This window comes from Anoplophora glabripennis, unplaced genomic scaffold (assembly GCF_000390285.2).
Source record: "Anoplophora glabripennis isolate ALB-LARVAE unplaced genomic scaffold, Agla_2.0 scaffold28, whole genome shotgun sequence".
In the NCBI taxonomy this organism is placed as follows: Eukaryota; Metazoa; Arthropoda; class Insecta; order Coleoptera; family Cerambycidae; genus Anoplophora; species Anoplophora glabripennis.
In genome coordinates this window covers 1233990-1306078 of record NW_019416423.1, presented here as the reverse complement: position 1 = coordinate 1306078, position 72089 = coordinate 1233990, and the positions used below count along the sequence as shown (strand labels likewise).

Genomic DNA, 72089 nt, shown 5'->3' with positions numbered 1-72089 from the left:
CGTTCCTGCTGTGTATTCCTGCAGGTCCCCACACGACCTTTCAGAAATGTCGCCCGAATTACTTCACCGTAAACCCTATTGTTTGTTTAGTGCAGTTGATTAAGCACTTTTCAAGCTAGAATTTAATTTATTTTAATAATTTCTATACTTGAAGGACGATTGTATATTTTATTTATGCCTTATTTTGTAAATTCTATGATTCGCAGTTGTATTTCAAAGAAAAAGATCCATTTCATTACATGAAACATTCATTTTCGAATTACCTATTTCGGTAATTCAAAATGGTCACTGTAAGATTGTTATTTCGTGAACTTACTGTGCTATTTAGAAAGAGCAAAGCAAGAATGTCTGCTTTATTTGTCTTTTCAATGTCTGCAATAAAGGAGAAAACAAAAACAAACGAACGTAGCGAGTTTTACCGCAAATAACTCAGCCATAAATTTTCTTAATAATGAAAGTGTGACAAACGAGGTTAAAGAATACTGTTTCCCCCACAAATACATCTCCATGGCTCGCAAACAAACGCAATTCTCAAAATTAGTAGGTACATCTGACAGAAATAAATTTCAATATATGTCCATTCTTATTTATATAAATTTCCATCAGTAGAATAAAATTTCACTTATAAATACTTCCCTGACCTTTTAAAGATTTCTTCTCTAATTTATTTCAGTGCGAAACAGAAGCAAGTAAGTAACGAAATACTTCAAACAAATTAATCACCGACTAGTTTTCCTACATGCATTAAGTTTGTGTATTTCTATTATTTCCCGTCAGTGAAACAATAAATACAGTTTCAGTGTCCATTAAAATATATCGTGAACTTCATTCCAGGAAGCGCATAGTAGAACTAAGCTGCATTTAAGATGTTATCGGGTTGTTCAAAATTTTACCACCAAGCAACTGGTTATAAATCAAATCAAATTACAGCCCACTACATTGTTACTATTCAAAAATTATATAAACATATACCCCTTGACATCGATGTATGTATTTAATGTAAATGAACAGCTTGTTTCGTGTATATCAGTTCTCATATATCACACTAATCTACCTTATAAAATTTTCAAACTCTTAGTAATAGATCCATGCACAATTTCGCATACATGATAAGTTAACAGAGAAATTTGTTATTATGTAATTCTTAATTTTACCGTCTAGGTGAAACTATTAAGCAAATTAAGGGTGGTTGGAAATAACTTAATTTCGTTGATTAGCACATATCTGTGTCGCCGTAAATAATTTGTGTAGAAATGAGTGACATTCTTCATTTAAATATAAAATTTCATGTGGTGTGCCACGGGGGTCTAAATTGGGACAACTTTTGTATTTCATCTTCACCATTGACATTTCTAGTGCTATTAAATGTCACAAGTTGAAGTTTACAGATGATTTTAACATTTACAGTGAAATAAATACTGAATTTGTTGAGACATTTGAAGTGACGTTTACAAATTAGCAATCGATAAGTGATTACTTAACGATCTGGAGGCGATAAGTGATATTGTAAATTGCTGAAAATCAATGTTTGTTAAAGACAAAATCAAAGCAAGTAAGTATTATTTACCAGTCGAGGATGTCGTTCATGAAATAAAGATTACGTTTTATTTTTTGACATTTCTTAATCAATTCAATTTGACAAGCATTTTCTATGTCTGAACCATCACTTTGTTGAATCGTAACTTACAACCAGCTGAAGTTTTGGCAAAAATATTGTCTTGGAGAAATTTCTAATGTCAGCAGACGTCACTATTCGGGCTCAAAGTAACCAAAGCGAAAACTTTTTCGTGTAGTGTCTTATTACTTACACTTACTAACCTTATCACTTAATATACTATTTCATACTGGCTTTCATACACATGTCACCCCTCAGTGCCCGCCTTTGCCTCTCGTCGTTCCCACTAACCGCATAAAATCGCCAGATAGGAAACCGAGTATTTTCTATGGTTTAACTTAACCAAGCACATAAATTATGAGTCTACTTCCTGGCAAAATAACGGAACTTAAATGTTGCATAAATAATTTTAAAGGAAGCAGAACAAATTAATGGAATATAAACATTTCTTCTTATATGGAACCAGTGGTACCGAATGAAACAATGAGGATGCTGATGTGAGTTATCTTATTTGTTCAAGGAAGTTAGAGTCAACGTGTAATACACCTCGTTATAACGCCTGAGTAATGCCATGTTTTCAGTTAATGGTCTGTTTGTGGAACAAGGGTTTGTCAGCTGATAGGAATAATTTGATTATGTCAGTTCTAGGGTTATTTATTCCTAATATACGAACCTGTATCTACTAATTTGTAGATTTAAAAATGTTCTTGTTAATATTGCCGTACTTAAATGGAAGTCCATATAAAATGTAAAATAAATATAAAATATTACAAGCAGAGAGAATATTTGTTTAGTCATATTTTATCTCTCATCTTTTTTATAGTCCGGTCAAATTAGTCATAAAAATAGTGGTCAAATAACAAAAATTCCGACAAAGCTAAATTTTGGTGGAGACCTTGGATACACCATTAGAAATAAAGTGTCAAAAGTCCCCACCGATCCCATGTGTGCTAAAAAAGTTATTCGGGGTCAAATGTTAAAATTTGAGGTTTTTTTGGATTTTTTTCGAAAATGGTAAGTTTTATCAAAAAAGTAGCCCTGACAAAAATTATAGATATATGATATATGTGCATATCACGTAAAACGTGACTCCTTCAACTATTAGAATCGCTATATCTCAGGAATGGTGATTCTTAAAAAAAAAATTATAAGGACCATTTTTGTAGCATTAAAAAAATACCACACCGCCAGTGGCTCCTCAAAATATTCATCTATCTTAATAACAGCACAGAAATGCAGTGTCGGCGCCATGCGGATCACTCGGTACGTAAATAATTGATTATAATTGATGACTTTTGGCATGTTTTCACTATCAGACCAATCTTTGCAGTCTCCCTCGCGTGCATAAATATCGGGGGATCATCTCCCCGCTATGTGATATATTTAGAGGGCACCATCCCTGCAAATGGCAGGGTCCTCCCTTCTCTCCTCCGAAGCAACAGTGAGTCTAACGGTAACTGTCTAAATGGGGTTGTCTGCTACGCACATATCTCATAAACGAATTATACTAGAATGCATAGCAGGACACCCTAGCCTGCTCCACTCGGGGGTAGTCATTTGCACAACGGTTTTGTTTTACGATTTCGGAAGTTTAAATTCAACACGCGCTTTTCTGATTGCAGTCAAAATGGATACATTAATCAAAGCAGCGGGCTAATGGCTCAATCGTGATTAAGGATATATTACTACCGCGGATTTTGAATTTTCTCTTTTGTGTATGCATTTTATGACACTCTTGGTTTTAGACCTAAGTAAGTCTCTCTACTTCTCAGTATTTCGTATGTGAATCTTTCTAGATTCCAGTAATTCTTTTAGCAATTGCCCATAAACTTTTATACAATATTATTTCTCTGTATAAAGCTCTTAAAATTTAATAGAAATTCCATTGGACAATGTTCGTCCAAATTTCAAACCTAAACCGCCCCGTGTCAGTCGCCTACCCCACTTACCACGTCTGCAATAATTCATACTGCCTTCACTTCATGAAACATTTGTGTTCCTAATAGCAACTGAGCCTTCTCCACGAGACTTGTTTCTGTGCCGTTTGGTCCTTTCGATCCCCCTCCGGTTTCAATTCTGACACGTCTACAATCTAACATCCAAATAAATGCAACTGTAATGGATTATTAATAGGGTTCCACTTTCCTGCGCGAGGGGCAGGCAGTGTTTCGTAATAAAAGAGTTTTATAGAATCTGAAACTCCTAATGAGAAAACACTACTTGTTGAATATACCAGTCTAGGTATTTCCACAAACGTATAAATTGAAAAAAAAACTGTTGAACTGTTTGTTTCGATTTTGTTTTTGTATTACTGGTATTTTATTGTATTTTATTTTCGTTTTAATTTTTAACTTAAAGTTGAAATTTTAGGCCATTAATTATATCCAAAAGAAATTATGATGTTCAAGCAATTTTATTGCATAAATCGTTCAAAGTGTCATTTTAGATGGAAAAAAACGCGGAGTGCTATTAAATTAAAGGGTGGAAATTGGTGATAGGGGTGAAAATGCGCCCTTTTCAGTTTTTTAATTGTAGCTCGAAAAAGAAGCAAAATTTCACTATAGTTCAAAGGAAAAATTATTTAGAGAATTGAATTTCCCATCGAAATGGGGCTCATTTAAAAACTTAAAAGGAAGATTTTATGCAAAAAATTGTTAATAAACAATTTGAAAAAAAGCAAAAAATTTGATTTTTTTTTTACTTTTTTGCCTCTAGTTTTTTTTTAGTAAAGATAGGTATAGACATTGCTTCATAAAAAAGTAGACAAAATTTCCTTCAAAATAAGATGTTGTAAAGTATTTTTGGATGAAAATTGACTGATATATAGCCGCTCAAACTTACAATTAGCCAATTTTTTGATTTTCGTCGCGTTTACCGTCATACATTTTAATTTTAATTTTTTGCGAAAAAGGAAGGAAATAAGACGTTCAAGGATTTTCATCACATGACTTGCTCGAAGGGTCATTAAAAATGAAAAAACCGTGGGGTGCTATTATATTGAAAATATGGGTGAAAATGCTCTTTTGCAGTTTTTTAAATATAGCACGAAAACGAAGCAAATTTTCGGTATAGTTCATAGGAAAAATTTTGTAGAGAATTGAATTTTCCATCGAAATGGCCTTTTTAAAAAATTTAAAAGAAATATTTTATGCAAAAAATCGTTAATAAACTATTTTAACAAATGTAAAAAATAAGATTTTTTGATTTTTTTACTTTTTTGACTCAATTTTTTTTTTTGTAGAAGTAGGCAAAGAAAATTGCTGTACAAAAAAACTAGATGAGATTCCCTTCAAAATGCTGCGTTTTCAAAAGTCTTTGGACTAATATTGACTGGGTTATAACCGGTCAAACTTAAATATTTTTTAGATTTTCGTCGTTTTGAACATAAATTAGTCAAAAAAGTAAAAAAATCAAAAAATCTTATTTTTTACTTTTTTAAAACTGTTTAGTAACGATTTTTTGCATAAAATGTTCCTTTTAAATAAGCCATTTCGATGGGAAATTCAATTCTCTACACAATTTTTCCTATGAACTATACGGAAATTTTGCTTCGTTTTCATGCTATATTTAAAAAACTGCAAAAGTGCATTATAACCCCTAACTTCAATTTCAGCCCTCTAATTTAACAACAGCCCGCGGTTTTTTCATTTTTAATGATCCTTTGATGAAAATCCCTGAACGAATCCTTCCTTTTTTTGCAAAAAATGAGAATTAAAACGTATAAGAGTAAATGCGACGAAAATCGAAAAATTGATTAAGTTTGAGCGGTCATATATCAGTCAATTCTCATCCAAAAATACTGTACAACCTCTTTTTTATAGGAAATTTTATCTACTTTTTTTTATGAAGCAATACCTATACCTATCTTTACTAAAAAAAAAAACTAGACACAAAAAAGTTAAAAAAATTAAAAAGTCGAATTTTTTGTATAAAATTTTCCTTTTAAATTTTTTAAATAAGCCATTTCGATGGGAAATTCAATTCTCTAAATAATTTTTCCTGTGAACTATAGCGAGATTTTGCTTCGTTTTCGAGCCACAATTAAATAACTGAAAGGAGTGCATTTTCACCCACTAATTTAATAGCATTCCACGGTTTTTTCATCTAAAATGACCATTTGAACGATTCATGTAATAAAATATTTTGAACGCCATAGTTCCTTTGAAAATCCTATAATCAATAGCCTGTTTCCCCACCACGTAATAGCATAACTAAATAAATACAAAAAAATCAGCAAATATAATCGTAACAAAACCAATCTAAAATGATTATCCAGAAACTTCAAACTAAATAATAAATGTTTTAATGCATTACTATAAACAATGTTTAATGCATAAATAAATTATCACGTTTAATAATTGCAGCCGCTATTTCAAGTCGGTAATGAAATAATTAACTTTAGCATTCAACTCCAGACAATTATTGTATTTCTATTTCTAATCCCGCTAAAATACTTTAACTAAACCGCAAACTTCAAGAGACAATTTGTGGTTAAACAATGTTAAACTTCGCTACCTAAATCCGAGCTTTGAATTAGAAATTATGAAGCTGTCACATTCACATCTATTGTTACAGCGGCGGGTATGCCGCAAAAACAAAATTGGCGAGGCCAAACAATTACAGTTTACCCTTAAAAACGTGTCAGTACTTACCTATGGTATTAATGGTTTTCATTATTCACAGCAAATATACTTAAAATCATAAACAGGTATATTAGGTTCTTTGGCATATGCTTTACGAATAATACTAAATAAAAATGTATACAATACATATATTTCCGCAGGTGTCCCACAAGGCTCTAATTTAGGACTGCACTTGTTTTTGCTTTTTATTAACGATCTTCCGGATGTTGATTCATGTGAAAAATTGCAGTTTGCTCATTCCTCTTTATTAACTACGTTCCACAGTATTTAATGTCCATCATTTATGCCTGAGGAACTGTGGCATTCCTTCCTATACTAAGAGGGGTTTCAACAGTCTCATGTATCTCTCTTCGAGCTGTCTGTCTGTCTGTTCGAGCTGAAGATTGGCTTTAATTTTTCTCCCAGTCTTCTATTTGGAATTATTACTGAATGGGCATCGTCAGTCATCTTTTGACCACCTCATAAGTTAATGTCAAACATTTTTCCAAGATGTTTAAGCGTTTTGGTAATTTCTAATTGTTTCTAAAACCCTTGAAAGAAATTATGAAATAATCACAATCAAGTAAATACAATTTAAAACATAGAATAGACCACACATGCGCAAAGCAATACAGCTTGTTTTATTTTCTTCTTTTATTATTCACTGCACCGCTGAGACGCCTATGGCGGCGTTAAATCACTAATACACGAAGATAGGAGAATACGTGAAGTGTAACTATTTGGAGAGAATGTTAAACAATTCCGTGTGTGGAGCCAACAAAGCTGTATAACATCTAGTGCGGTAAAATAACGAACAACTCAACGGGAAATGGTACGTTTCAGCTTTAGCTCGGATGCTCGAGCATCGGTATTTCTCTGCCTAATCTATACTTTAATGATCTGCTCGCGAGCACGCCCAGATGGATATTTAAGCGAAACGTTTTCATTACTTTTTTATGCTTCTATTTCTTAGTGGTTTTTGTTTTTGTAATATACACTTCATATACGGGATGATTCACAACTTATCCAAAAAAAATTGTGAATAGATGCGGCATGAGAAATTGAGCCAATATCATAAAAAATTTTTCTAAAATCCTTATAGTTTCCGAGAAAAAATTATTGAAGTCGTAGTACTATCAACCATTACATAGCTGGACAAATGTAGTTTCTAGCATCATTCGTAATACGCGTGGAGAGCCACGTGGCCTCAGTGACTCCGAATACTGAAATCCGATTTTACAATCGTCGTTGCAAGTGTTTACATTAGTTTTTTAGTACTGCCCGTTTTGATTTTTTCTTTAAAATATTGTATTTGTAAGAATCACCCTGTATATTAGAAGTGATGAAGAACAGCAATGAAAATCATTAATCGAATGATATTTGACAGAATTTATTAAGAAAACAAGAAATTAACATAAGCAGCAACATTATAGAACAAACGATTCTACTGAAAGCTATATTTGAAAGAGATTTTAACTTTTGAAATAGTTGTGGAAAAAGGACAATATTCAATTCTCATTATGTTTTATTCAAAGTTGTTGGTTGTGATTTTGAGAAAATACAACTATTTTTTGAAATGTCTATTGCTGGTCGCTAAAATGACTTCTTAAGAAAAATTTGTATAAAGTTATCTAAATTGTAACAAATGTCTGTTACGAATTTAACAAAAAAAGTAAAGTTTAAGTGAACTATGCATTTTCACTAAAAACAGGTATACCTTTTTACTTTGAATAAAGTAAGTATTCAAAACATCTGTAAAAAATAAGTACCTATGCTTAGTTTCATTAAAATATCTTATAATATTATTATTAAAAGATACGAATTCTTTAAGGGCTCAAAACATTTTAAAGAAACATTTTCGTACGGAAGTATATTCGATAAATTTATTTGTATTGGTCAGGGAAAGCGTTAGTTAAGTTTAAATATAACTAAAATAGTAACGTCCTTAGAAAAAATAATTAGAATTTTTCCGAGTTGCCTACATTTTGCCATTTTATTCACTAATTTTTCGCAGGATTTATTGTTTTTGATTTTATTTATGAGAGTCATTTTTGTAAAATATTTAATAGTAACATAATGTCCATTACACTCTCTAAATGGTTACTAAAATCTGTAAATAGGTACTGTACAAAATAAAATATGCTTTACCTATATGTTAAAAAAGGCACATCACAAACCTCCTGATAAAACCTGATAAAATATCGACTGTAATTATAGGAAGCAATAAATCATGCACATAAATAATGGACAAAATCCGATATACGAGTATAACAAATTACCAAATTTTACTGCAACAATTTGCTGCGTCATTTATATTTAATGATAATCACCTTCATAAACGTTTCTCCATAAAAGAATGACTAGAACAATTTGTATCAATTAAAAGCATGTAACTTTTTCCTGTACCATCTGAAATTATTTTTTGTGGAGTAATTGCACTGTAATCTTAAAAATTATTATTTTGTTTTTAATTAACAGTAATTTCCATGTCTTTTATATTTTGCCTAAAGAATGATGTAAGATATTTAACACATATTCTGACATTCTTTGTAATTTTTATAAAAAAATACAATAAGACAACAGAATTGCTAATGGTATAATGACTTCATAATTGTGACACTTTTAGTGTTATAATATTTTTGAGAAGTAAGTCATGATAAACATGGAAAGCAATTATTTTATTTACTGACCTTAACTTTATAAGTATCTATTTTATGTTTGTTATGTTTGTATAACAACTCCCAAAACGCTCAGTCTGATACCTAATATCTTCCCTAACATCGACTGACTGATTGTCGCTATATTATTCGGCATGTTCCAAATGTATTCATTCCTTTCCGTTCTCGTATTTCAAGATGAATTGCCGTGTTGCGTGTGCTAGGATCACATATTTACGGTAAGAGCCCAAATAGCTGTTTCTCTCTACCTTTGGACTTAATAACTGCGCTAAGATCTAGCCTTGACATCAGAAAATTAACTACTCCAGTAACTGTTGTTGTCCCATCGTTTTATTACAATTATTACAAGCTTCGAAAACATAGTAGATTAGCGATTAGAGGAAAAATGTTATCAAACAAATTATTTTTTGGAGACCAGAGTGTCATAAACTAGTGAATACTGAGAGTTAACTTCACATATTTATGTACAGATTTCGATTAAGTCAGCAGCTCCAAAAATGTGTTAAGTCAGCAGCTCCAAAAATCGTATTATTGTGATTATGAAGTCAGTAGGCATTAAAAACTAACGAACAGAAATCTGTGTTTACTGTTTAATCATCTGATTTTTACAGCATATGACATACTTGAAATATTGTGGCTAAACTTCGAAAAAATCGTAGTAATTTACTTGAGGTGGTAGACAAATACATTTTTCCGCGAGAGAACCGTTTCCATTTGGCGAGGAAAGTATTCTGCATATAAGGCCGCTCCAACTTTGCATTAAAAGTACAACAAATCATCATAAAAAAACAGTAAATCATATCGACTTCGACTACATCGTGTGTGGGTGAGAGGACGAGGATGCTAGAACTATCGTGAATATTTTCATCCATCCTGAAATAATCTAAATTCATTCAAATTTCCGGGTGAAGAGGAAAAAGGCCATGATATATGAGAGCGAAATGAAAATATAAATCATTGGCGCACTAAGAAAAGGTCTATATCTGTCCTGTCAACTGGAATTCCTACCGTAAATGATTTAAAAGCAATTCCTTATGTGGACCCACTCAGAGAAAGCGACAACTCTAATTTTTTTCACTGATCATGATGCATGATGTACGGAGTTATTAAGTTACTACTTTAAGTCCATCATAAACCCTTGAAAAGCCATTGTAAAGATATTTGAAGTTAGACTAAATATACACTGTCCCAAAATGATGAAACAAAATTCATATTTTTTTTCCATTTCAAATTTTAAAAAATCGCTGAAACAGGTCAATTAGTAAATAGCAATTGTCACTTTCCTGCAATATTTTCAATTTTTTTGAGCCATTTTTGGCAGACATAACCGACATTTTTTTTTAATAGGACGAATTCAGCGATATAAGGTTATAGGTACCTACTTTTTTGTCATAATTGTCAAAAAAATGTAAAAAATTGTCTTTTATGTCGTACTGACGACTATTTTAAACAATCATAGTCTCTTCTGTACTTTAAAAACGTACCTACTCTCTATTAATCTTTTTCTACTTTAAAGCTTTTTTCTCAAAAGAAAACAATCGATAAACACATAAAATTCATCAGAGTACCTCAGGTATAAAGTGAATCGTTTTAGTTCCAATTCATTAGTTGTTAAATTATTTTGAAAAATGGTTGTCCGTTTAAGCGAAAAATAGAGAATTGAAGTTATAATTATGATTGGATGAGATAAAATCCCTAGTTACTGAAAATCCTCACTCGAGCGCCAGCAGGACGCCGTCGGATGCACCAGCGTTCCAGGAAGGGTCTACGGCGGACTGGTGCCGGCGACCAGATGCGTACTCATATACCTACGACCGACTCCACACACGGCGACTCTCCAACGAACACTCACCCCGTCAACACGTCGTTTTCTATACAACTTAGTTTTCAATAAAATACTTTATTATTACGGTTGAGAGAGCGTTTTATTCTTACTGTACAGCGAAAGCAACCCTCAGATCTATCTCAACCAACTTCAACTTGTGGAAGTCCTCAGTTCACAGAAGTCTCGAAAATGGGATCCCTACAAATTTAACGTCTTACAAGAACTATGGGCAGATGACACAGACAGAAGATTACAGTTTTGCGAGGAAATTAGAAATGTATTTGAAAGACTACCCAACTTATATATCACATAATTTTCACTGATGAAGCAACTTTTGCTTAAACGGAACCATGAACAGGCAAAATACTAGGTTTTAGAGCCCAAAAAATCCGCATTGGATGTAAGAAAAACATACACAAGGTCCGGAAAAAGTGAATGTTTGGGCTGGAATAGTAGAAAATCGCATACTGGGACCTTATTTCTTTGAAGGCAATTTAACAGGCGACGTTTATTTGGATTTTTGGGCATTGCGCATTGGTTATTGGGGGCTACTTTGAACATTTGCTGTAATGAAATTACTGTTTTCATTTAATTCCTCCATTTTTTAAAGACTATGACAAAATGTAGGTATAAACTTATATCGCGTATATTTGCGAAATGCTATGCGAAACTTGCAACAAAATAAGTACTTACGTGGCATTATCATTTCTAATACTGGAAAAAGAAACTAATTTCAGCGATTTTTGTGATTATTTGAAGAAGGCACTGGGAGCTCATTTATTTCTGCCACGGTGTATGTTGCCCCTGGTAGGAGCCTGTGGTGGAAGCTATCCAAGTAGCGAGTGGAGATCATTTCCTTTTATCCACGCCACACCTTCCAGTAATGCGCCATTACATTAATTCTATTACGACACGGCAGGCGAAAACTACACTTGATTGCCGTATAAACTGGAATGCTGACTATAAATGCCGCCGAATTACCCTCTTCTTACCAGTAGTCCCGTTCAATTTTAACCTCCTAACGAATAGTTCAATTAAACTCGGCGCTAATGAAAAACATGACTGATGGTTCCGTGAATGTTCCATTGTTTCATTTCCGGTCTAAAATTGTATGTGTGTGTGTGTGTAATTAAAATGAAAATTATTCCAACAGGGCCAGCTAAATATTGTGTCGTGACTCTACGAGATTGTTTTTAAATCGGTCTCGAATTCGTAGTCGCGATTGAGGTAATAAGTTGCATATGACATGAACAACAAACTTTAAAAAAATTGAGTAAGCTATTTAATAAGTCAGTAGACCATCTACCATATTATTCATACATTTTTCATTAAAATTTTCGCATTGGAGTGTGTACTCCTTCAAAATTAATCGTACATTTCATTTCTGCATGCGCTGATAAACTGCACACCGGTAAAATTCACAGCGAAAATGAAACTGCAGACTCAATTGAGATAAAAATTAAAAAATGATAAATACAAGATTACTTTACCGCACTCGAGGTAGTGTGAAATATATTAGATTAGTAATAAACTGTATAGCACGAAAAATATGACTGGGAACGAGCATGCCTGTAAATACAGATACATAAAAGATTCCAGTTATTAGTGTTTTAATTAAAATATATTCTGGAACAGTGGAAATATTCGGTGAATAAAATTTAACACTATTTTTAATTACATATCTGACAGCATTTTAAAAAATAATAATTTTGAAAGAAATCAAGTGCAAGACCATGTGTCAAATATAAAAAAAATATATAAACAATGTTTAACAATGCTATAGCACAACAAATGAAGATATATATAGCCCAGTTACTGTAGCTGAAAATATAGTAATACCTCCGAATTTTTTATAACTCCATCGATTTTTTTCAAAACTTAGAATTAGGCTCATCTTACCCCCCACTTCAAAACTTATATATTCGCTAGGTGTGCTTTTTGATCTTAAGGGGTGAAAACCATTCTTATTGGAAAAAAAAAGAAAAATACAAATTTAAGCATTTTATGTAATCAAATCTTTTTTATCTGTGCAGTATGAGTAATTTCATGTGCTATCTAACATGGAACTTAATGTATCCCAAATTTTCAACCCGGAAAAACCTTTAGAAACCACCCTTTTGGATGAAAATAATATAATTTTTTTTTCAACTTGAAACGTTTTAATCATGCATTTTTATCAAATTAAAATTGATTTCTTGATTAAAAAATCTTTTTGCAACTTTTCAACCCTTGAAAAACACCCCTCCTTTCGAAAATAAAATAAAAAAATATTATTGAGAGAGTAGAAACATGTTAAATGTGCATTCGTATTCAATAAACATTTATTCCCTTATTATAATATAGTAGTTATAATATAGTATAGTACTGGTTTATTCGAATATACACATACTAAATATGTACGTATATATACAAAAAAGATCTAAATGGTAAAAAATTCTTGTTTGACCTAAATTTTCCTAAAATTATCACCTATACACGTGTTTTTGACGATAACTTTCTTTTTAACTTTTTAAGATTTTTAATCACACAAATTCTCATTTTGCGGGAAATTGTAAGAGCTACGTGAACTGTTGAGTTGATCTTTTTCAAGCTCTTCATTTTTAAGTTTGAAGGGTTAAAGGGCTCGAAAAGGGTGGTTCTCTCATTCATATGATAACTTAAAATGGCGATATCTCGATTAATATTAATTTTAGAGGAATATAAAGCAAAATCTTCAGTAAAAATAAAACTATTTTTTTTACTCTTGTTTTTTCGTACACCTTTTAATTTTTAAGTTACAGCGTAAAAATCGACTTTTTTTAGAAATTTGAAAAATTAATATTTTCAAAAATTAAGTTTTAAGTGAGCTAAAGACCCAGAACATATTCTTGGAACATAAATGAAGAAATCTGTAAATGGATTGCATTTAATTTTAATTCTATCGCCAAAGGCACTGATTTGTTTATTATTTTTTTCTTAAAAGAAAATGAGACTATCATGTTATTTCGATCATATTTCCGTTAAATTTTATTCGAAAGACTTTTAAAACAGCTAATTTCAAAGGTTTTTCAAAGTACTTTAAAAAAGGTGCAAGTAGTTTTTTTTCCTAATATTTATGATTTTGGCGTTATTTAACGTTAACTCGTTCCAATTTAGTTTTTAGCTAACATATAATAATGTTTAAAAATCCATAACTCGGTTTATATTGCAATTAGATAAAAACAAAATAATGCCATTAAATTTGTTTTTTTATTACCTTTCTTTTTGTTCATTACAACTTTTTCGTTAAATCCAACATTTACAAAAAACTTTCCTAAAACAAGCACTTTTTCAGCAAAAAATCAACATTATCCAAAAAACTTTACATAACATTTGTTACTTAAAATTGACTCCTCTATCGATTTCTGTAGTTATTTTGTGCGTAAAAATTTCCACCCCCAAGGAGGGGTGAGAACCACCCCCAGGGCAAAAGCACACTTCGGCACTATATAAGTTTTGTTCCTTGAGGCATTCTCCACATTCAGTCAAAATTTCACGTCAATCGGTTCAGTTATAAAGAATTCGGAGGAAAAACCCTAAGTAACTGGACTAATAAGAAAACTTAAAAAAAAAGTTTAATACAGTTTCCGATAACAGAACTTTATGGGCTTATCTCAACAAATATTGTACGGACTGTACTTATTTTAGGAATATCCCATTAAAGTGCGTGCACTTGCTCCCTGGACACCCTGTATAAGTGGGTAAAACTTTATTTACTAACATCCCAATCAATTAAGTTAAGGATCGTTTACATTATTTTCCGAAGACCCTGTATATCCAAAGCCTAAACCTTTCGGAGATTTGTGAATGGTGTAATGATGGCTGGAAGATGGTGGAACATAGTCATGGCATGTGTGGAAAGTGATATATTATTATGACGAAGCAGATCGTGCAGCAATTTTCATTAGGCACGTCGTTCGCAATCTCTTTATGAAATTCTGAACTTTTTACGAGACACCAGTTTTGTTCAAATCCTACGTCATGTATACGTTTTTTTACCCCCATAACGTATAGTATTTATAACCCCGATGCTGAATACAGCGGGTTATTTATTTTGAGAATATCTTTGTACTTACATAACATATTCATTTTATCCCTAAGAGTATTACAAAACTCATCCTTGTTTATCAAATACAAGTAATACAATGCGAATAAAATGTCATTTGTTTTATTTATTGTAAAGACAGTTAGCCCTTAAAATAGTGGTCATTGTAATGAATAAGCGAATATATAAATTAATTATTTAGTTTGAGAATACCTCTTTACATTTATCAAAATTCTTCTGACGAAAACAAGACAAATGTGTATTCTGTATTAATATTCAGTTAAACTCTATTCAAAATTCAATATCTGTAATATTAGCACAGTGAATTTCGATTTACAATACTACATTAACAGAAATAAATCTCGGTAGACATTGACATTTAATATTAAGTTCTAAATCGTATATAAAATATTTTATCCACAATCACCTTATAATACTGACTGACACTGCATCCACTAGTGGAATAAAGTAACTTTATTTCACTAGTACATTAGTAGTAGAATATTGAATTTATTTACTGATTAACATTAACATTTACATTTCCAGTAATAGACATTTTGTTTTTTATCACTTTTAACTTCCTTTCCGTTAATAACAACCCTTGTAACATTGTTGCCATCATTTTCGGAACGCATAACATCTGCCGAAGTTTGTGAAGAATTTGCACAAGTTACGGATGTCTCTTCTTGTAAGGAACAGCTATATTTTCCTTGGATTTTCCTTGCAATATCAAGTTTGTTAGATATAGACTCCTCAACGTAACTTTCTGCTACAGAAGAGCTCCACCATGTCATTTGATGGTTGTAACATTAGCACTTTTATTGGCCAATAATGTTGTTAAAGTGCGCCTCATACAATGGCCAGTAATGCTTCTGGATTTGCAATATTCAGAAATGAAGCAACTATTGAGGGTATCTGTGCCAATGTGTTGATTCCAACAGGCTGAAAAGTACATTTTTGGTTAATGTATCTTAAAAAGAATCTGTGTTATGCGAATTGGGTGCAGAGAAATATATTTTTTGCATATTTCAACAGCATTCACGCAAAATCCTTCTTCTATAATTGTAAATTTTCTTGAAATGTTCAACTTGGTGTCAGGTATAGAAACAAGTAGGTAGGTAACTGCCAACGTCCTGTACGTCACTAATTTTCAAATTTGTCAATTCGCACCATCGACAGGCACCAGAAACCCCCATTATTAGTGCAACTTAAAATAATTCAAAGTTCACTGTATACCCAACAACATGTAAAAGGTAAAGAGGTATTACCTTAATCATTGAATATTCTTTATCGGAAGCCCCAGTCAAAAATTCTTCAATATGTGCTCTTACCAATACTGCAGGTTTTTATTGTTTTGTATTCTCTTGATTCACTCTTTTTTTTCGCGTTTAGAACATTTAAGAGATAAGTGGTCTGAAGGATAAATTTAATTCCCATAATAGCGTGCATAATGCCCATATTCCTAAATCTTGATTAAGAGATTTAATAAACGTTAAGCATTTTATAAAAGAGCATGGCGCGCAGGAAATGAAAAATTTAAGTTGCAGGCAACAAAGCAGCTTTACGGTACGTAACATCTATAAAATATTTGTAATGCAACGGCTAGGAAACGTTATGAGTTTTTCCTAGAATAAAGCTAGCCTTTTCAGCATGTATAATTCATGTTCAATACCTTTTACGGCGCACTCTAATATTTTATTACTTAATTCATTATATTGAAAAAAGTCGCACGCAACGTCTGTTCTAAATTGAAAAAGTTGCATTAAATATCGAGAGTTTTCGATCTGAAGTTTGTCTTGGCAACCCTACTTCTACCGAAGTATCTAATACGCTTCTGAGGGCTAAACGTACAGAAATTACTACTATTACTTATTATGGTCCATTATTTTGTACAAAGCACTCTCAGTTGCAATCAAGAATGAAAAGTGTTTCGCCTAATTCCACAAAAAATTTGATTTTGAATTCACTTTTGACATTCTGTATCTATAAAACAAACATCAATAGAACACCGATTTGGTATGGTGATCTTTGGTACGACGTGAAGATAGGTGTGACCAAAATTAGGTTTAAAAAATTACTTTTGACGTGGAGGAAGAAATAAAAGAACTTTTTTATGTTCTATCAGCTTCTGCATTTAAGGCACCTTTTTTAAAACCCTCTGTATAGCTCGGAGAAATTGGTGCAGACTTAAAAATATTCAAAAAGAGATAGTTCTTATCAAAATGAAGCACAGAATAATACTTTTAAACAAAGATGTTACAATTTTTCAAAAATTAAGGCTAGAACTATGTATTTAATCATTGATAGCGCTTTCTAAAGTTTGATCAAAATTTTGTTACTCTGCACACGCTCTAGAAAGATAAAAAACATTTTGATCTTGATAAAAAAAAATTTGGATCACCCGGTATATAACTAAAATAGAATCAACCTTTTTTTAAACTTAAATTGATTAGACTCAACTTATATAGATTTATATTTAATATCTTATTATACTCTGCAAACTAAACATCGTGTTGAACAGAGTATTGTATAAAAATGAGTTATCAACCACAGACTATACTGAATCTCTCCTACGGCGATAATTGGAACGTTAGAAGACGGGCGGACGGTGTTAAACAGATTGGAGCCGGTATAAGGTCGGTAATGGAACGCTCCAGGAATGATAGTGGATGAATTCCTATTACTTGGAATGATCGAAAAATAATCCAAACTGCACATCGGCACACCACGATATGCATTCCTGAAATTAGAGGAAGATTATTCGAGACAAGATTGCACTTGGAGAGAGATATTACACGAAATCGATTGGGAAAAGCTCGGTTGATCAGCAAGTGCCATTTCTTTGAGTCTGTTTATGCATGTTATTCCATTGAAGCAGGTTGATACTGTTAAAAAATAAAAAGCAAGTCTCCGTAAATGCTAATTATTTTGAAATAAGGAGGATATTCTTCGTTACAAGTTTAGAAAGTTTTCCGATTTAGAAACAGAGAAACGTGGAAACCATCTCGTTTTTATCATATACATATTTTGAAAAAAAAATGATTTTTGAAAAAGAGAAATTTAATTTTTTTCGAAATGTTTGAAGAAAACACGAATTATTGCTAAAAACATTTAACTTAAAAAAATGAATAAAAAGTGAAAAATTACTGATTACGTTGATTTTCAGCAAAAACGACAAATTTAAACATTCCGGGCACTAGGAAAAAAATTGTAGCGTTTTGAAATAATCAGGGTTTCTTTAAGACACTTTGAGGTTGAAAAATTACAGTCGATATCCTTAGTTTATTCATTATTTGCAAAGTTATGGCAAGTTATTCAAATATCCCGAATTATGCAATTTTTTACCAACATTTTCACTTTGAAAAAAATTTTTTTATTAAATTAATATTAAATAGTCCGCTTGGCTGAGTGCTACATGCATCATATGATATTGTCGTAATTCACTCATGTTTAAAAAATAATTCATCAATCCTTCGAAAAGCTTCATACAAGACTAAGCTCCCACCAAATACAATATGAATCTATTGGAGATTGGAAGCGGAAGAACGAGAAACCACTTTTTCACGCATGTTTCAAAAATTGATGGAATTTTCACTCTCAAAGACGATGCTAAGCATGAAGGAAGGCACCAAAATTTTCACACACCTTTCCCACTAAACCGTCATGAAGCCAAAAGTCAGCTGTAGCAGACGACAATAACCAAGCATGCCCTTCATCGCCCAGAACCCGCCAACAGGGCAGGAAGACGCGAAAATCTTCAACTTTGTTTCGAATTTTAGCAAAATTTCTACGTAAAACTATAACTCTTTGGAGAATGCCACCAACTACAAAAGAATGGTTTTTCAAATTTTCCGAATTTAGTGCGGACCTCACTGTTGAACCAACATCGGTGGTGATCGAACGTCAGCCCGAGTCCAAGCAGCTCAGTAACCAGTGTCGGATTCTCCAAATTATTTCATACACTGAATCCAAGGACACCGAAAATGTTTGAATTAGATCAAACTGCCGACATCGGAATGAATTAAATGAAATTTGATTTTAATTTTAATCAGAAAGTAAACCTGGAAAAAATATAACTGAATCTCTTTTCTTTTAAAGCTTCTAATTACGTCTATTACAGGTTTTGTTACACCTTGCTTACTAGATAATGCGGTTCTAAATAAAACGCCAGCGATCGGCCAATCGATGTGGTCCCTTAACACGGCATACCATCGGAATCCATAATGGAGAATCCATCGCGAAAACACCGCAAACACGACGTTTCAGTAATTAATGTCCTCTAATGTTTATTACTCGGATTTATCGTGAGTGGGGGCAAGTGACGCGTCCCAATTCGCCTTTCTGTCACTAACGATCGGTAAAAACAGATGCAGATATATTAAGGACGTTTTCTGAATATGAATGGTGGTCCTAATGGAAGGATTGCCGTTCGGCTATGCTAATTGTGACCCTGAGAGCTTAATTTAGACATAATGTCCTTCGGGTCCTCGAGAATTAATGATTGTCGTCCTGTCCTGCACTTCAACCTTATATTAAATCGTTATATTCCTGGTACTTGAGCTAGGAGCTTTACTACTTCAGCATGTGTGCGGTTAGTTTATGGTACTATATATTCCTGTTCAAACCAATATGTATTTCCTAGAGGATGGCACGTTGCTGTAAAATGCCGGAAATGTTAAAGAGGATTATCAAGTCATTTTAATTTCGCACAAACATGTCATAATATCCTACCTTTATCGCCCATCTGCTTAAAGTCGTGTTAAAGTAAATTCCGAACATATCGTTTTCATCTTAAAAAAATAAACTGAATGTATATCCCGAGACGTAAAACACTCCTCCGATATTACCCACTTTCCGCTACCCTGACGTTAAAATCCCAAGTACGCTACTAATATCTTATTTTCGGGGTATTCTGAAGAATCCTTTGTCTGGTTTTGATGCTTAGTTGGCGCCGAATCGGACGGAAGGTTGTTTGGTTGCGTAATATTACCATCAAACGCGAGTTAAAGCGAAATTACACATCCATTGTTAGTGCGTTTGGATATCAACAAGCAACTTTTACGTTATGAGATTCTCAAGGCGAATTACTTCAGCCGGATACCGGATGATACGTTATATTATTCTGTTGAAGTATAACATAAGGATCAGGACACAATATGCAAATATTTTCAGTAAAATTCATGGTAGTGTCCGGAAAGTCATACTATAAAGGAGTATAAGGGCATATAATAGAACATTTAATCTATCATATGTATCTGAATTGTTTTTAGAAACAACACAAAATAAAGAGAGAAAAATTAATTGGCAAAACAAAACAAAAAAAAGTGGTAATATATTTTTTAATAATACAATAATTTATCTTATTTGTTTATTACACAAGCGTCAAAATTAATAAAAATTTATTTCATACTGCACTTACGAGTAGTTCTAAAGATACACTAGGCACAGAAATTAAGGGATATTAAAAAAATCCCAAAATTTTGGGTGATTTTCAAAGAGCTGTAACTTGGAGGGAAATGGTTGTAGAGGGAATAAAGAAAAGGAAACTGAAGCTAGTTTTCTAATCAGAAGTTTAAAATTTTTTAGCATCAGCAGTTTCATAAGAAAATCAACGAAAAAAATTTCAAATTTTTGCTATTCTTTAAAAAGGCCTATGGACCTTGATATTTTCACTATAAAGCTCTTTTCTATTATTTAATTATCTTCAATTTGAGCGATTCTGGAGCCTTGTACGATGATTTATCGCCGATCAAAGCAAAAAAAATCATTTTTGACTTTGGCAATCAATTACTCGGGAAATAATGGTCGTTCAGAAAATCCAAGCAGGGTTTTGAAAACTGCAAAATATTCTCTACTAGTCGTAATTATTGGTTTTTGAAAAAAAAAATTTCGAAGTGAAAATGTTGGTCGGAAAAAAGGTAAAAAATTGCATAATTAGGGATATTTGAATAACTTGGCGTAATATTGCAAATAATGAATAAACTAAGGATATGGACTGTAACTTTTCAACCTCAAAGTGTCCTAAAGAAACCCTGATAATTTCAAAACGCTGCGATTTTTTTTTAGTGCCCGGATTGTTTAAATTTGTCGTTTTTACTGAAAATCAATGGAAGTAATTTTTCACTCTTTATTAATTTTTTTAGTTTTCATTAAAAAATAATATTATTTGTTTGATAATTCAAAGGAATAAAAAAAAATTCGAGAAATTTCTGTAAATTGTAGTGAGAAAACTATCCTTAATTTATAATCGATTTTGATGAAACTTATGATTATTACCTACAATTTTCATTCCATTATCTTAATCAGAAAGACAGTTATTTTAAAAAATATAAAAATAATAATTCCTTTGGAAAGCCATATTTCAGTAACGGCGCTCCAGAGGACTAATGTTTATAGCAACTTTTTTACTATTTTTGGCTCTACTTTTATCTCCTTAAATTTTGTACCAACTTTTCCAAATACCCTGTAGAATGACATGAAGTCAAATCTAGTAAATATTGAACCTTATTTATGATAATTATTGATTATTTTGCCCGATTAGAAAACTTAAAGCTATAGATATTTAAAACATTTATTTTTATTTTCCTAAAAATATCTTTATTCTATTTATTTTGTGAATTACATTTAAAAATGTCTTGTTTGTGAAACGATTTTGTTGGATTATGATTATTATCAGTGCAAAAGAATATTGAAAGTCAAATGCATAAAAGAGTCCTACTGGGCAGTTGTATAATATGACAATTTTTGTTTTGTGAAATATTCGGGTGTAGATTGCCGATAGTGAAAAAATTCAATTATTTTAGCTGTAATATATAACTAAATGGTCATTGTAGTGTCACATGTATCATGAAAAAGTAGAAAATGACAGTAATATACGTTCCAAAGTAAAAAAATAAATAGCTGTAGACGAACCTAGAACAGGAAAAGAAGCTTGATAAAGCAAAACATAGCCATTTTAATGATACGGTAAAGTAAGGTCCACTATCCACTTACAACTTGTAACTTGCTTACTTTGGTATATATATTTTAATACATTATCACATTTTCTATTGAAACTATGTCCTGTCGGCCTTTAAAATACTAAAAACAACTTCTCGGGCTACTCGCTTGGCTGCTAAAAGGGTGAAAATAGAGAGACAAATCAATTCATTTTAACATTTTATTATATAAAATACATACTTACACCTCTGAGAGGTTGCTTTTCATGTTGAGGACAAAAATGGTGAACTATCTCCTGGCCATCGACTGGCTCTCAAAGTGGCTCCGGATTAACCACGGACTGGCCCTGGACTGGCCACGATTCACTAAGTTTTCTGGGTTTAAGTAATGCTAAGTGCATTAGAATTAAACAACCGGTAGAAGAATCGGGAACAATGACCGTGTCAGTCCACCAGTTTATACAGAGAGTGAACGAGATGAACATAATGCAAGGGCCAGCTCAATATGCATTCAATTTGCAACAGGACACTTTTCGTTGCTTTCAAATCTGTTGTGTAAACCGACATGTAATTGATTCCAATTATATTTATACATTTTATTCTATGAAATGAGTAAAATGAATATTTGTGCCGAAGGTATTTTTGTAAAAATCTACTAAAGAAATATGTGTCCAAATAAAGTAATAACATATGATCATACATATTTATCTTTCAAAGTTTCGAATATAGTTACAGGGTGATTATTTAAATTTTGAACATTACTCTTACTCTCTCTAAAATACTTATAGTTGACAATATCTAACACAATTATGTTATAGCTAAATTTCTTAGTGGTGTCACTTAATAACAGGTGACTCCATGGCAGCAATGTGTCTCTGTTTTATTGATCTATTTTTTTTTTTCACGACACAAGTGAATAACAAACTCATGGAGTATGGAGTATCTATCATAATAGGAGACTTTCCCAAGCATTGTTTAGTAAATTTAACTGCAAGCAAATATGTGACATTTATACAACATTCAGTTGTTTTAAATTTACAAAAGTTTTGGTCTCTACAAATATTTTTTTTAGAAAATTGCGGCTAGATTCAAGTCATCTTTAGAAAATATTTCAGCAACGACATTTTAAGTGAAGTCTTACATTCCCTTCCATCCAGAACAGTGTAAAAATTCAATAGCCTCCAAATAAATGCGGGCATTGTTAGGAAGTAGCGTGCAAGATTTAAATTCCGCATAGAGGGGTGATGCTGGAAGTCAAAATTCAATATTGAGCTTAGACTTGTTGGTAAATATCTTGCGGAAGACCTGTTGCCACTTAGAATTCGGCGAGGGTCTTGCATGAACATCACGTCGGGCTTTTATTAGAGCCATCTTTGCCCGGTCGAAAGCAACCAGTCGCCGTACCGCTCTCCCAGCAACGGTGGCAATCTAGAAAATAGACTACAACGTGCCACGAGAAGAATTGCTAAAAATAAACGCTTATTTTTACCCCTGTGAATGGCCCCGGACTTTATTTTTATGTCTCGCCATTATTACACAAATTGGACTTTACAACGTAAACGCTCCAAGAAATCCCTAAATTTGTTCAGGGATAATGCAAGGAATATTTATTTGTATAGAAGGTAATATGTGTGGGTATTCGAAGATCCGGATTTTTATGAAATTCCGCAGAAATAACAGGAACATTGTGTGCAGGAAAATCGTTTCACCGACTGAACAGAATAGTACGGTTTCGGCGTTTATTAAAATTATTCTTCCTGTTCCATGTAATTTCATGACGAAACGAACAAATTCGTTTAAAATTCAGGTAATTATTTTGTGGAAAAACGCTCGGACACGTAGATTAGTATTTTTAGTTGCGGATTTTTTGACATAACAAAATTGTGGACAGGGTCTCAAGAAAAACATATGCAGTTATCATTGATTTTTTTAATGGAACACCCTGTATATTGTGACATTTTTTAATTGTACGGTAAATTCTGAACACTTTTTGTATGACATACCATATCTCTAAAACCAGCAGTTTTCGTAATAATGACGTTTGAAATGCGATAAATAGAAAAAAAGTTATGTCGCTCTATAATAAATGTTCAATGTTTTGTCAGTTTACTTCAATACATTTTTGTAGTCGAAGGATTGTTTCCCGTTGAACGTTTTCAATTATCTCTTCTGGAATAAGTCTTATTTCCGGGGTGTATTCTCTCTTTCAGGCCATCAAGATTATTTGGTCTATTCCCATAAACTTTAGATTTCAAATAATCTCATAAGAAGAAATCTAAAGGGGTTAACTCCGGTGACCTTGGTGGCCACTCAATAGAGCCTCTGCGTCTAATCTGTTTATTAGGGAAAGCTAGTCAGGAAATTGTCGAATTGTCGAAAAGCAACTGAGGAGGTGCTTCATCGTGTTGGAACCATAATATGTCATTATGAGGAATATCTGGATCTTGTGGATTAGGAAACACAACAGCTAAAGCGGGGATGAGTTCAAACTGAAGAAAGTCTAAGTAGCGTCCTCCAATTAAATTTTCTACAAAAACATAAGGTCCAAGAATTCGGTTTTCGATAGTACGCAGTCTGCCTCCAAAGCCAATCATCATAAGTACTTCAATACGTCCTTTCTCAGATAAATGTATTTTTAAATGAAACGTAAAACTGACAAAATGACGCTGATAAACTAAACGCCGGTGATGGTTTGGTTTTTATTGTCACAAAATACTACATCGAAATGGTCAAGGAATGAAAAACGATTAATGCGAAGAAAATTGTTTCGTTAAGATAAAATACTAATAATAAAAAACTGTTCAACCGCTGATTTTAGAGATATGGTATGTTATACAAAATGTGTTCAGAATTTACCGCATAATTCAAAATGGCATAATATACAGGGTGTTCCACTAAAAAATCAATTCAACGTCAAATATGTCTTAGTTTAATGTTAGTTAAAGACACTAATCGTTGATTGTTACATATATTTTGGTAGTGTTAGTAGTTATTGACAAATTTCTTACTAGCAATTTTTGTCTGTTTCTAAATAAGTCTTTAGCACTGTATAAACATATAAGAAGGGTGCCTAGACAAGCACTGATTAATAAAAGGTAACTATTGGCTTTTCTTTAAATATCCGAGGACCTTGAGAAAGTAAGCATTGTCTAACATTTCTCCATAAAGCGAAAATTTTCCTAAATTTCCCATTGTGTGGAGCAATAAATTAATTTTCAATTAATCATCCATGGGCACCCAAAAGAGCCTGTATCTCTCTTCATAATACAACCAAAGACGCAAAAAGGAACGGCGAAACTTCACAATGCATAAATATAAAGGATACGGCCGCAAATAATATTCAAGATACAAAGCGTAAGTTATATGGGAGATAATACAATTATTTTTTATTGTACATTACTGCGCGCGGAAAAGTTTGCTGAAATTTATATCAGCAATTCAATTTCTGGCAGGAGTACATTTAGTATTCACGAAATCTAGTTGAATCTATCTAGCTTCTCGTTAAAATGTCTTTATCGAGAGCAACAGTGGAAAACAAAATATCTGCGCAGGGGCGTATCGTTTGGGGGCAACGCTGAACAATTAATAATACAGACAAAATTTAATTACATTTATTTATTTTTTCACAACAGAAATAAAAAAAATACTATGCATGAATTGATGATTATATCGATGACGATGATAATGGCTGAAAATATTTAAGGTATACCACTCAGGGATCATTTTGTACATTTTGTTACAACTGCATTTTATGTTAAATATGTCAAAGGTTATCCAGTAATTATTTTCAAACATAAACTAAAACCCCTCTATTTAAACGATTGAATGTAGGAATAAATAAGATAAAAATGGCATAACGCATTCAATTTAGAGCCAAAACTGTCAGTAACATCGTCCAATGTGGTACGTCGAATGTATAGGGACTTTTGCCTTTCCCAACAAAGTTTTATTATATTTACCTTACACTGGTCAAGAATTTATTTCGTTTATAATAATAATATTATTACTACAAAATTAATTTATTTCTATACAGTAGAAAATAAAACAATAGTTATTTATACCATAAAGGAAAGAAGTATTATTTACCAGTCGAGGACGAAGTTGCGCCCGAGCGGAGCGAAGGATAGCAATAGAGTCCGAGACTGGTAAATTGTACTCAATTGCTGTGTGGTGTATAACATGGTTTCTGAAATGTCATTGCTAGCATATTTCATGGAAAAGTCAAGAACTTTAAAGTCCCCTACGAGTTTGTGGAGTGAATACTCAATGATTAAGTCAACTATTTTCATAGAGTAGAATGTGGATATATCAAAATACCCCAAGCTGAGAACATTTTGGAAACGTAAGAATGGCGGCTATACACCTAAAATGTCAAACGTTTTTACAAGAGAATAAGTCGACGATTTTCTCGTTCAGGCACCCGATAGCACATATTTGCTAATGAAGGAAGTGACGGTCTTAGGCATTGCAGCAGCATGCCGTTCTGATGAGTTATGCAAACTTACTTTGGACAACGTCAATTTCAATAATTTCGATGACTTTATTGTAGTTACAATTCCAGATTCCAAAAATGGTATGTCACGTACCTTTACAATTACTTCTCGTCTGGGTTCTGCTTCGCAACTAGAAATTCTCAAGAAATATATCAAGATTAGATTGGAAATTAAAACTGAAATTTCACGCTTTTCTATGCGCTATCAAGCAGGTAGATTTTACAACCAACCAGTGGGCAAGGATACCCTTTCTATGATTCCTAATAAGTTTGCGCAGTTTTTGAAACTAGAACATCCTGAAACATATACAGGCCATTTATTCCGAAGAACATCGGCAACGTTACTGGCTAATGCAGGAGTTGATGTATTAGCAATCAAGAGACATGGTGGGTGGAAATCAGCCACAATTGCAGAAAGTTATGTTGCTGAGTTTAAGTAACAAAAATGAAATAGCCAACAGGATTCTTTACAATGACACTTCAACTCTAAGTTCTAGTAGTACATCGCATAATAATGGATCAGTCAAATCATTTTCAGAGGAATGTGACAATTTAAATTAACGAATTTCTTTCACTTTTCATGTATATTTTCTAATATGTCATAGGAAGTTGATAAACAATTATGATTTAATTATATTCCTTTGCTAGCGATCAAGCAATTAAAAAAATACCTAGACCTCGCTCATTATTGCTTCCAGTAAGACAAAAATCTTTGAAAATTACAGTTCTCGGCGATCCGTATCATTCGAATCCCCCCCGGAATGTTCCAGGGACGCCAGTGTGTCTGGAAATATAAACGGCGCCTGCCACTCGTTTGGAGCCATGTCGTTGCTGTTTATTTCAGGAAATGAAAGTCGTGAGAGTGTTTGTTTTGTTATGTTTGTTGCTTCGATCAACTTTCTTGTATTTCGCCCATTTCTGTTGACGATGCTAAAGTTGGAATACACTTTTTAAGGGCAATTTGATTAGATAGAAAGATTTGGGTTCTGTATTGTCAAGTTTTCTCTATTTGCCAGCAACAATGCATTATTCAGTTATTCCCGAGTTTTATGTAGTTTACAGGAGAGGTCCGCAGTGTTCACAATATTTCCGCACAACCATCTCAACAAATATTTCTTTAATACTTAGTGGAAATCAATAGTTTTTCCATGATTAATATTTTAACTAATGAGTCTCGGTTCAAAACTGTGGCCAGTTCGATCACCAGACTTAGTGCCTTTAGATTTTTTATTGCTGTGGGAGGAAATTTAAAAGGCAAAAAATGAGAACATTTTGAACGTCGTAAAAGATATGAAGAATGCAATAAGATTTCAAATCAGTCAGGTATTTGTGTCGAAATTATTAAAACTACAAAATAAATTTGTTGGTACGTTTTTGTAACATTTCAGAACGTAAGTGACAAAATATAGAAAATGGAATTTTTGAATTCGATGAGAACTGTGGTACACAGACTGAACATAAATGTTTTATGCGGCCCTTGACCTTTTTTTACGGGTATCTCGGCGTTACATTGCGAAATAAAACTTGTTCTGGTGAAAAATGCGGTACGCAATCATAATAAAGAATATATTCCAAACACACACCTACAGAGGAAAGAAAGAGATTAATTCTTGCAATAAATCAGGAGAAAAATAGGAAAACTCAAATTGAAGCCGGTTTGGTCGGCGCCGTCTCATACTTCTTAGATTAATTCGCTTTAATTTAACAAAAGCTTCAAGCCGAACGTGTTACGAATACCTATTCCAAAGAGAAAATCTAGTTAGTTTAAAACAAAAGACGGTAAATAATTGAAGAACGTGTTTTCGCAAGACCGATTTAAATCCGCAAATTAATTATTTAGTTGGGGTCTTTTCATGTAAATCATTTTCCCATTTGACAGTACAATGCCCCATTATAATTTTCATTAAAATTTTCTTAGGGGATAATTTTACTAACTCCTACCGGGGAAATAAAACAATAAGGAACACACTCAGGCGGCATATAATGCCGTTATGAGGAGTTAACTTGATAAAAGTCAGGAACTAATTTTAACCTTTCATGATTATTAAATGTAATTAGTAAGTTTGACCGTCTGCCAAGTCGGCGCCATATATGTTGTAGTTTACCATTCATTAAGCATGCAGCGCGCATATCAATATCATTCGTTTAACTTGAGATGGTCATAATATAATGGTTATTAAACAGAAAAGGAAACCTAGAATATGGTTGTCCAAATAACAGGCTATTTTCTGTATATTTTAAAAATTAATAGCCCCAAAACTAATAATAATTTACTACGTTGGGCTGAAAATATTTGACAAACTCTTGAACGGATATATGGATATTAAGCCAGTTCTACATTGAGCGGTTACTTGTCAAATATTTGTCAAATACCGTACGTTCTAGCCAATTAAATAATTGAGAATGCGAACAGGATTGTAGATTTTCTAGAATATACATAAATCAATGCCGTGCAGTCTTTAACAATATCACCTCAACAACTTTATTGTTATATGGTCTGATATTGTTATTATTTTTAGATATAACTTTTTCTTTTTGTATTCCTTTTTTATTCTGTAATTAAACTATGTTCTATCGAATACTGTAAAATTAATAATGCTGTTTGACATTACAGATGTTATTCGAATAATCTGCAAATAATTGACACGAATGTTTGGCGAGTGACCACATCATTTGCTGCCGGCTTTAGATTCGAGAAAAGGAAGAATTTGCCTCCTCGGTCTATATTAGTTTAACCGACAGCTAATGAAAAATATTCTGTCCTATTCCACAACATTCATGTATAACAGTCTACCCATTGGTATAATACAATTATTTTATTTGTTTGTTAGTTTTCTTTATCACTTTCGGAATATTATTTACCTTCATTATAAATTAGCCACGGAATATTCTGAAGTGACCAATGAGTGGCATCATTCTTAGGCGTAATATTAATGGTATTTATCCTAAATTAGACCAATACCTTCACAAATGAAGGAATATTTTATGACTTAAGTAAGTTTTAGAAGAACATTGCATTTGCAAAGGTAAATTTGTGACTATATTGTGATTGTTTTAGCAGCCACAATTAATGTTTCCAATTTCAATTTAAGAAATAATTAAAGACGAGGCAAGTTCCTTTTCTTGTGGAATATTCTCAAGAAGAAATTGTCTCCTCCTGCATGTCAGCTTTCTACTTCGGTGGAGGTTATTGCATTCAAGTGCCTATAAGATAAAGAAATATAACAAAATGTACTAGTCGTCACTAATCGCATAATTTATCTTGTGACCAATAAAAGAGTTCGTCAAATATGTACATTTTATTTATAAATAATACATATAATAAATAAAATACTAACAAGAAATAAATATATAAAAACTATTAATAAATATTACTAATAAAAATATAAAGTACTAAATTCATATATAGTTTCACTACTACTTATACTGTGTATACTTGTATCTAGTTGTGTAAAGCTTACACTGATTCCACTTTCCCATAATTCATTATTCAATAATAAACTGTATAAAATTGCTAATTTTAGTATACCCAGAAATGTTTACGACAGACCAGCGCATGATACAAAAACAGTAATTGTAGATAAAAAGATTTCGTAGAACTGGATTTCTTGAATTGTAAACAAGCTAAAATGGTGTTGTTTTGAGTTCAATATACACGACAATTTCAATACTGCAAGACAGGTATTTTATACTACACTCAGCTAATGTTGTATCATAGAAATAAATTTTAGTTGTTGGTATATCGAAGGCGCGAATAGTAGATATAATTTACATAGTTGTAAGACGCACAACCATTGTGTACGAGGTATTCAGTATTTGTTATGTCTTCAAAAAAAATTTATAAAAATTGGACTAGACGCATGGTTGCCAATTTCGTACATTTTCTGGTCTCCTTATAAATCTGGAGTTGTAATAGCCATTAGAACCCATATTCTTTGCGCGTGCGTCGTCCTCCTCCATCGTGCAATTGTTTACGTCGAGGAATATCAGTGCCGTTTTGGAGAATCCAAATTGGAGGAGAATGATTGAAATCGCTAGAAGTTCCTAGAATACAATATACCGGTAATCAACAAAATCACAGAACCTACATTTATCATAAACATGTTAATGTGAATTTAGGCAGTGGCGAAACATGTTTCATACCCGTAAACATTTGACAGTCGACAGTAAACACTAAACGAAATTTCCGTTTCAAATACGTGTAATAAACGAATAGTTTACAATAAATAAGTGATCACCGTGTATTTGCTAGAATCACATATCGCAGTCGAGAATTATTAATGAAAGTCGTTCCGCTGGTACCGAGGCAGATATTGTGGTTACCACATACCGGAGATTAATTTTGGCGCAACGCAACCTAGACGGAGAACATTTGTGTTTGTTACACTGGAATATTGACACAGCCAACTGAATTATTTAATCGCAGTTTTGATCTAAACACAGATACCTACTCCGGGAATTAAGATGATGGATCGAAACGCTGCCTATTGAATTTAAAAACGGGGCGGAATGCGGAGATCAGAATATAGTTGCCGCAACGTGACAAATAGGGGTTGTACGGGGTGTCTCAAACTCGATAGTATGGATACAAAAAATTTAAGTAAAATTTGAAACACGTGGTGTACATCGAAAGTATTATCTTTGGGTGTGGGTACATATGTTGCAAGTGACCCATTTTTAAGGACAACGTCAAGACCGCCGCCGGACGCTCCACGGGGTTCCCGGAAGCCGACCCCTGCAGAGTGGCGCCAGGGCCAGGGACTTCTGCCACCGATTACCAAGCTACCTACGACCGACTTCAACCACAAGGCACTCTCCAGCAAACCCTCAAACCGTCAACATTACTTTTTCTACACAAGCTTAGTTTTCAATAAAAATAGTTTATTTGTACCGTTGAGAGAGCGTTTTATTCTTGCTGTACAGCGAAAGGGGTTTGACAGAATCGACTAATAACGTCATCATGTATATTTTTTCCAGAAACATACCAAAATGTTTTTCTTGTTGAAAAGCTCTATTTTTTCTAATAAACTTTTATTAGAGAAATTTTTCTGTATTACTTCTGATTTAAAAGTTATAAGCAATATCGGCCTAAAGAGTCTCAAAAGAAATACCACCTAAAAATCACGTTAGCGGTGAAAGGATCCAGTAGTCGTTGGAAAATAATTGAATGTTCGTTGTTTAATGTGCATAAACGTCACAAAATACTTGTCATTACTCAATACGAACGCCAAACGTATAACTTTCGTGCTTACAAAATGTTTTCTTATTCAGAAAAAGCTAATTTACGGCGAGTAAAAAAAAATTCAAGAACGGTATCCATCAGAGCGCCTTATTCCTGATCATAGATCCTTTACAAGATTGGAGGCGACCTTGCGACGAAATGAAAAAGCATTTTCTATTCGGAAAAATCAAATAATTGACCGGAGGGTAAGAAGCAATGTTAATACAGCTAGACTGTTACAGTATTTCGAACAAAATCCACGAAATTCTATACAGCAGGCTAGCCGGGAATTGAATTTGGATAAATCAGCCGTTCAACGAATTTTAATGACCAATCGGTATCATAACTACAAAATTAATCGTTTCTGTTATATCCCAAAGACATTACTTTAGATTGAAAATGGAACTTACCTCGTCCCATTTGACACCACGTGTTCCAAATTTTATTTATTTTTTTGTATCCTCACAGCAGGCCCATACTATCGAGTTTGAGACACCCTGTACTACTTAAATCTGCACAGGGTACCCAAAAATTATGAATTTAGACAACTGAAATATGATATTATTTGAGGGTATATCTCTATGTTTGAATGAAACAGATCTCTGTGTGCGCTGCTACGAAACCGTAAAATAATGTAGATACATACCTGGTTTCTTTTAATTTTTTATTAAGAGATGATAATCTCAATCCAAACCATCCATAACTTCATTTAAAAATAAGTTATATTAACAATTTTAATAATATTATTTTGTTCATGTTTCACATGCAAAAGAACTGATGCAATTTATGAAATGAAAATATGACTCAATGCATTAGCATTTTAAGAAATGAGGCCGCAATTTCTCTGGGCGTTATCTACATTAGTTACTGTTGTCTGAAAGACAAAGTTCGTATTATATTATAAAAAAAACGCGACATCTCGATATTTATGGAATGAAGCAAAAAGAACAAAAGTCTGCTCGCACTAATCTTTACGGGTTTACTTAAGTTCCCGATTGAAATAATACATTTTTTTACCTATTTTCATAAACACTGCACAAAAATAATATTCTTTAAATGTTACCCACAGCACATTAGTGAGAAAAAACTATATCTTTTCTGAACAAAATTAAATTCCCTGTACATGATATTTTAAAATAGCCTCAAAATCGATATTAAAAGATAAATACAAAATTTTCTAAAATTGTACACAAAAAATGCCGCTTCAAGTTTGAATTGGTAAAATACAAAGAACTCTTATAGAAAAATATTTATCATCTTTTTGATATGTAGGTGTTATAAACACTTACTACAGTGAATATTATAACGAGATATTAATATATGTTTCATCAGCCTAGATTTTGAGGTTAAGTTAACTAAGACGCAAAAAGAAAGCAAATGGAAGAAGCATTTCATATAAATCTTATATTAATGAGTACACTCTTATCTCCTATGTGTTCTACAATAGTGCGTTATCACGAATTTGTGTTATACTTACAAATTTCATAATTTTAGAAAAGATGGTAACTGCCTTGCACACACCAACAACTACAACTTTTCGTGCAATAGTTGCTCTTTGTTGTTTGATTTCGTCAGACGGAAGAATGTAAACTGTAAGTAGTAAAGTATTGCTTTATATTTTAAATTTTATCTACCATAAATAACGACAAGCGATAAGTTCGACTTAATATAAACAAAATTTTATATAATTCACTTTAAAAAAACAAATGTTTTTATTTCAAGAAACGCTATTGAATGTGTGAATGATTTTTTAATTCCGCGGAAGGTAAACATAATTTGTCTTCCAGTGACGTAGAATGGAGGAGAGGGGTGTGCAGTTTGAATTGTAAAAAAAGTTGTTAAACTTCACTTGTCTGCATCACTTTCAAGCAAACATTTTATGCCTCTAGAAGTTAAACTTAAAGTTTTATGCAGATGGGCATATATTTATATGAAAGACAGCCATGCGGATCCTCCCCATCTCTTAATTATTGCTTACCTTCAATATTTGAGAAATTACAACGGCTTATTTGATCTATGATCCGCTGCTGATAAACTTCCAACATTATCATGATGTTTGGACTTTTACTCAAAATTCTAGTTCTAATTCAAATACAATACAAATGTGTATATTGAGAGTCAGTCTTATCCTTTTAGCGATATTAGATATTCTTAAAAATTATAGCAAGACTATTCGTTGAAAGATAGAAAAATTACAATTACGCACCAAATTTCAGTCAATAATATATTAATTTTTTTTTTCATATTTTTGTTGCTATTTTCGTGTTAAAATAATGTATTTTTAACGCCAAAATGGACTGTGAAAATGATATTTGAGCATGATTTAACATAAAAGCTATCTAAATATTAAAATAACACAGTCCCACAAAAAAAATTATGTGCATCGAACTAGACCACTATATCCTTATGTTTTCGAGTCTTTACAAGAATTTGCAAATAAACTTCTCGTCAGAGCATCTAGAATTTTTTTGGAAATATTGACATATTAAATAGCACACGGCATGAAAACGCTTATTAATAATAAAATAATTGATAAAAAAGCACACAATTATTAGAAAAACACTTAACAGTACATATGTTAATAATGAATTGTTCAAAATATCTCCACTTTTGCCAAATATGTATTTTTTTACATGGTCGTCGACATTATGAAGAATTTCAAGAAAAATAATACCTCTGAAATCTGTTTTCATTTATCTTTTCTTATTGCAAGGTGTGAAGAATGAAAATATTTTTCAAATATCCACAAGAAAAAGTAACATTTTATTAAATCCAAGATCTTGCGAGCCATTTAAGAAAATACCTATTTTCACTATTTTGGATTGGAAACAGTGCTCTTATGTCATTCAGACATATGTGTGGTCGAGAATTCGACATTACGAGAAGCTCTCTATAGTGTATTCTCACGAAAGATTTGCATCTTCATGCTTACAAAGTTCAACTGACTCAAGAATCGAAGCCTACTCACCATGCAGAGCGGAGAGAGTTTGTGGAATTGATTTTTCGAACAAAATTGTTTTTTTCGAACAAAGTCATCGTCACTGAAGAGACTTATCTTCATCTTGGTGAAAATTATCGCAGTTGGGATTCACAAAATCCACGAGTGATTGTTGAGAAAGAAATGCATCCACAACGTGTCACTGTGGTGTGGATTTTTGGGCTTGGGTCATCATCGGACCATCCTTCTTCAAAAATGCGGCTGGTCAGGCCAATAACAGTTAATGGTGCTCACTATCGCGACGTGATAATCCAGTTGTTTGTTCCTAAATTGCAAGATATGGATGTAGAAAACATATGGTTTCGACAAGACATTGCCATATGCCATGCAATCCGAGAAACAATTCAATTACTACATGAGTTATTTCCTGGTCGTGTAATTTCCCGTTTTGATAATCATTACTTGGGTTTTTCGAAGTTTAAGGCTTATGCCGACAAGCCCATGACCACCCACGCCTTGAAGAATGAAAATGAGCGCTGTATCAACGAAATTCAGACGCGTTTATGCAAAACGGTCTTGGAAAATTTCGACAAAAGTGTGCGTGAATGCCAGCAAAGCCGTGGAGGCCATTTACCCGACATGCTCCCATACATAACCCTATATACTTTATTAATCAATAAAAAAATTATAATTTTTAACTAACAATCTATGTCTTTATCAAAATTAGTTCTTGCGTGAATTTTGAGACACCCTTTAGCAGATCGAATAATAAAACTGATAAAGAAGATAAATAAACAACATATGGAAAAACTGTTGTATAGTAAATTTATTTTACGCTAATGTTTTTATGCAGCAGCGGCAGGAATGGATCAAATTTCAACATCTGTTAAAACACGTCTGTTTATTTGCCTCGTTGTGTACTAGTATCAAAAAAGGTATTTAGACGTTTGAGGTTATCATGGCGAAGCAGAAGCTTAAGCCGGTGTTAAATCTATTGTTAATAGTCATGTCAGCAAGTGCTTTTGTTGACAGTGATCCACAGGAATCGATTAATCTGTGTACGAATATAGAAGTTGACTACGAAAATTACACCGATTCTAGAACCCAACTTTGTGGATGCGAACAGATGCATTCCTGTGTAAGGAAATGTTGCCAGTCAGGATTCCACCACTTTCACAACGAAAGTCCTGAGCATGGATTCTCCGTTAGCAGATGTCATCGCGTTAGAACAAATTCTACTAACTTCACTGTACCCATTTACGATGGTTTTAAGCAGGTGTATCTTGAGCATAAATTTATGGTGGGAATGTTGGACTGTAAGAATAAGGAATACCAGTATTTCAAGATGAGTAATGTAGATTCAAGGCAAAAATTTTATATACAGAAGAATGGAAGTTTGTACTATCCTTTTTACAACAGGATGTACAGCAACGACAGGTACTGCATTGATGAAAAAGACGGGTTAACTGCTTATTTGTGTTTCTTGCCGAGGGGTCCTGTCGCACACTCGGAAAGGATGATTTACGTTTTAGGTATTTATTTAAGGCAAAATTATACCTTTTGTTATCTCATAGTATCCACATTAATATCTATTTTGCATTCCATATTACTTTTCTACTTTAAGTACATTTCACAGTCCAAATTGTGTTCTAATTGCTAGAGTTGTTCCGGGCATATTAAAACAAAATAAACTCTACTCGATTATCAATTTAGTTTATAATGTTTTACTCGTTGGAATATTTAGCACTAGTTTGACCTATAATACGTAAATAGAAGGGATGATGATTTCAATGAGCCGACCAGTAATATATACAAAGTTATAGGTTATCAGAGAACTTGTGATAAAAGTTCTGGAAGAAACTGAATATATAGTTTATATATCTGACTTATATAAAAAAAGTACTGCATACAATAAAGCCATAAATAAATATAGACTAAACAATAACTCGGAGAAATGCCCTCGAATGGACATAATGTTTGATAAAGTCGTTCGATTTTTCCTATATTTTAAAGGTGTTAACATAAATTAAACAAATTCAAAAACTATTTTCTAGGAAACCTTACCAAATAGGTGACTGTTTTTCAGAACCAGAAGTCTAGGTTTTCAAAATTGTGCTAAATAAAGGAAATTTGGTACAAATTAATGTCAGAAGTGGGATTCGAACCCACGCCCACAAAGCGGTATCCATCCTAACAACCTTTTTATGAGTTCATTTCATTAAGAGACTATTTTTTTTAATTTTTGCAGCTAAACTGGCTCCGTTGCCGTTCCTACTAATAACCTTCATTGTATACGCCGTACTTCCCGAGCCAACTTTACATGGAAGAGCCCTAATGCGGCATATATTGTCTTTAAGTATTGCCAATGTCTTTGTGGCCATATCGCAGTATTACAAGCTATACAACAACCCTTTGTGTCAAATATTAGGTAGGTGTTCTTTGTAATCGAAAAATCAGTATCAATTCCAATCTTAGAGCTATTTGTAACATGCAAGATCTAAAAATTAAATTATGCAATGTGTTACAAAAATATTAAACACAGATTATTTGGGTGAACAGGATTGGACTTTCCTTATTCCATTTTTCACTTTGATACTTCTTTTTCAAAATAAATGGTGTCAAAATTACAGTTACAAATATATTTTTTTTATTAATAACCCCAATGTTTTTGTGATGCTGTCAAAAATATTATTGCGCGAATTGAGGAAAGAAGGAGCCGTTCATTCCTCTAATTTTCCTGCTCATGCTTTTGATTTCAAAATATTCTAATTCAAACCAGACACTCCCTTCTCTAATTTGTTTAAATATTGCAAAATGTTTACTTAGAGTTAATTAACATTTTTGAATACATGACATACTTTTTTGTCTTAGTCTAAGTTCGCTTTTGGCTTGTATTCTTAAAAAAGTGTTTATTTTGACATACTGACTTTAATTTTGGAAAGATTAGTAAAATATTCTCCTACTTTTAGTTAGGTAGTTTAGTTTTGAAAATTTGTCTTTTCTGTTGATATTTGGTTAACAAATTTGTTAAAATTTTTAACTACTAAAGCTAAATTTATTGTATTTTTAGGGTATGAGATAGTATTTTTCATGCTTGCGTCATTCTTCTGGATGAATGTTATGTGTACAGATATCTGGCTAGCTTTTAGGTAAGTCATATGATTAATTTATACGTAGAAATAGGAATATAGTTCCAAATTTTCTTGTTGCAATACAATTACAAAATAAGGTCAGTGATTTAAGGGCAATGGAGAAGTAACTGAATTGAAATTATTAATACGTCGATACGAGTATAATAAATACTATCATAAACCAATTAACAAATACCACACGATAACAAGTTATTATATTGTTAGACAGAACTGCCAGATCAAAATATTATCGTGTAATAAATGTAGCAATAACATGTGAAGCAAACCTGCGACTGATTAGATGCATTCATTTTGCGTCTAATTTGTACGTCAATTAATTTACTGATCGCGCAAAACCAATACTTAATATTAGTGTACGTATTTTGATAAATCGGATATCTGCAAGTTCAACTATATTTAAAGAAATCTTATCTCCTTTTCACTTCTATTGATTTGTACAAAATAAAATAAAATTTTAAATAGAAATCGTATTATCTCATTTTGTGAATGACTAATAAGTAGGGTTGTTAGAACCGAGCCGCGGGACATAGGCGTACGCATTATTTATTAAAAAGCAACAAATTCAATCGTCTACAATACACCACCATAAACACCAACGGATAGCAATCAATTACGCAACATCCGCACGATAACGAAGGCAACAGTATATTAACGTGAGGTGAACGTGAAAAGCATCCTGCTCAAGCATGATCCACATGGCACGCCATTGTATTTGGGCTTTCTCTGGCAGCCTTATTAATAAACACTCATAAAATCATCTGCTAAATTAAAATAACTGTAAATTGGGAAACGAACAATATTAGTATAGTTGACAAATAGAATGATATGCTGCTAATAAAATAGACCCTTGTGCCAAAAGGACCAGTCACGGGTTATTAAAAAAATTAGATTATATCAACTTTTCAAAATCACTTATTTATTATGAACATGTACGTTGTGTATTTATTATTTTATTATTTTTTTTAGCGTTTTACGAGGACAAATAAATCTGGAAAAGAGGCTCTTCTTTCTATGCAACATCTATGCTTGGGGAATACCCTTCACCATTGTATTGGTCGTCTTTCTGATAAACACTTATGGAGACAAAAATTCTGTTTTGTATCCTGCAGTGGGCATTGATTTCTGTTTTATAAATGGTATATAAATTTTTTTGTTTTAAGTATTAAGTAACCCTCTTTAGCTATATTTTGAAGACTCAATTATTTTTGTTGCTTTTTTAGTTACCCTAATTTAAAATAATCACACATATTTATTTTTTACATATATAATTACATATTTCTCTTTGATTCGAGCTTATAACCAATATATTTTGTAAGATTAAAAAATATTTGTTTATTATGTTTTAGTAAATTCTTTGAATGACAAATATTCTTTTAGGTCACTTTCCAATATTGTTCTACTACTTTGGACCAGTATTGCTTCTGGTGATAATAAATACAGTTCTATTCATACTGACTGCAATTAATATTCAAAATGTTAAAAGAGAGACTTCATTGTTACAACAGGCTGACAGCAGGCGACATGCATCTAGTCAGGACAACAGAAAGAAGTAAGTAATGGGTGATTATAAGTTCCAAAATTATATGAAAATATGAAATCACATACTCCTCATGATAAACGTAAAAAAATCAAATGAAATGCAAAGTCAAGCACAAAGATCACAAAATGTTACAAAAATGTTGCTGTCAGCCATATATTATTTAAAAAATAATTATTTCTGACTAAACTACGCAGCATTCGAAAAAAACGCGGAGAAATTTTTTCTTCAAAATGTCTAATTCAATAAAAAATAATATTATTTGCTTTACAATTCAAAGGAATAAAACAAATTCGAAAAATTTCTGTTAAGGGTAGTTAGAAAACTATCCTTATTTATAACCGACTTTGATGAAACTTACGACAGTTAAAGACCCTTATGGTATGATTATTAACTACAATTTTCATTCCATTATCTTAATCAGAAATAAAGTTATTTTAAAAAATATCCAAAGAATGGAGGGTCATATCTCAGTAACGGTGCTCCGGAGGACCAATGTTTATAGGAACTTTTTGTACTATTTTTAGCTCTACTTTCACCCCCTTAAATTTTGTACCAACTTTTCCAAACATCCTGTATATCGATAAAAATTTGTATTTTTTTTTCAAATATCCTAACATATATTTTTAAATTTGTGTTAATACTTAGGTAGTATAGTTATTTAATTTTATAAATTTTTATTTTCAAAAAGCTGTTTCGGCCTTTTAAGGCAATGTTGCTAAACGTTAATAAATTTGTAATTCATTTTCATATGTTCCATTGTTTTAATTTTTCAGTTATTTGTGAAGAAATAATATTCATACAAACAAACTTTGTCAATTGTTTATTGTAGACTAAACAAATTCTGTATAATTTTTTTTTTCAGATTTACTTTGTACTGGAAGCTGCTTTTTGCCATGGGTATTAACCCAGTAATTAACATACACGTGATTCAAACGATATCCTGGTCAGCCGGATTGAAATTAGAATATGACACAGCTAGGTACATTTTCTATATCAAGGATTTAGCACACACATTGTACGGAATATTTATTTTCATGACGTACACCTGCAAGAGGAGTATCAGGAAAGATCTAAAGAAAAGGTAGGCACAGTGATATTAATATAATTACGTCTAAGGAAGAGATATTTTAAATAAATATTAAAAGTATGTTCCAAAAAATAATATTTTCATGGAAAAGTAAATATGGTGCAAGGTGGGGTAAAAGTAAATACACAAGCCAATTTATGTTTTATTTTAATATTAAACTCTTTTTATACCATTAGTTTGAAAAATGGTACTGTAAGGTATGGTAATGGTAAGTCAATTGCTTCAAACAACAAAACAGAACAATATTGTGTTCTTCTTAACGTTGTTAATTTTATGTTTTGATGATTTGAAATTTTTTATGCAATTATTTGGGGAAACATTTTTAGGAAAGTCTGTATAATAAAAATTGCGATCGTAGGTTTTTCAAGACAATATTTTTTCATGTGTATACAAACAAATAAAGGTTATTGGAAAAGTATAGAGGTCTGGGTGAAACTAAAGCGTAAAATTAACTATAGATTTTTTTTATTTATGTACCTTATATTATTAAGTATATGGAGTTTAATTTGGGTATGTACTTTCAGCTAGTCATGTATTACAAAGAAATGATGTATCATAAGAATAACTTTTTTAAATGAAAATTTTACTGTATCTAATTATAGCTATAAATAACACAGGCTCGCAAAAAAAGTGGTTTATTTCTTTGATCATCAAACCCCTGTTATTATTATGTATTCGTACCCGCTGAACACGAATCTGAAGTCAATTTGACGCCAGCACCCATCAGAAAATGTAAATCTTCAAAAAATGGGCTATTTGCGAAAATTCTTCTTGGAGTCTATTACTTGTGACGAACGCACCAGACCAAAATACATGAACACAAAGACAAGTTACATCAATGTTTTATCGTCACGAAACCAATAAGCTTTTCAAAATGCAATACAATATATAGAGATGCCTGAGAAAGATGGAAGCACCAAACTGACTCCAGATTCGCATTTATGAGTACTAAGACATAACGATAGGGGTCTGGTCAAATGAATATGCCATTTTTTGTGTATTTATAATTATATATATTACTTCTGAATATAAAATTAATATTTTACAATATTTTTTAGATATTTTTTATTAATCGGGAGGCCTATTCTGTCCAATTCTATACCACAAACGGCTCTATCAAGTTTATCCATCAGTGAGGGAACTAATGGAAATAATTCAAACACAAAAGACAAAAAAGACGAAGTAGTCTAAAAAATTCTATTTGATATGTAACTTTGTTAATATAACATAAATTACTTTACTTTAGTATTTAAAGGTATTCTACTTTAAGTTTAAATAGTAGTCAAAATAATGCCAAATGATCGTTGTCTGTGATGTACATAATAAATTAAATAATAGTTTTAGAGGTTAGGAAACATATTTAATAAAAACAGGAAAAAATATAAATTAATTAATTATAATCTCACTGCAAAAATTTCTCCGAAACGTAATGTATTTTCTCTGTTAACAAAAGAGGCAAAAAATACATAAATTTGAAAAACCGGCACAGAAAAGCATTTGTTTTATTTGCATTTCTTCTTTTCAAATTAATGAAGTGTCCGAATAGGGCCATAAGTCAGACAAGCTAACACCGTGAAATTAATCCGCGCATTTCAAGCACCTGACACTAAATGCGCCCCATAAACAAAAAGAAATTCCCCAAAACATGTTTAGTCTTCAACTTCCGGCGCTGGGGAGTTTTCTTATTTGGAACTTTCATGTATTTTCCAGGCGAACACTTGTTTATCGCAGGTCATAATCTGGCTATAAACCAAAATGAAAATAATAAAAATTTTAAGGAATCGATTCGTTGCATGAAGGCAACATAAAATAAATAAATCAAGTGGCCTGGTGGCGCTCAGCGATTTCGAGGTGATCGAATTGGCCTCGAGGTTTCTGGAGAGAGTGGCCACTTTGCCAGCATTCTGAATACGGGCGCTAGCACGGTATGAACGCACTTAGATCGGGCGGCTTTTATTGACCGAACTAAAAACTGCTCAAGCCAAAGGAAAATAATACGGCGCAAGTAAATAATATTGGTGATTACTTACTACAAGACGGTCGATAGCCGCACGGTTTAAGGCGTCAGTACTTAAATCGATGTGTCGATCTGCCCGGGTTTCGAATCCCGCGGCCGGTAGACCGTAGATTAGCTATGCTTGTACGGAGGATTGGCACCCTCTGTGCAGGTATGGTAGGGTAGAAGAATGTTGGCTTGGGTCAATGTGAGAGATTGACACCATGTAGAGATTTGTAGAACTGGCATGAACCCATTGCTGCTCCTTCAGTTGTTCGTAAAACTCATTCCTAACGGAGAAAAAAGTGTATCTGGTGCATAGCGTCAAGTATAATGAATTATATTATTCGTGGTTTATACAATGAGTCTACACTCTTTTAAGTGTTATGTTTTCTGGTATTTTAGTAAAATTGGGTTTCCCACTTTAGATATTGCTTTACTGTGTCCAAATTGTTGCATTTCATTTGATTGATGACTTGGACGTACGTCCTAGTCAGAAGCATTAGAAAAGTTATGCACGCAAATGGCAAAGATGTCTTTTTCAAAGTAGAGAATACAAGTAAGTTTAGGAACTTCAATATTGAATCTAACTCTTTTGCTAATTCTTCCAGGGGTCATACCCTTTTGTTTTATTTCACATACTTTGTGTCCATTTGAAGGCCGTCGCACGTATATGTTTTAAAAGTGATATTACTGTTTTTTTAAATATTTTTTAATGCATTTACGTTTTTCATTTTTTTAATGCAGAGCAACTTTTCCCCTTTTACCCTAACTAACTTCTGGCTCTCTCGCGTTGAGAGACGTCCAATAAAATTAAGCGTTATTTACCGTGCTAGGAGGCCCTGTAGAAGCGGCGAGTGGGATCGATATAGGGGATTTTTGTTTGTAGAAACCGCGGCACAACAAATTGCCACTAATGGATAGCAGTCCAAGTGACCACCCGGCAGCCTCGAGCTGGCCCACTGGAGCTCTTGTACTTATTTTTCGACGTGCTCGTTTAAGCTGATTCGTGATACTTAAGTCAGCACAAAGCTCGAGTGCACTACTTGCCACCGATTCTTCTCCGCACACCCACAAGTGTCTTTGTTGCTGAATAAACCAGCGGGGACTCGAGTGGGATACGTTGCAAATTTTTACTTGTAACTAATTATTCTCGTGCCACATTTTCCCTCCGTGTCGCAAGGATATTTTCGAGGGTTTCGCAAATTGGTCGGACGAAGGGGTTGGTCGCTAAAGTATAAACGTAAATTTCTAGAGTAAACTTTTCTGTTCAAAACGCTGTGCGCAGTCGATTAGGTACCACAAGCGGAAACTACCATAGAAATATACAGGATGTCAAAAATTTAAAGGGGGTGAAAAAGGAGTAAAAACTGATACAAACTTGTATCGGAAGTTTAAGGCCATAGAGAAAAATGCTAATTTAAAATGTATTAAAAACTGTTTTGGAACTGCTGAAATACATGTATTTTATGACGACGAGTACAAACAATTCTGTAACACTTTTTACGAGTTTGTATGTTTCTTATGAAACCGGATTGTATTCGAAAGTCAGTTTATAATACATTGTTGTAGTGATTGCTGTGCTGTTTTTCGAGAGTACATTTAATCCATGAAGGTACTTGTGTTGGTTTAACACTTTAAGGCTTTTTAAAATTGACGTGTGCGATATTAGAAGTGCTGCTAAGAAAATAAAAGCCAATCTAACAACGGGTGCTGATTGTATACCTGCATTTCTTTTAAAACCATTATGCAAAGTATTTAACTTAATGAATGCTGGAAGGTTTCCAAAATATGTCCAATTTATAAATCTGGTTCAAAAAGTATAACTAAAAACTACAGACCAATAGCAATTATCCCGAACATTGCAAAGCTTTTTGAATCTATTGTATCATCTGTTGTGTCCAATCATATCTGCAGGCAAATTAGTAACAACCAACATGGTTTTATTAAAGGTCGTTCAACAGTGACGAGAGTATGTTTCGGAAGCTCTTAATAGTAGTTGATGTAGTTTTCACAGATTTTAACAAGGTGTTTGATCCGGCTAACCACAATATTCTGATAAATAAACCGTGGCAATTTGGATTAGACGAGAATTTGATTAAATTATTTATGTCTTTAATGTTGAATAGAATCAATTATCTAGAATATAAAAGATTCAAATCGCAGTTGTATGTTTCAACAAGTGGTGTTCAAATTTAGGTCAAATTATGTTTATCATGTTTGTTGATGGCATTGTAAAAGATATAAAGTCTCAAGTATTTTTATATGCAGATGATTTAAAAATGTTGAAAAATATAAATAATGGAAGGTGATTGTTATTCCTTGCAGACGGATGTTGATCTTTTGTATTCTTGGTGTCTGGCAAATAATTTAAGTTTAAATATTAATAAATGTGAAACAATGTCCTTCTCAAAGAAAAGAAATGTCATACTGTACGATTATAATATAAATGTTATCTCCATTGAACGAACCTATCAAAAAAAGATCTTGGTATACCTAATTCTGAATCCTCACTTATCATTTTCTCTTCATTATGAACATATTAACAATCAATTTATGAAAATGTTAGGATTTATATTTCGAAATACTATCGACTGTTTGTAATATGTTTGTAATAATAAGCTTGTAATACGATTCGAGAGGACGTGGCAATGTTGCAACGCGTGCGAGCGAATTGGATATGTCGCGCTGAATCGTGTGTGCAAACAAATGGTAGGAACATCGAACATCTTCTATGAAAATCAGCAGTTCTCAAAAGGTGGCTTCTTGCAAATCCGTGTATTTACCTCATTTTGACATAAAGGAGGATATGTGGCAAAAATATTTGACATAAGTTCATTAACACCCTGTACAATGTGTAACAAAACTCAGAAACATTGAGAATAATTTCCTACTCCCCTGAACATATCAGGATTCTCTTCAATAAGGGAAAAAATCACTATTAAAATTTTTTTTTTCAAAATTCTTTCAAAATTATCTTATACCTCTCTCTAATGGAAAAATCGAATACAGTTAGTTGTACTTGTGTATATTCTGAAAATAACTATAGACTCCCGTCGATAGTGAAATAGTTCGCTAATGACAATAAAGAAAACGTAGACGGTGGAAAATATACGGGCAAAGGTAAATCTCCGCCACTGAGGAGTTCTGCTTCATTATGAAAGCGGTCGGAAAAGCAATTTAAGGCAATTCCAGCAGACAATCGAATGCTACAGAGAGCATCAAAAAGAGATGAAAATACTACCTTTTGTTCTCAGATCCACAACCAAAACAAATAACAGCTTCGTTCTCAAACGAATATATCGGCATTCATTTGGTTTTAGCAGAACAATTTTGTGAACCCTATTTAAATACAGATTTTGTATTCCGCCGTTTGTTCAGATATGATAATTGAAGGGGTTGGGGACTGAAGCGTATTCGCATTCGTAAATAGAGTTTCCTACATGAATATGAAAAATTTTATAAACCTTAGAGTACATAATAATCCTGCTATTTTGAGTTAAGCATCTAGTTGTGTAAGGGTACAACAGCGCAGAAATCGCAATCTAAATCGTATATTATTGAAATTGTGTTTTTGATTAAAAATTGTAAATTTTTTAACTCCACATCTACATCCATATTTAGGAACAAATTCATCATAAACCCTGATTTATTCAGAATATACTACTGGAATCATGGATAAGAAAGAATATTTTGTAGCTATCAGAGTGGGAAACATACCTATTATTTCATTAATTACAAAAAGGTGTGCATTCATTTTTCACTTAGGTATACTTTTTAAGATTTCTCGTAACCTGGTGCTCCCCACATAGCAACTTAGTAATGAAGCCATAAAAACCTCAACTTCTTATTTAATATAGCAAATTATATTTTATTAAACTTCTTTGCAAAGTACGTTTTCATGTAGCGGTTAACTGTAGCACTTAGGCTAGCAAAAATGTCTTATATTCCTTTTACACAGCCGCAAAATAAGCAAAACAAACTTCGTTCACCTGTTGATTTAATTTTTGTGTATAATTTAAAGTCGGGGAAAACACGATTATAAAATGCTTTGTAGCTACCTGGTTTTTAAATCTCTGTTATGCGGCTTTACACAACCGCCATAATCGATATTAATTTTTAAGTTACTCCGCTTAATATTATTTAGGGCACTTGAAAAGTTTGTGGCGAGCTACGGATCTAATAAAAGACTCCTTACGAGAAAGGACTTATATACTTTATAAATTAAGAAATATATTTTTAGATTTTTACTACTTTCAATTCATTTTGTATAGAATACCGATACAGCATGCCAGTTTCCAACTTAGGCGTTTCCTTTCGTGTCATATGCGTGCAAGTGGGAAAATGCATTATTTTCACATTTTGGTTATTCCCATCTGTTTAAAATAAAATAAAATAAAAGTAAAATCGTCAGCGGGAGTAAGTGGTCAATCTGTTGATAATCAAGAAGTTAATTTTATTTGTGTTGATCACATTGAAGTAATAGTAATAGTTTTTTTTTCAGAATTCTCATTTGTACCACATTAACTTGTTAATTATACGGGAAGGTGGAAAGTTATGAGCAATAAATTTAACGGTGGTTGTACCCATTAAAATAATGATCTAAGTTCCTGTTTCGAAAATTCAATATTAATTTGGTTATAAGTACAACAAAAAAAATATATTTATATTAATTAAAAAAATATCTTGAAAAAGCTAACATCAAAGAATTAATTAAAAAATCACTTTGAGGTTATGTAACTCTGTTAATATAGAGTAGAATTACTCAACTATTTTCTAAAATTTTCGGACACCCTATATGTATAGGGTCAATAATCAATTTTTACCAAGCCTGAGATCATGAAGTGCTCCAGTTTTACTATTTTCAGGAATAATGTTGCATTTTCTTTTTTTAATAAAAGTTATTGATTTATTTGCAAATTTCTCTGATTTCCAAAAATTTTTCTTAAAGATTATTATCCAATTAGCGCCATAAAAATAATCAACAAAGCCAACGTAAAAATTATATTTTGAGATAGTCTATCCAAATAGAGCCAAATTAGTTAAGACATCTCGAATAAGCATATGCATTTTATAAAATAAGTACATTAAATTGTTATTATGCTCACTCTCACTTATAAAATTGTTCGTCTCCATTTTATCCCAATAAAATAAATTTAGAGTTCTGATCTTGTGGGTTTGTAAGAGCAATTTTAAAGTCCGGGGATAATTCCACTGATTTTCCTAGCATTTCCCACTGAAAAGTTTCCTTTCAGTCGACAAAATACGTGAAAGCTCATAGCAATCTCAGTTCGGTGTAGTTTTGCTCGGTAGTTTCAATCAGACCACCTGATTCTTCATGTTTTCGTCACAAGATACTTTTTCATTAGACTTTCTTTTAGTACTTCGTCTTCTTATTGGGAAATTCTTCAAGCGTAAAACTGAACGTTGGAAGCCATTTTTTAAAAGTTACAATCTCCAGCCGGTGTATATAACATTCAACAGGAACGGCTGGAGCAAAGAAGTAAGAATGCAGGGAAATCATGGAAATAGTTATATAATTTTTCCCTATAGCCTCCAAAAATTAAAAAAAGATACAAAACCATATAACCTGCAGTGTATTAATAAATTTAGTCAGGGTGATTTTAGGCTAATACCACAATTTCAGGAAGTTGTTCCTTGTGTCATTGAGCAAAAAAAAATGAACCAAAAAGTATTGATGACCAAAAAGAGTCTAAAATCAATTTCTATTTATTTATTATTAAGGCCTCTGGCATTACTTGTAATCACTAGCCTCTATCGTTCTTGTCCTTGATTTATATAGTTTTCTAAATTACAATTCGTCTGTACTGAAACTACTTCGATTCTTCTGAATTTTTATTATCTCCCTATAGAATTCTTAGTCAGAATCTTTCTCACTATAATTCTTTTATTAATTAGGTTTTGAAGTCTAAACAGATGACGTTGTGATATAGACCTAGAAGTTACCTGTATAACATCTGTATTTGACAAAAATAACAATAAAAATTATACGAATAGTAAAGTAATACTTTAGTGTAAATTTCTTTTCATAAATATCATCCTGTCAATCATAATAATGATTTATATAATTTTTTTAATTCGATTAATTCAAATATGTGAGAATAATATAACTTGAAGCAAAAAATAATAACAATGGAGGATTTAATACAAATTAGAATATACAGTGTGATAGATCTACATTTTTTAACGAGTTCCGAAACAATATCAGAATTAATTCTGCAACACAATTCATTGCATAAAATCAATTTTTGATTTGGGCATAAAGGTACTCTAGCAACAAATTCAAAACTTTGAAACCAATTCAAGTTATTACTAAAGTTAATTAAAATCACCGATGAGTTATTTAATTAGTAGCCTATTTCATGATAATTTCAACTCACCCATACATCCCCGGAACCCTACTTCTTTGGAAAACGGATAGGGTATGTAATAATGTGATGCTTCGTATTTCTTCCGCATTAACGCCCTTTTTTATCCCTTATTGAAACACTGTTTCAGAGAGGCATGCACAGAAAACGCTCTAGTACAGCCGTATCCTTATTTTATCCCCTTTTTAATATACCCTGCATTAAAAAGTGTACATCTGTTGCACGTGGAGGATACCAAGTCCCACGGCGACGCCGGGAAATATTTAAAATTAAATTTTTCGAGCGCATCCGCTTATATTCCCAATTTGTGTCAAAAATTTAAAATGAAGTAAAAGTAATACTTTTCCCAAAAACGGCAGAGCGCGCGTACGCGGTCGAGTAGTGGGAGGAGATCGGGAGATGAGGGGTAGTTAGTTTATTTATTATTTATTTATTATAAGATAGGAACCCCCAACGTATTCGCTTCTGGACACCCTATAAAAGAAAAAATACCAGGATATAAAAATAAAAGTGTAACTTTTATATTTTGTTTAATAATAAAGTTATAAATAGATTTTAAGAAAAAGAAAGAAAAGAAAAGGTTGTTAATTTAAATATTTTCATCACAGAGAAATAAATGTAACGTAAATTAAATTTCTTGCTACAATTTTTTTAACAAGGGTATAATGATGCCAAAAAAAGGAACTTAGAACAGTATTATAGGGCGATGTGCCTTTATTTAAGTCTAAAATAAATTTGATTAAATTAAAAACAAACATTTTATTGGTTACATTTTAAAATATAATACATAACATATAACAATAAATAACATAAGCTTCGAATGTAAAATAAATTAATATAACAAATCAGATGAGTAATAGAAAGTATACGTAAGTACCTTGAGTAAAATGGCATTACAAAACTTTGCATACACTGGAAAAAATTACGAGTCTCTGTAATAGCAATCCCTACAATCTGTTCTAACAGTGTAAATATTAAAATCTCCCTCCCTAGGATCTGGGCAATGCTTACATGAAAATATATAATTTTGGCATAATCCGAAGTGACAGTCATTTTTCGTATATTCTTCTTTTAATGTGAATCCAGGTGTAAAACCATAATCGATGAGTTTGTAAGACCCCTGGCTGCAAACGTAGCCACATTTTACGATTCCATAACATTCGCCGTACCTATTACAATTAGGTACAATGCAACAATTCGATTCTTGTTCGTTGAACATTCGATTCTCGGAAAAAATGGCAGCTCCAACTTTTTCATCAATGAAAACGGTAAACATGATTGTTAAAGTCATAACAGGTAGGATCTGTAGAAATAAAGTTAAATTAAAAATGCTCATATTGACTTTATTATAAACATATAACTTTAATTTAAAGACTAAGAAGAAAAACTAAAGAAAAAGAGAAAACATATTTCCCATTAAAAAACAGGTTATTCTTGATAAGAAAACGTTGTTTGTTTTGGGAACAAGGTTGCCACGGAGATTTTTCAGCTAAATATACAGGGTGTATAGGAAATGAACAAATCTGAGAATTTAAATGTAAACTAACTTCACTTTTAAATGAAAAAATTCTATCAACGGAAGTTGTTTAGCATTAAAAGTATTGTCAAAATTTTAATTTTTAAATCGACCTATTTTAAGAGCATACTTAATTCCTTCAACAGGTACGAAAAAAAATGTTCGTAAATACTATTTTAATAGAACACCTTGTATATGTATATGTAATGTAGTATAAAATAATATCAACAACAAAAAACACTAGTCAAAAAGGCACTAACCATTTTGACAACAATCACACACAGAGTATTTAGAAATAAAGACAAACAACGAACTGCAATCAAAGATAATTCGTAGTATCTTTTATTCGAATACGATGTTTATAAAAGTATTATCAGTAACTTACTTTTTAAATAATGTCGTTTTTGCGTTATTTTCATTTTAATCGCCGTTTTTTTTGCATGCGATCGCTCTATCAAGAAAGGCTGGCGTCAACTTTATAGCAATTCTAAGTTAGCTGTAAATAAATAAGCTGGTTAAACTTGAATTTTCCGTTGACCTTCAAAAATCAGTTCACGTGGATCAGGACTTAATAATATTTGTTGCGTTAATATATTATGTTACGGGTTTATCAAAGTAGGGAAAATTACTAAAAAATTATTTCGTGAAACGATGTATATACGGCGGAAAAAATTCTTTTTGAATGAAATTTCAAAATAATGATGAGATGCATTAACCAAATGTGGACAGGACATAGCTAATACAATGCGAAACATCGCCTTAATATTAAAAATGTTGTCACCGCCGTTCTTGGTGGTGAAAATTTGAAATATTTAGAATTATTCAATATTCTTGCCCGAAAACATACATAGGTATCGAATTGTCGAAACCGAGAGAGTTGCGTTAACCAAATTTGGACAGCACATAGCTAATACAATGCGAAACATCGCCTTAATGTTTAAAATGTTGTCACCGCCGTTCTTGGTGGTGAAAATTCGAAATATTTGGAATTATTCAATTTTCTTGGCTGGAAACATGTCAAAACCGAGAAAGTTGAGTTAATCAAATTTGGACAGGACATAGCTAATACAACGCGAAACATCGCTTTTATGTTAAAAATGTTGTCACCGCCGTTCTTGGTGGTGAAAATTCGAAATATTTGGAATTATTCAATTTTCTTAGCTGGAAACATGTCGAAACTGAGAGAGTTGCACTAACCAAATTTGGATAGGACATAGCTAATACTGCGAAACAATACAGTTTGTAAACCCAGTATTCCACATTTCTAGTCCTTTTAAATTCTCTTTTCAAAATCACTATATTAAAAATTTGGTTCATAATGTTTCTTTTTTTATTTTGTGTAACATAATTATTAGGTACGTACCATGTTTCAATTGCCAATTTTTTTATTTTTTATCTTATCGAGGAAAATAAAAATTATATTCCATATTTCCTGGCTTGGTTCTAATGTTATGTATAATACTCGCCTTCCTGTGGAGAAATTCGTAAAAATCCTTGGTACCTACCAAATAGCTTTATTTAAAAATTTAATTAATTTATTACATCAAATATAAATAAAATTAGTTTAATTAAATGCATTCGGTTTCATTTTTAACTATGTTACACATGATTTTCTTTAATGCCACATAAGTTGAAATTGCGAACGAAATTTATCAAAACTAAGAAGACAAATAGAGAATAAATTTAGTGGAGTTTAAATAGAGAATGCCTTCAATTACACCACTTTGATTCATTGATGTACCACCCTATATATTATGTAGCAATAAAACACGTTATAGGCGATTAATACCACTTTAATATTGACATTGACCCTGATAATTTTAGATAAATATTATTCAGACAAAATATCCAGTTGCTGTAAGACTTCTTAAAAAAAATACGTAGCATTGCAGACAAAATCACATAAGATTAGGTTAGGAACATTTTTTCATTAAAATATTTAATATAACTGCGAGTGTCAAACATTTATTCGTAAATAGGGATATCTCTGAATAATGAGAAAGTCTCTCTGGAGTATATATAACAGATCAAAATTTTCCATCAAGTTTATATTTTTAATTTTTTAATGAAAATTGTACTATTTGAAGCTATTTCAATTTCCAAGTAGCTACCGATTTGATATTTTACCAAAACGGGACGTACAAATTTTTTCCAGATTGATAACTGTCGCTCTGTGTCCAAGTCCTTAAAATACTTATAGATATATTGAAGAGAGAAGTCTAAATAGTTTCACTAACATAGTTATTATGCAAAAAGTTACCAGGTACAGATTTCTCCACCAATCAGAGACTTGGTGGACTTTCACTGTCTGGAATCATTTTTAATAGAATGTCAGGACTAATATTAATTAGTTTAGGTATATTTAAAAAACGACAAAGCAATGATTTTTTAGAAAAATATTATTCAAAATTTCATTTAATTTACAAGAACAATAGCATAAGTACTTAATAATAATAATAAATAATTTTACAAAAGCAATATTACAAAAACGAAAAACTAAGATTTATTAATTAAAATTGTAGAATTTAATATTTCTCTCGGGTCAAGTCAACACTTCTTCTTAATTTTACAATCCTGACAAACAAATGAACGTAATCCATTTGTGACTAGATTTTTTAACTTCAACATCCTCTTTACACCTTGGTCTACATGTAGGAATAACAATTCTTACAATCTTTCCTGACGGTGTAAATATTAAAATCCCGTTCTTTCGGACTGGGGCAGTGGCTACACAAGAACTTATACATTTTGCATTCACCAAAGCGACAGTCTTCCTTGGTGTAGTATTCCTTCAGGCGATATCCAGGTGTGAAGCCGTAATTTGTTGCTGGACGGTACCGACCGTGGCTGCAGATATAGCCACAACTGAGGGTTTCATAGCAATGACCAGAATCGTCGCAGGTTGGTATGATGCAGCAGTTGTCTCTGAGATGCTCGGTATTTTGGACGTAATCGCTCCGCGGGTTGTAGACCCACTGGTCAACAGAAGCATCGTTTTCCACGAGGACTGAAGCCAGAAAGGCGAAAACCAAAGCTAATGGTAGCAACATCTGCAGCAAATCAGAAAATTATATAATTTTGATTCGAAATTTATAAATTTAGAGGTAAAAGTAGAAAAAATGGTATTTCTTGGTATCAATCATGCAATAACAGTTTTTTTTTTTAATGAAAATAGACCGATTTACATCGAGTTAAACTTCAGAAAATAGATATGTTTAATTTCCAGGAAGAAAACTAAATTCTTTATCCGTACGCACTATGAAATTCTTATGTAGAGCACTCACTATTCTCAAATGTTTGTATAAGTAGGTATACAGCAAGCAACAGGCGGCATACTGCCGAAAAATCTGTTTGACGTACCTTTTATTCTTCTACCATGTTTACGAAATATTATCAACACGAGTATTTTATTTCCTCCATCACTTTTCGCTCGTAATAGAAAAATAATAACAAATTTTATGTGATATTTACATATTAATCTCAATATTGGACTAACTAGCAGCTCTGATGATTAATGGTTCATAAAAAAAGGTTTTCAATCGTAACTTTGACATTGACCTTTGGTTCATGTAAATAAGATATTTATTAGGTACGAGAAAATGTAATTAAAATAACTGTACTTTTAGGAATAATATTTACAAAACAAGTAATACGACTTCTAGAATGTTGTTTAATAATAAAGATGACGGCACAGCATAATTACACCGACAAAAGTCACAAATAAATGTTTAAAATATACAATTGTGACTTATAAGTAATACTAGGGAAATTTTGTATTTAAATACCAGTATATAAATTTCGAATATGTCGTCATTGATATTGACAATATTGCGCGAGATCTGATCGACAAGCGCGGCACCAAAAAATTAACCTGATAAAGAATATAAGGACATTCGACCAAATTATGAATATGTCGTGAACAGACCTGGCAGAGCATACAAATCAAATCCTTACTAGAATAATCGGGTGTAAGTGATTTCCTTACATTTATTAACATTACCGAAATTTATTATTAATAGACCAAGCTACAAGTTTATTAACTTCTTGCTGAAGATTGTGATCCTGGCTAAGCGAAGAGATGGAAGTATAGATTTTTACCGTCATCAGGATACAAAATCCTCTCCCCATTTAGCACATTACCAAGGTCGTTAATCAATAGGAGAAAAAGTAGCGGGCCCAAGTTCGAATCTTGAGGAACTCACTATATAACTTGGATTTAAAACTGTTAAATAATGAGTCCTGTTATAAAGATATGAACAAAAAATTCTTAGTAATTCGTCTCTAAAACCAAATATATTAAGTTTTGTAGCAAAATCGAGTGATGTATCTTGTCGAAAGCCTTAGACATGTCAGTGTAAATCACATATACTAAAATATCTGACACGAACCGAGTAAAACATACAAGTTTACGAATCTAGATATGTGTCGCAAGTCATAAAAAAATATTTTAAAAGACCTTAAGTAATTGTGTCACGACCTTGTTGTTGTTACCTCCCTCCAGCGCTGAGGTCTTAAGACTCATTATGCATGACGTTAATACGAGTTTGACTACGTCCGATGGTAAGCACCAGCTCTCTGACGTCCTGAGATGACTAGCCTCCAGATATTTGCATCTTTTCAGCATTAAACAAGCAAGTATTTGCCTCTTTTCAGCATTAAACAAGCAAAGTGACAGAGGATATGTATAGAATCCTTGTCCGCATAACCAGCATCTAGTGCTGACACAGACTAATTTTGTTGAGGTACTTATTTAGATGTCCATGACCTGTTAGAACTTATACGACAATGAATGTGTATATTTGATTTTTTTTTTCTTTCGAATATGCGTAACTACATTTTGTGTTACTACATTAAAGAACTAGTGGAAAGATAACCTTTGGCACATGTTTGCATATGGAAGTAATTAATACATCCTATTTCTGTCGTAAGAGTACAGTTTTGTTTTTTTTTTCTGTTCATTTCGACGAGTGTTACGTTGTTTACAGGAGGACTTTCAGCAAACGAAGTTTTCTTTAATTGTTGTTGGTCTTAATTCTGTTACAGAAAAATATGTTATTTCTAGATGTATTCGTTTGTAATGTCGACATGTTTATCAACAACATAGTTAATCATGATTAATTTTAGGAATTTACTATTTCTACAAACAAACAACGCATTTGCGTTCCAAATAATTTTAATATCGCTTTGTACGCTACTGTGACATTACAGTTAATCTTCATTCTCCTTAAAGCCAACCACGATGGTAAGTAGGTTTATCACATCGTAATTGAAATTATTGTCTAAATATAATCTTGTAGTTCGTAGTTTTTTAAAATAATAATTCGCTTTACAATATTTAACATCAAATAAACAAATTTATCAACAAGTATCATCAACAAACCGAAACGATAACTATTTTATTCAATAATTCGCATTTTGTAAAGTAAGGGGTAGTACCAGGCGATTAAAATTAATAAGACAGTCAGTTTAACAAAGTTGACGTTTAGAAAGGATTTTTTAAAATCAATTCATACTTATTAGTACGTGGGAAACATAGTTTTTTTATTTTTTTATTATTATTACCTACTATACTTTCAAAACAGTGCTACATGGATAAACATTATGTAAATAATAATTAATGCAGAAATCTTGTAATGTTTACAAATATACTAAAACTTCTACTTTAACAAGATTGCAGTAAAATTTTTAAGTATGTACTTACATTTTTTATTAGAACTTATATCACAGAGGTCAGTGCTATAGATAACCTCTGCATCCTTTACCCATATTTAAAAGACTACTGGCATACATTTTGAGTATGTAATATAACTTAACAACTTGGTTCGGAGTATATATTTTCTTACACTTAAAAAAGGGGACGCAGGCAACTGTTAGTTTCCGTAAATCAAAGATACTTTAGATATTAACAAAAATACCGAACAATAAAAAATTTGAGAACTTTTTGTTAGCAAATAAATTTAAAGTATAATGTACCTAATTATGAAAAGTCCAATCAAAATTTAAATTTTCTATATACGAAAAAATTTTCTCGTAAATCCATATGTTCAAAAATATACAGGGTGTTCCATTTAAAAATGTAATATTTTGCGTGTCATGGCCATGTATATTTCAAATTAATTTTGTAGTTTAGGTTTCTTGATCCTGTACATCTTTTATATAAACTTTTTTTTCTGTATTATGAGTAACAAGAGAGTTACTTTACTTTCTCACATTAATGGCCCACCCTGTATGAATTGAAAGAACTTTTTTTTAATTTTTTTATTTTTGATGATTTTTTTCTTGGAATGGTCCAATGACGTGCTACTAAATTCCCAGTTGGGCTACTAAATATGTCTCACACGCTTAAATCTGCAGCTTCAGGAGGATAGGAGGAATCTCATAATGACATACAGGGTTCTCACGATAATATTTACTGCTCAGATGAAGTATTCGCCTGCAACAAGGTTGTGAGACTACGTGGTTAAAGAGGGAACATTTTCATATCCGTACAAGACAGTATTTCTTGCCGAATCTAGTGGTTGACATGTGGTTTCACTACCGGACAATGTAAGATCGGCGTCTTGGATCAATTCCTTCAAATTTACCAGTTTCGCCTTACCGAACTATAAACAAACGTGTTAGCATACTTTTTAAGCTCTTTGGCAACTACTCCGTTTTTGCTATGTAATTTTTACATAGAAAGCGAACGATATTAAAAAGTAAACGTCGAATGATATTAAAAAATATTTGAAGAAATTGCACTTATTGAAATTCTTTCAGATTCCAATATACAGAAATCTTCTACTCTTCCTGGTTGTTATTTCCTATGAAGAAACCTTGGCAAACGACTATAACGCCCACATCTACACTCCATTGCTGTACAATCGGATGAGGAGGGATGCTTCAGGTCACACGTCATGTTGTACGATTCCTCAATGTGAAGATATACAAATAGGAGTGGAAGGCCACACGGCTATTAAGTGCTATTCAAAACGAGTATGCGGGAATATCTGCAGGCTAAATGATTATCAAAAAGTTGCTCTGCCGTATTCACCATATACTTACGAGTACGGAATTAGAAACCAGTATGTAAAGACAGTATGCAAGTCGAATAAGTGTTCTACCCACCGGTTTGACTGTTCGATCTGCCCCAATCCAAGAGAAACGTCTTTGTTGGCACTCGGAGTTAATAGTGACTGCTTAAACTGTTATTATTAAAAAGAAACAAATAAAATTACTATCACCTATTTATAAAAATCGAACCAGTTGAATATTTCTTTCAATAAGGGAATAGGTTTTTAACAAATATAAATAATTTCGAAATAATAATTACTTCTTGAAAATGTCGGATGAAATTAATTTTATGCTAAATGATTTTAAATTGAAAATAAACACAATGGTGAAGTCGTATTTTTATTAACAAAATAAAAACAAAAGTTTGACGACATAATGAATGTTATTGTCTACTCACCAACATTTATATCGTACCTTTTTTAATCAACTGTTTTTTATTTGTATATCTTTACTTAATATACAAATATAAGATTTTTTTAATTGAAAATATGTTATAAATTATGTATGTACTACAAGAAAGAAAGTGGATATATTTTTACGTCAAAAACTGTCGAGCAAAACTTCTTGATTATTGTAACATTAAGTTCATTAGAAATTCAAAATGTAAAACCAGCACCACACCTACGGCAACCTTCGAGCATATACTCCTAGAGGCAGCACATCATCGCGACTGGTGTGCGAGAGAGAAAGGAGACTAAAAGGACATGCTATCTCTCTCGCTCCGCGAGCTGGATTGGTCGGTGCGTGCTCCCCTCCATGCCAATGACCGTCCTGTACCTAAGCCCCGACCAATCAGCTCGCGGAGCGAGAGAGGTAGCATATCTTTTTATTGTCATTTCTCTTTCGCACACCAGTCGCGCTTCCTCAGCACTGAAGGTTGCCTCTAGCAGTATATGCTCGAAGACGGCAACAAATGTCTGTGAATCAGCATCTGCAATAGTTACTACTGCTAGTTGTAACTATCGATATCGATGTCGATATCGATGCTTGGTTTTCGACAAATATCGCGTGTGTGCATAAAAAACTTAATGATAGAAAACAAGAAAATATCTAAAAACGTTATGTTCTTCCCAGAGTACAATCCTTCTAACAATACATATTCTTTAATGGGAAAGTGCTATTCATTTTTAAATCAATCTATACGCAAAATTTTAAGGGACCTCCGCGGCCATATTTTGCATTCCTCTTAAACGTATTCCTGACGGATTGTTTTCACTGCTGGATGTGCCGGTGGAAGTCGTTACTGACGCCTTACTGTCATTTTTATTAGATTTATAAATCCAGTGAAACCTGAAAATTTATTTTGATTTGCATGAGGATATCAACAACCGATTTATTCCTTTTCAGTAAATATGCAAGCAACCAGTTAATCTGCAGCTATAAACCTACCTTTCCTTTAATGATATCCATATCTTTTTCTGACAAACAAAAATCACAAAAATAAGTATCCCATAGGCAGCATGTGAGAAATCTTTATAGTACCACACGTACACAATGACATTATGATCGAATTCCCTTCCAAGTGACCATGAGATTAACTGAATTATATGAGTGTTCACCACTGGATTTAGGCCCATCACAAAAAGAAGCTTCCAATACAGTTTGAATCTAAAAGTAGAATAGGTCTGGATGAATTTCTAGAGCAGTACACACGAAATGTGGTCATTTTAACTATTCTAAAGTACAGGCCCACAGTTTTGTTCCTTTAAAATCATTATTTTCATTATTCTTGAAAGTAGAAAGGGAAATATACACAATTAAATTTAAACTTACTTGTCATCTTCTCTGTTTGAATGCTTTTTGGTCTCAACAATTCTAGTTTCCCTTTTAACTTTCTGTATATTCAGGGCGGTCAGTATGAACAGTACTATATTGATCACAATGATTACGAGAATTGGTCCAAAATAAAAGAGATGTGTAGCTAGTCCTGCAAGAAGTATACAGCGCATTTCATTAACTATTTCATTACCATAATGATAGGCGATGATGAATAAATGTGAGATGGTATTTTTTAGATTCTTGTTTTAAAATTTATTTCCTTGCTTTTCCTAGATAAGTATTATTTACCAGTCGAGGATGATTTTGCGCCCGAGCGGTGCGAGACTGGTAAATTATACTTAACTGCTGCGTGGTGTATAACATTGTATCTGCTCTCACAGTTCTTTATGGTTCATGATATAAAGCTTAGGTTTTATTTTTTGACATTTCTTAATCAATTCATTTTGACATTATTCGAAATCTTGCAAAGTCGCCTTGGTTGTTTGGATTTTATGGTTTCTAAGGTGTTTATAAACAAAGCTACAAAAAACAATTTTGCTGGTTTTGAATTATTATTTATAAATGAGTGATTTTTAAATAGAAAGTGCAGCAATTGTACAGTTTTTGAAACTAGAACATCGTGAAACATATACAGGCCATTCATTCCGAAGAACATCGGCAACATTACTGGTTAATACGGGAGTTGATGTATTAGCAATCAAGAGACATGGTGGGTCATCATGATGTTTTAACGGATGTCAGATAATACTGAGCCTCCGGTGACTGAAATGGAGCGGTCTAATCATTTTGAGAAAAATGTGACAATGTATCCAGATTTTATAAATGTTGCTAAATGTAATAACTGTACAATTACTACAGATATTTATTCATAATAATTAATAAAATGTAATGTTCATCAAATATTTATATTTATTTGTTCATAAAATTTATTTTACATTTAACTCGAAATCGCTTTTTTCCCTAGGGAGGTAAGTTTCCTCACTTACCTCCCGTTGTCCATAGCAACTTCCACTTCTACGGTAAAATCCACTTACCTCCTTAAAAATAATGTATTAATAGTTTATTTACTATGGTGGGAGCAGATAAATGATATTAATTTACCTTATATTACACCATCAGTAATTATGACGTAATTTTGTTCAATAAGGTAGAACTAATATCAAATGGTTACATAATCTGTGACAAATTATGAATTATATTCCTCATAATCTCTAGTTATCCTACCATTTTTTAAAAAACATGATTCTACACCAATCCCCGGATGATATTTCGCATTTTCATCACCATATGTACTGAGAAGGAAAACAATTAGTACGTTCAAAATAGGCAGTCCCCATGCGTAGCAAGAAGCAACTGCGAAGATTCTCCGTTTTATTTTTTCTTGTACATAAAAACCTCTAAGGCCACTAGAAATATGTATATATTAATATTTATATAAGTAAGATAACCTTGAATAAAAATGTATTTAGATAAAGAAAAACGAGTGTTTTTTTTATGATTACTATACGAATTTTTAAAGATACAGAAGAATAAAAATTTGAATTAATTTTTTTAGGGCTCAAAATTGGTAAGAAAGACTTAATTAACACTACGGATACGGAAATAATGAATTTACTATATTTGGAAAAATGTATTCATTTTCTTTTGTATTTGATGCAATAATCAGGTAGGTACTGAAGGCATATATATATTTATTTCTATGTTAGATTAATACTAAATAATAACTCTAAATTCAAGTAACAAAAAATAGCACACGTGACAAATTAGTATTAACTATATTAGATGGAATAATAAAATATTTCGTTAATTTAATATTTTATCTAATAATGTAACGAATAGATGAAGGGGTAATAGTGATAAGACAAATAATAAAACCGATTTACCTAAAAGCTAGCCATATATCGATGCATATGACGTTCATCCAAAAGAAAGACGCCACCATAAATAGTAATATAGAGTATCCTGTAAGTACAATGTTTATGTTAATCATAACCACTCGGCTAATATTTTAAAAATTGGGAAGCAGCGCAAGCCAAAACACATGATTTTTTTAAAATTTTAGTTTCATTTAATTCAAATATTATATTATGTTTTATACTGCTTTCGATTAAATTAACTTTAGTTTTTTAATTGGAAAGAATTGCACATTAAATAACTTTTCAAACTGTGAAACAAGTAGTGAATACATTTTCCCCACAATTTTAAAACGCTATCTACCTTCACAAAATTTTACAAAAAAAAAAATATTCTCTATATGACATGTTTTATTTTATCGCAAGCAAGTTGTTCGGAAAATGCCTCAGAAAAATAAACGTTCCTTACCCAAACAAAAACACAAATTATCATCTTCTATAACTACGTATTGGCCAATAGCCAATAAACCATTTCCAAGTAATAATGAGAAAACATGAAGCATGAGTGCCGTCCTATGAAGGTTTCGCTCTGGTAAAAGAGCATACACCAATCCAGTAACCAAAAGGAATGGTACGGATATTAGTTTAGCTAAAAACAAAATAATTGGAAAAAATTTCATTTTTTATCTTTAAACGTATGGTGGTCCGTTTTTCATGACTCACCATTGGCATCTGGGAAACCGTAAGATATAGAAGGAGGCTCAAATTCAATATTTCAGGAACGACACCAGATATCTTTGATCTGTTTGGTTTATTTTAATATCCCTGAAAAAGCGCAACTTTTTCTAATTTGAACCACCCTGTATATCTTACGGTTTCTCAGATGTCAATGATGAGCCACGAAAAAACGGACCACCCTGTATATGAGCAAAATAATTAATAAATGTATAAACTCATTACTTAGCGGATTCATTCGTTTATTTTTTATGCTGTAATATTGAAAAAAAGGTAATTATAATAAAAATTTATATTTTTGTAATAGGAAACAAAGGCGAGATTGTCTTGAAATATAATATTTTCAACGGTTGTGCAATATTTTTATATTAACACAGGAAACAGAAGTAGATAAAACGTCATTATCTCTATTGAGGGATATGAAGCGATATTAAACAAATATACAGTAAAATTAGGAAGTGTTTTCATTAACGTAATGTTGCTTTAATGGTTATTTACTGAAATCTTAAATAAGAGAAAACTGAACATAGACATTAAATCTGGAGGTAGATGAAAAAAGCAATCCCAATAAAATTAAATATGTTTCTCAAAAAACAGAATACCTTACTGACATCGCCATCTGATTCTATGTCTTATCTCAAGTCTGTGTATCAAATATTCTTATACTAGCAGTTTATAATAGTAATAAGATGTAAGTCTTATGCCCCGTACTTTGAGTCTCGGTTAAAGTTTGATAAACTGATCAGGCGATTAGACTGTACGTACATATTTATTTTATAGTATAATCACAGTCTAATCGCCTGATTAGTTAATCAAGCCTTAAATCATGTCATTCTTACCACTTCGCGTTATTATTTGCTAATACCAATCGCATTTAACCATTTAAGCAACGAAGACAGATAAAATTCGAGAAAGAAATGTAACTAATGTGTGAATTATAACGAAACTTACCTGTCACGTGTATTATAGTTTCCAGTTTGTTATCTTCTTCTGGTTCAAAACATAAATAAGCACCTAATCCATCTGATTCATCCACACAATACCTAAATATTAGGTACATGTACATCACCAAAATTCAATTTTATCTTTATTTTTTCTAATAATTATTTAAAAATATAAAAAGACTTTTATTTATGTACAGCTGTGGACAATAATTAGTTTCTCACCTAAACAGCTGACTTAGTACTTTCCGAAAGTTAGTCAAATTTTTTGATGCCTACATTGCATAGATAAATATCACACCGATTACAATCTGGCAACCTTAGAGGCCTTATCATTGGTTAATTGCGGTCAATCCACCTACTGGGAAATTCATTATTTAAATAATCCCGCCATTTTTTAATTAATTACTGCAATTATATGGTAATTTACATTAAACAATGTAGAAAAATGTATTATAGGGTCTCTTTAAATAAAAGAAGTACCTATCACTATACCTGTAACACGAAGTGCAAATATTCCTTTTCCTACTACTGTTATTTCATCTTTTTGCGCAATTTCAAATTCGATTGAGATGTTACAAGAAGAGTAAGACAAAATTTCAATTGAAGACAAACATTGAAAGTACACTAATATCAGCTACAACCTTTGAAACAGCGCAATAACGTTGATAAGTTTCATATAAACAATTGCAATATTTAAAAATGTTAAAATAAATAAGAAACAATACCTTTCATTGCTGAGAATCAAATCATAATATGGATAGTACAGACTTCCGTTGTTCTGTACATAAAAAATTCTATTAGGTTCGGTACTGTTCAATTTAACATACAACACGTTTGTGTCGCTGCAATTCAACATTCCAATAAGAAAATTTTCGGTTACGTCTCGGACCTTTTGCTCACCATCATAAACAGGCACACTGAATGCATTCGATTCATGTTTCGAGCACACACTCTTATATGATGTAGCGTCTGGATCTTCGTCTTGATAATAAAAAAATCCTATTTGGCAACACTTCCTTATGCAAGTTTCCTGGTTCTCACAGCCACAATTTTGAATCGACGCGTCGGTATAATTTTCATAGTCAACGTTAACGGTTGCGTTACGACATAAATTTAACGTATCGTTGTTATCGGCCTCCGATTTTATTTGTTTTATGAAAACCAGTAACAAAACTAACACAATGATTTTCATGCTGACTGATGTTTCACGATTAAATCAATAGTGGCGAGAAGAACAGATGCAAACGTCGATGTTAGTTAACCGGTTTTGTATAATTATATACGGAAGAAAGAATGCATACATATTAATTTTGCCACAAACGTGTCTAGTTATCTGAATCATGAATGAAATCCTGTTACTTTCAATCTTGGTAATTCCTAGTACGTATATACCCACTATTTCTGTGCACGATCAGTAGAGAGGCTGAGAAAATAGTTTCCATTAGAGAAAACCCTGCAATTTAAAATTCCCCTATTAACAAAAAGGCAAAAATGTTAATTAATATCTCCGGATGTACACGCCAGATAAAATTGGGAACGTTTTCTGAATTTAAGTAATTAAGAAAATAAAAGAAAAACATCGATTTGTCCAAAAATTTTGAGAATTTAAAATTTTCTCATTCTTTATTTAATTAATTCGAAACAAAGTGATGATTATTTGCATTGGCGTAAAAATATAATTAAATAAAACATATATAAACGGTCCTATTGATAATAATTCAAGACTAAATAAAAGATAATGAAAAATTTACTTATTAAAGATACATTTTTTGATTGTCAAATATTTTTTATGTGCTATTATTATTTGTCTGTACTCACCTACCTGCAAACGATGTCTCAACAAATAAGATTTTGCTTAATGTTTGTCTCATGTATACGCATACAAACGTATTCATGATTCGAAATACTATTTTCATTTGTATAAGATTAGACAAACATTTTTACCAATGTGAACAGACCTTGAACTATAAAGATAAGAAGGCCCTTTTGATAATTGCCAAAAAAATAATCCAGCTGTTGTTCTACTTGCATAATTAATGCATGAATATATTATGTAATAATTTTATACAGTATGCAACAAGAAGAACCCATCTGGGATATTTTTTCAAAGAACTTTTTAGTTTATTTTATTTAATTCCGCACAAAACAGAATCTGTGAAATAAGAGAATTATCAACTACAGGTATATTAAATTCAGTTAAGCCCTAAGGACTGTACAGGGTGTTTGATTAAGGCTCTACGAGTATATGTGAACCTATTGGTTCTACAGGTTTGGGGAAACATTTTTTATAATAAAAGTGGCCACGAAAATTTCACTGAAAATATTTTCAGTTGCCGCAAATCTCCGCAAGAGGGCGCAAATGAAAAAAATTTCTTACTAACGTGGATATATTTTTTTCAGTTTTAAACAATAGTCCATTTCCTAAAACTTTTCCTAGTGACATTTTTTATTTCCTCGATAAATAATAATTTGGTGGGATAAACTTGTATTGTTAATTTGAAAAAATACTGTGTTTTCGGATCTTTTTAAAGGATTTTCTTGCTATTGGGTTTGTTTAAAATTACAATACCCTACAGATTTAATAAATGTTTTAGTATTGGCAAAAAGTTGCTTAAGAAAGGTACAATACAAAATGGCGATATGTTGAAACCTAACCTATTTCTTAATTTTCCATGGAAATTTTAAATGGAACAATATACTTTTTTGTAAGTCATTATAACCAACATTTTGACCAACGGTCAAAACCGCATCTCGATATCTTAAACCGTTTAGGTACTTAGATTTTCGTATTTGTACCTAAAGAAGGAGAATAAATTTTCAATGTCACCTGGAAAAGTTTTAGGAAATTGACTATCGATTAAAACTGACAAAAAATATATCCACCTTAATAAAGCATTTTTTCATATAAAGTCAATTTTAAAAATTTCTTGATCAGTTGCATCCTCTTGCGGAGATTTGGGGAAAATTATAGTATATTTAGTGAAATTTTCGTGGCCATTTTATTAAAAGAATTTTTTCCCGAACTTGTAGGACCAATAGGTTCCCACATACAGCCGGTGGCCGGCCTCAATCAAACACTCTGTACATAGTGAAAGTAAGGCCTAAAGAATTTTCCAAAAACTTATCAAAATATAACTGGATTGGGAAAATATTAAGCGATAATGTATTGTATGTTCCCTTCGACATTTCTCTTGAAGCTCAATTGCCAAAAAGCAATTGTTATCAATTTGAGCACATGTGTGCAAAATATCATTTGCAAATAAGTTAAGTATTCGAATTTGGAAGAAACCTGGGAATAACGATTTCACACAATTAACACAAAGGTCAAGGTGTCACAAGAGTTAATTTTAATAATCTTGAGACAGAAAAAAATAACTCGTAAAAAATTATCTCCAGTATATTCCAATTTTAAAATAAGAAAGATAATATTCAGTAACAAAGAGGGGCACTGTGACAGATTTTGTATATATGACACACTATTTAAATTTTTTATACATTTGAAAACAAGTCTTACGTTGTGTTAGTTACATATGCCCTGTGGTGACACATTTTATCAGCAGGTATAAAAATGGTATGTAAGTGCTCATATTTCCTGCAATATCAATTATAGCATATTTATAATGTAAAAAATATTGAGACGATCGAGATCAAGTGAATAAATTTCATTGCTTAAATTAAAACCATAGAGATAAGTTATCAGTTGCATTGCAACTTAAATATCATTGCAAAATTATTGACATTAAATAAAACTGTTATTGCACTTCCTATCAAAGGAAAATTAGTGCATGCTAAATCTTAGCACTCTAATATTATAATAATGATAGGTACCTACATATATAATGTTTAGAGAATGACATCGACCTTTTTTATAGCAACCCATATGGCCAATAGTTACATGGTTGATACTTATTTCTTTGCACGCCTTGCATTGTCAGAACAACTGCGGCCAGTCATCAAATTGTTGTCAAAATTGCTCGGCATCTCCCTGCCAAACATCAGCCTGTTGCCAAACAACATCCTGCTGTCAGACGACAACGAATTGCTGTCAGAAGATCTCAAGCTGTTGCAATACATGCCAAACTGGATGTCAAACCTCGACATGCGCAGTTCAATGTAAAATAGATTGTTGTAGAGAGAAATGTGACAAAGAAGATGAGAAAGAAGACAATAAAATAATAGAAAGAATAATCGAGACAAAGCAAACAAGCAATGTCAACGAAAACAAAATTGATTTTACTGTACCAATAGGAATAAACAACACGATAACTCAGGAAAATCATATATACCTTCCTATCAATATCTCCAATACTAATGTCAACAGTGTCATCGTAGCGGTGTTAGGAAACACTGCTGGGTCTACAACACCCTCACCCACGACTCCATCTACCATAATTACTTGGCCTACTACTCCAACTACAACCCCAGTACCAACCACAACTCCTTGTCCCACAATTCCACCACCTACAACACCATGCCCCAGGCCTCCATGTCCCACGTATCCAATAATATATCCCATAATCATACCCATATACTATCCCATTCCCTATCCCATACCTCAGCCCAATCCTGGCTGTTGCGTAATTATCAACCCATGCAGCACGTACGGGTGCCAACCTTACCAGAGACAGTGCGGTTTTGAATGCTCCCAGTCTTTCTTGTACAGACCTATTAATCCTTGCCAGAGTGGTTGCTACAAGAGACCTTATACCTTCAGCTCATATTGCTATGAATCAGGTCAATGTTACAACAACTTTGTTGACTGTAATCAGTGCAATTATAACTTTTATCAGAGTTATGGAGAATATTTGAAGTGTGGGAATTGTTTTTATAGATGAACTGTATTAAAAAATAGAGCGATCAGAATGACTGATGACTGACTACTGCAATAAAAACTCTTTTTTTATTTGTCACATATATGTATGTATTTAGTTGTGTTATAAAAGTTTACAAAAGCACTATCTTACGTAATAATCGCATTTGTCAACAAAAAATGAAAAAAAAATTGAAATTAAACTTTAAAAAAATAAAAAATAGAAAAGGTAATAGAACTAACAAATATTACTTGAGAACATTTTTCATGATGTAATTTCCCTAAAATTTGCAGCACCAATTTGACAAATGCATCACAAAATGTACAAGAATTAACCAAATCTGATGCAGCTGCATTTTGAAAATAAGTGATGATAAGCAAGGAGGTCAGTGGTGGTCAAGAACAAATTCTAAGAGTAGTAACGGGGGAAAAGTTGCCACAAAATAATTATCTCCATTCATTTTAAAATTAGAATTAAAAAGTGGGGAATGATAAGGCTGAATGACGAGGAGACAGATTTAAAAAATATTTATCCAATATTTTTATTTAAATGGATATGAAACAACCATTACTACATCAGTTTGTTGTTAGTTATATCTGTGCCGTAGTGTGAAAAGTGCGGATATGAAAATGGTACGTAGGTACTTTTTATATCTCACTTTCATTAAAACTTTATACACCTACACTATATTTGACAAACAGTTTTTAATATAATCGAAATATATATTTAAAAATCATTGTGATTAGAAATATTAAAACCTTGACATTTTCTGAAATTAGATAAATTAGATTCTATATTATTAGATAGTTTAGATTCTATATTCTAATTGACTTAGTGAACTTTTTTATGAACGCCGTCTTTAATTTTCACATTTTAAGATACTTCTTATACGGAGATGTATCACTTTGTAGGTAAGTTAAAAAATATCCAATCAAATTTGTACAGTAACATCATTACAGTTAAATTTAAAAAAATGATCAATGTGGCAGAAATATCCAATTAAATAAAAATGTAACGGATAATTTTATATTATAAATAAATATATTAAATAGACAAAACCGCCACTTAACTAAAGTGTTGTATTTTTGAAACAATTAAACTATAATCGATTTGGTTTATTCTAAAAGAGATCTCTTAAAATTTGTATAAGTAAAATTTTGGCCTTCTTATCTTACAGAAACTTTTAGTGCCAACTTTAGGACTCGTGCTTTTCTCGTTGCATGCATTTGGCTGCGAGACTAACTGCTGCGGGCAATCGACAGAATGTTGCAAAACTTCGTCAAATTGCTGCACTAATTCTACAGATTGCTGCCAAACATCAACGAACTGTTGCCAAACCACGTCGAACTGTTGCCGACAAGTCATGACTTGTTGTAACAAGTGTCAGGTTCGATGTCGAACCTCAACATGTACAGACCAGTGTAGAAAAGATTGTTGTACCAGAGATGCGGATGAATGTAAGGAAGACTCGAAGGATAAGGTACCAGAAAAGGTTATTGTTAATGGAAGTAAACCAAGTGAAAATCAGGCAAGTAAAACGAGTAACAGTAACGTTAATGACAACAACCACAACATGTCTGCGACAATCAGCATAAATAATAGCATAAACAATGAAAACCGTATATTTATCCCAATCAACGTTACTAATAGTAATACCAACAATATAGTCATTACTTCTTCAGGGAGCCAACAGTCGCCAAAAGTATCAACGACGTTTAGGCCACCACCAACTCCAACTGAGCATACCTCACACCCGACGCCAGTATCTCCTACAACAGCATCGCCCACAACACCATGTCCCACCCGTATTGTGAAGGTACCTGTACCCATTCCCGTACCTGGAGAAAACAGATCAATTCCTGTTCCTTACCCGATACCATTTCCGATACCCCAACCCACGTTTGGCTGCTGCATTGTAATGAACCCGTGCGTCTCCTACGGCTGTCATCCTTATCACAGAACCTGCGGCGAGGAGTGTTCTCACGATTTCTTGTACAGACCGACAGATCCTTGCGGCGGTTATTGCCACAAGAAGACGTTCAGCATCAACAGACACTGTTCTTGGTCAGGACAGTGTCAACACAACTGGATGGACTGTTCGATGTGCGATACGGACTTTTATGAAAGTTACGACGGTTATCAGCGGTGTGGGGGTTGCTTTTATAGATGAATAAGGTAGATAGAATTTATGTAGATTTTATTTAATAGATACTGTTGCCTTACTAAGAGTATTCTTGTATTTGACACACATTTAGAAGCTCATAATCGATTGCAGTTACGTAGAGACACAATGAAGTATTGTTTTTCAGACCATAAAATCTTTTTCATGTAAATTGTGCCGCAATTTAATAGAACTGTAGTTTGTATGTATTAAAACAGGAACCTTGTTATCTTAATGACTTCGTCAGTACTAAAACAATCAACTACGTTTTATCAGAGTAATTAAAAGAATATAAAACAAAGAACATTTGTAAATGTATATAAATCTAGTAAGCATGTAATCAACTTTTCAATCGCGTTTAGGAACTACAATAACGACAAACCATTATCTGGCTGTATCTTTAAACGAATTGGAATTATCCAAGCAGCAATTAGCAAACAAATATTTGATTAAAAAGAAAATATTTACTTGATGCTTTATAAAGCACAGCATGGAAACGGTAAATACTCAGCTGAAAGCATTTCAAATGCGCCGACTTCGGTGAACCTTTTGATGTTTTAAACTGATGGGCTAACGCTCAAATTTGATTATTTCCACGGCCTTTCATCTATCTACAGGCCCTCAGACATGTATTTTAATATCTTTATTAATATTTGAAATTTATTGGGGCGCCTATCAAAAAGGTTTTTTATTTTTTTATTCCGGTACACGATACAAAATCTGAATTTAATTTTTTCTTGTGTAAGTTATTTATTTATCGGTTGCCTTAATACGTACTACGGCATATCTTCGTCCGTTGGTGCATATTAGCACCAACGGACTTATAAGCTGCCCTCTATATCGGTATATTCAGTTCTTAAGCATGTAATAATGTATATGCGCCAAAAAAAAATCTGGCTCTCCGCCAACGACCCAATACTCAGGAGTAATTCATTAATCTATCGATTGATTGAAACCGGCCGAGCGTGGTGATTGGATTAGTTAGCAAAACTCAGCGAGCAGGCCTGTTCAACAAGCTGATTGCAGATGACTCTCGAGATGCACTTGCACAATGCGTCACGGGGAAGGGGGGGGGGGGGTCTGCATGCCATGCCAAGGCCGCAATGCAAAGCGTAACCGTAGCCACAAGTGGCCATTGAGAGCTGCAAGCATTGCAGAGACACGAACTCTTCTATGGCGAGTCTGTTGGGGGAACCAAAGAAGTAGGAAGCGAAGATTTTCTCTGAAAATTATTTAAATCTAAATTGCGACGTCTATTTTGTAACTAACCTTCTAATACCTGTACTAAAAAAATTAAAAGTTATTCCCTTTGGGTCCGTTTCTATTTATACATGATTTTTTTAAGTTTTTTTTCGCCCTCCCACAAATAAGGGCGAAATGGGCAGTGACTATTAGACGCCTTCATTATAGCCATCTTTCTCTATCGCACGGATTTCTATGACTTTCTTTATCGGTCTCACGTAACGGCCGATGAACCATGGGGACTTTCCGACCCTGTATATAAAGCTTCTTCATGTTGACAAAAGCTAAACGCGTAAAGAAAATTGGTATCTGCTGTTGTTTTGCGGAAGAAAATGTGAAAATTAAGGGTTATTTTAATAGTGAAATTGAAAAAAATTAAAATGAATTTCATAATAAAATTTCCCTTAGGAAATTATTATATGAAATCCAACTAGAATTAAACTTAGGTAAATTTAAATATAGTTGGGTATATCTACCTCCGCGTATGCTTATTTCTTTGTCAACAACTAGCATCTCTAGACATTACATACTCGTGGCGATAACGAATGCCACTTACAACTAGAATAGGAAGTACCTTGCCATCGGGCAATACCTACGTCCAACAAAAGATTGAATTTCACACGAAATATGCAACGAATGTTCCCAAAACATGTATATTCCGGACAAAGTAAATATTATTTAGCTTCTGCGTAAAACATAAGCAATGTTGTATATTTACTTACTTAAAATAGTGAATATTCTATCGTGTGTAATTGATTTCTAAATTAATTGAAGTCAAATATAACGGTTGGATTAAACAAAGCCCAAACTGCATAGTAAATATGCCCTACTCCCACTCCGTCTTTCATGGTTGGGGGACAGTAACCATGACCACCACTGTAAACACTTTTACAGTGTGTCGCCTCTGGATTTGAATGAATTATAGTTTGATGCTATTTTATTTTGAAAGCAGGAAACCAAAAGTTGCTCCAAGGTCTCCACCATAATCTTTTAACTTCGTGGATAGCATTTTTTTCTAATTTGACCATTATAAGCTCTGTCATATTTAAAATCCCTACGCGAATCAAATAGCACGTGACAGCGACTGTTAGGCAACCGAACTTACATGGGAGTCAATGATTAACACAAAACTCCCTAAATATAGATCATAGTCCAGTGGAGTACATTTTCCATTTCTTTACAAACTTTAATCTGCAAAATGTGCTTTTTTCAATAGAAAAAAAACATTTTTTTCATTCACCAGATATAGTACGTCTCAACATTTTCGCCTATTTCGAGCTAATTTCATGAAATTTTGTATCCGGGCTTTTTTGGGATGAGAAATTCGACGATTTCGTTGTATCTTCTAGAGGACGCCACAAATTACCATTAGGACGCATTTATACTGCCATTTGTGTCACGGAGTATTTCACTTTGGCTAAGAAAATTATTTTCCCCTA

At 32.4% G+C, this 72089-nt stretch overlaps 7 protein-coding genes across 8 annotated transcripts; 4 read left to right on the top strand and 3 right to left on the bottom strand.

Moving 5' to 3' along the window:
* Nucleotides 1-35343: 35343 nt before the first annotated feature.
* On the top strand, nucleotides 35344-41650 carry LOC108909830 (G-protein coupled receptor Mth2-like). Its single transcript, XM_018714257.1, has 7 exons — nucleotides 35344-35924; nucleotides 36641-36820; nucleotides 37463-37541; nucleotides 38511-38680; nucleotides 38922-39093; nucleotides 39947-40165; nucleotides 41230-41650. Exons 1-7 carry the CDS (start codon nucleotides 35351-35353, stop codon nucleotides 41360-41362), a joined length of 1527 nt encoding a protein of 508 aa, XP_018569773.1. The 5' UTR covers nucleotides 35344-35350; the 3' UTR covers nucleotides 41363-41650.
* Nucleotides 41651-49351: 7701 nt separating this feature from the next.
* LOC108909856 lies at nucleotides 49352-50391 on the bottom strand. The gene is made up of 2 exons (XM_018714289.1): nucleotides 50333-50391; nucleotides 49352-49859 (listed from the first exon to the last, which is right to left on the bottom strand). The coding sequence occupies exons 1-2, from the start codon at nucleotides 50333-50335 to the stop codon at nucleotides 49479-49481; spliced, it is 384 nt and encodes a 127-aa protein (XP_018569805.1). The 5' UTR covers nucleotides 50336-50391; the 3' UTR covers nucleotides 49352-49478.
* Nucleotides 50392-52493: 2102 nt separating this feature from the next.
* On the bottom strand, nucleotides 52494-53410 carry LOC108909846. Its single transcript, XM_018714275.2, has 2 exons — nucleotides 53357-53410; nucleotides 52494-53122 (listed from the first exon to the last, which is right to left on the bottom strand). The coding sequence occupies exon 2, from the start codon at nucleotides 53120-53122 to the stop codon at nucleotides 52718-52720; it is 405 nt and encodes a 134-aa protein (XP_018569791.1). The 5' UTR covers nucleotides 53357-53410; the 3' UTR covers nucleotides 52494-52717.
* A 1818-nt stretch (nucleotides 53411-55228) lies between these two features.
* LOC108909904 lies at nucleotides 55229-57418 on the top strand. The gene is made up of 2 exons (XM_018714374.2): nucleotides 55229-55314; nucleotides 56832-57418. Exons 1-2 carry the CDS (start codon nucleotides 55312-55314, stop codon nucleotides 57267-57269), a joined length of 441 nt encoding a protein of 146 aa, XP_018569890.1. The 5' UTR covers nucleotides 55229-55311; the 3' UTR covers nucleotides 57270-57418.
* A 33-nt stretch (nucleotides 57419-57451) lies between these two features.
* LOC108909901 (G-protein coupled receptor Mth2-like) lies at nucleotides 57452-63929 on the bottom strand. Its single transcript, XM_018714372.1, has 8 exons — nucleotides 63162-63929; nucleotides 62444-62535; nucleotides 61227-61406; nucleotides 60788-60866; nucleotides 60129-60310; nucleotides 58899-59052; nucleotides 58515-58733; nucleotides 57452-58415 (listed from the first exon to the last, which is right to left on the bottom strand). Exons 1-8 carry the CDS (start codon nucleotides 63626-63628, stop codon nucleotides 58277-58279), a joined length of 1512 nt encoding a protein of 503 aa, XP_018569888.1. The 5' UTR covers nucleotides 63629-63929; the 3' UTR covers nucleotides 57452-58276.
* A 2014-nt stretch (nucleotides 63930-65943) lies between these two features.
* On the top strand, nucleotides 65944-67366 carry LOC108909855 (threonine-rich protein-like). Of its 2 annotated transcripts, none has more exons than XM_018714287.1 (2): nucleotides 65944-66007; nucleotides 66309-67365. In XM_018714287.1, exons 1-2 carry the CDS (start codon nucleotides 66005-66007, stop codon nucleotides 67269-67271), a joined length of 966 nt encoding a protein of 321 aa, XP_018569803.1. In that variant the 5' UTR covers nucleotides 65944-66004; the 3' UTR covers nucleotides 67272-67365. The 2 variants fall into 2 exon arrangements, with proteins under 2 accessions (XP_018569803.1, XP_018569804.1); XM_018714288.2 differs by having other exon boundaries at nucleotides 65971-66011; nucleotides 66309-67366.
* A 409-nt stretch (nucleotides 67367-67775) lies between these two features.
* LOC108909853 lies at nucleotides 67776-69562 on the top strand. Its single transcript, XM_018714284.2, has 2 exons — nucleotides 67776-67879; nucleotides 68425-69562. The coding sequence occupies exons 1-2, from the start codon at nucleotides 67871-67873 to the stop codon at nucleotides 69415-69417; spliced, it is 1002 nt and encodes a 333-aa protein (XP_018569800.1). The 5' UTR covers nucleotides 67776-67870; the 3' UTR covers nucleotides 69418-69562.
* The last annotated feature ends 2527 nt before the right edge of the window (nucleotides 69563-72089 follow it).

Bases quoted from the DNA above. Each gene is read 5' to 3' on its own strand.
- LOC108909830 (XM_018714257.1), top strand. From the start codon at position 35,351: ATGGCGAAGCAGAAGCTTAAGCCGGTGTTAAATCTATTGTTAATAGTC. The intron at 35,925-36,640 runs GTATTTATTTAA...TAATTTTTGCAG, and splicing joins AAGGATGATTTACGTTTTAG to CTAAACTGGCTCCGTTGCCG. The intron at 37,542-38,510 runs GTAAGTCATATG...TATTTTTTTTAG, and splicing joins GATATCTGGCTAGCTTTTAG to CGTTTTACGAGGACAAATAA.
- LOC108909846 (XM_018714275.2), bottom strand. From the start codon at position 53,122: ATGTTGCTACCATTAGCTTTGGTTTTCGCCTTTCTGGCTTCAGTCCTC.
- LOC108909901 (XM_018714372.1), bottom strand. From the start codon at position 63,628: ATGAAAATCATTGTGTTAGTTTTGTTACTGGTTTTCATAAAACAAATA. The intron at 62,536-63,161 runs GTATTGTTTCTT...CCTAATATTTAG, and splicing joins TTGATTCTCAGCAATGAAAG to GTATTGTGTGGATGAATCAG. The intron at 59,053-60,128 runs GTAGGATAACTA...TACTTCTTGCAG, and splicing joins ATCATGTTTTTTAAAAAATG to GACTAGCTACACATCTCTTT.